At 42.9% G+C, this 71087-nt stretch overlaps 1 protein-coding gene across 1 annotated transcript; it reads left to right on the forward strand.

Moving 5' to 3' along the window:
* Positions 1-6369: 6369 nt before the first annotated feature.
* aldh1a2 (aldehyde dehydrogenase 1 family, member A2) lies at positions 6370-29355 on the forward strand. Its single transcript, XM_041894050.2, has 13 exons — positions 6370-6589; positions 15901-16005; positions 16488-16628; positions 19394-19523; positions 20955-21016; positions 21900-22028; positions 22301-22414; positions 25468-25570; positions 26820-27004; positions 27281-27445; positions 27679-27836; positions 28081-28155; positions 28355-29355. The coding sequence occupies exons 1-13, from the start codon at positions 6467-6469 to the stop codon at positions 28425-28427; spliced, it is 1563 nt and encodes a 520-aa protein (XP_041749984.1). The 5' UTR covers positions 6370-6466; the 3' UTR covers positions 28428-29355.
* The last annotated feature ends 41732 nt before the right edge of the window (positions 29356-71087 follow it).

The raw sequence follows: 71087 nt of genomic DNA on the forward strand, positions 1-71087 counted from the left end.
GTGAAATCAATCATACTGCAAAATCAACTGTTGTGGATGTTAGAACACTGTATGTTGGCTATGTGCAGAGTGGACTTTAGAAATGGATGTTGTGAATGCAAAGTTATGTAAAGGAGGTATGGTATTCACCTGACACTCCCCCAGCCACGTAGACGGCCATCATCACCCCCAGAGTGAAGCCGATGTGGATGGTCAGGGGTTCTCCCAGAGCCCCTTTACTCAGCACCGTCTGGGCCACCGAGCCACAACCAAAGAGCTGGGACAGACACAGAGGCAAAAAAACTAAAGCAAAAACACGTTGGCAGGAGGAAGAAAGAGTCGTTGTTTTAAAATGTCCAATTATGCACATAAGACTAGTCCTCTTGTTCTACAGACTTCATTTCTAATTAGAGAGCCTTTTAGATCAGTGCATTCCCCCTGAACCCTGTTAGAAGAATGCCATAGAAGATGTCCCATTTGAAGCATGGGAAATTATCATTAATCTTTCATTTTTTTAGTAGAAGGACAAGTAAATCAAAACAAAAGTGTTGAAAGACGGATGCCCTCCAAAAATAGCTGTTTTTGTTGTGAGTGGATTAGTCCATTGATGTTGTGCCGCTGACCAAGATGACCACTGACTCACTGAGCCCACTGAGACTGAGCCTCAGTAAGCCCAGCTACTGAGCTGTGGCACTCAGACAGACAGGACAGGACAGAGAGGTGAACCTAGAGGGGACAGGTGGAAGGCAAAGGACATGTCAGCTTATTAAGGACCCCTGTAGATGTCACCTCAGTAAACAATGTTTCCCTCCAAGCTTGGTGATGATGGGGAACTGTGTGTGTTTTTAGCACAGTAATAATGCAGAGAGAGAGAGTGTGTATGTCTGTTTAGGGGGAAATGTATTAGACCAGGTGGTCTATCTAATGCTAATGGTTTCTCTGTATTCAGTGTAATGTAAATCTATTATCATTCTATCTCAAATCTCTGTATTCATTGGCAAGTGGATTGCAATCGATAGCGGGGGAAATATGCTTTAAAAACATGCATTAAATATTGATGATATCATATACTGAAATTAATTTTAAATGATTTTCAGCCTACAAGCAACATATAGGGTAGACTTGTTTATCAAATAATGAAGTTTTGCAGAAATATAAAGGTGTGCAGTATGCTACATAAATTGGGTCTATTTATTCACAGATTAGATACATTCTAAAGAAATATGAATGTCAAATCACTGTGATGATCATACATCACATGGAATGGTGCATGGTGCATGTTAGTAAAGGTTTATTGTGTTTGATCATGTTTTTCTTTATGTCTGAAAACACCAAGCATCCCATGCATTCTCCCCCTCCTATTCTCCACCTGTCAAACTTGCCATTACAACATTCTCTAGATGTCTTAATTATCTCCCAAGGAGTTTCTAAGACCGGAATTATGGATGAGCACATCAAAGAGAATCCACATTATCAGGATATATTAAGCACCTAAATATATCAAAACATGATATCACTGTCGTCAGATCAAGTCTCCTGAGAACAATTGTGACACCTTATTACCATATTGATGCAGCTTTAAAGCAGGCTATTAAATGACAGGCAGGTGAAAAGGGAAAGTGTCCATGTACTTACTATTAATACGAATATCCCCAGAAATTCTGCCAGGAACTCTTTGATGATGTCCTTCCTCAGGGCACATAGCTCCTTCATTTTTCTTTTGCCCTCAAATTCCATATTTCCCGCGGGCAGCTGATGTCTCACTCTTGTCAGGACAGACAGTTGACGAGTAGTGTGAGTGTGAGCGTGAGCGTCTCTCCGGTAGCTTAGGATATAACCCCCTTCTTCCTCCCCTTAGTAGCCTACTACGCGTGTATTATGTACACTCGACTGACATGACCTGTTAATCTTTTTTCTTCCTTCAAACTGTCCCCATCACCACCGCTACCGCCAAGGGTCCACTCTTTGGATCTAAGTGCTTGATTGGTCAATAATGACTCCAATGGTCAGCAATTGACTGAATGTGGACAGTGCGCATTTATACGCGCGAATGTATACAGTGTGCATTTACTCATAACTTGTCTATTTTCTATCAACAAAGTAATTATTTCAAGTTTGAATTATATGGTTGATAATAATTACATCATTAAAATGTGACAAATATCCGACTGGAGACAAACTGGCTGAATCAAAGTTTCAACGTAATTTGTCAAGTATTGTGGTGTGGAATCTATGTGGAAAATACATTGGATTTGAAAAAAGTAATCAACCTAAACTGATGTTTTGAGGGTCGAATTTCAACCACAGGATTTTGTCATCATTGTAACGAATTCTCAACATAGACAAACATTGTATAAAATATGTTGAATTTGTACCTTTGAAACAAATTCAGATCTTCAAAGTTATATCCACAACCAGAAAAAAACTATAGGCTGGGCAGCACCTCCTACTGGAGAGTTGATCTATCTACAGCTATTGATTTGGTCTCCCATCCAGGGTTTTAACAAAGCCCAGCTTAGCATTGATATTTGTCAGTGACTACTACCAATGTGCTATCGTGAGAATGATTATTGAGAGATGTCTTGATAACTAAATGTATTCACTGTTGCTATCGAAATCATTCCAATGAGTAGGTTTAACAGAGTTAAACAGCTATTATTTCAATTCAACCCAGGGTTCAACTAAAAATAGACAATACATATAGGCCTATGGTTTCAAGCTTTGGTTGATTTCAAATGTAAATCTTCATGTTAATCATGAATATGTTGGATTCACGTCTCCATCTCAACCAAAAGTTAAAGAATAGGACTAAATCAAATCAAATGTTATTTCAAGTGCATTTAAAGTTAGATTAGATTGAGTCATATTCTTTAACGTTGATTTTTGGTTGAGATGGAGATGTGAATCCAACATATCTTGTAGACTAACTGGATATTGAATTGTGTTTGGTTGTCAACGCAAACAAATATCAACATTTGAAGGAGATGTATCTTCTTCTTGGATAGTTCCATCTGTGCCACTGACTTAGTCTGTCTTTAATTCAAGTGTATCTACATATTAATAATTTATATCATATGTTGGATTCATATCTCCTTCTCAACCAAAAATCTAAGTTAAAGAATAGGACTAAATCAAATCGAATTAAACTTTAAATGCACTTGAAATGTTGGTTTGATTTAGTCCGATTCTCATAGCCGTGGGAAGTAGAGGTGCTGAGGGTGCTGCAGCACCCCCTGATAAATCCAAATAAAAATAAAAATAAATTCCCACAAAATCCCTCATACAATGAATACTGTATGAGCTGAGAAGAATCTTCCTCAGCACCCCAACCCAAACCATCTTCCCATGGCCATGCCTATTCTTTAACTTTGATTCTTGGTTGAGATGGATACGTGAATCCAACATACAGTATCAATTATTCATTTGTAGACAAACTGGAATTAAAGCCAGACTAAGTCAGTGGCACAGATGGAACTATCCAACCAGAAGATAAATCTCCTTCAAATGTTGATATTTGGTTGCATTGACTACCAAACACAATTCAATGTCACTTTTGAAATACAATAAATAGCCTATTAACTTGTCCACAAGTAAAAAAATAATATATTGGATTCATATCTCCAACTCATAAAAGTTAAAGAATGGGATTAAGCCAGTGGCTCAGGAGCCAACCACTGCCCTCTTCTGAGAGTGTTGGGTAAATGCTGTGTGCTGCATGTGGCAATGTTTTAATGATATGCCTTTTATCTCTTTGCCTTGAGGTATTGTAGACCATTGTCAAGAAGTTTGAAATAATGTGATGTTTCATCATGCAACTCATTGAGTATTTAAAAGTGTCAGTTCCTGACTATGAGGAGTTATAAGTGCCTAGGCACTTATCAACAAGCTCTCACAGTCTCATGTCAGAATTAGACATTCATCCATGTTTCTCAAACATCACATTTCGAAGTTGTTCCAAATGTCAAATTTCGAAGTGTTTAAGGTTAAGTTTAGGCATTAACTCCGAATTTTTAAGGTTAGGGTTAAGTTTAGACATTAACTCCGAATGGTTAAAGTAAGGGTTAAGGTTTGGGATAGGCTTAAAAAATATATATCAAAACAACTTTCTATAGCTGTATTCGAACATTGAAACCTTTGAAACCAGAAGAAGATGCTTATGAAACCTATTTGAAGGTAACAGTTCTCACTGTTGCCCCTAGTGGCCGGTTTCCACGTCATCTCCCGACATCCTCAGACATGGATGGACGTCGCATACTGACTTGTATCACAGGGTGAACTGCCTGCACTTATATCAGGGGTGACTGCCTGCACATATACCTGCTATTCAGATAATTCAATATCCATTTATTTCATAGGGAATATAAATCCCCTCGAGGCTTTCGACCTTTTAAACATTGGTAACAAAGGACCTTATGATCAATCAAGTTGCCACCAAAGGAAATTATAACTTGGATCAGAGGGTGGCATGTTACTGTATTAGACCGAGTTCGGAGTTGATGTTTTGTCCAACAGAGGGAGCTCAATGAACAGAGAATGAGTGGAGAGGTAGCAGGGAAGTGACACTGTCTCCATGTATGTCTTATCTTCTGCTCCCTGTAGTCTTTTAAAAGGAGAGGCGACAGGTAGAGGATGGGATGTTTTGGTTGCATTAATCAATGTCACATTTTCTTCTTCGTTGTCTTTGATGAGAAACAGACACTTTAGGAGTGTCGCCCATGCTGTGAAAAAAGGGAGCTGTGGTGATGGAGACAAAGCACCCCTGCGGGGGTATTTCCAAATTATACAACTCCGTCCACTTTTTTTATCCTGTCAGAGGTTTCTTGGATTGTCAATAAATTCAAGCCATGTGGAAAGCCATGTCACAGTAATAATTGATCTTCTCCACTATATTGATGTCGAACAACAGTAGGCTATAGCCTACTTTATAGATTTTCATCAATAAGTAGCCATTAGGTTGGAATAAATAAATAAACATGTCGGATTATCTGCAGACAATGCCCAATATGTTATTGCTAAAAAATATATCAAGAACATTGAATGAAATTCTGCATCTAGGCCTTTGGGATTTCCTAGTAGGCTACCTTATTAGATAATTTAATGTAGCCTGTAGATGTATTATGAAAACATGGAATCACATGAGAGAGTTCAAATAAGATCACCCAACTAACATTATAAAGGCTACACATTATATTTTAGGTCGTAGGCCTATATATCTCAGTGATGGAGAGATTACTCATGCCGGTATAAGAGCTTTGCTTTCAATCACTCGATTTATTGATACATTTCAAATGTAAAAAAGTTTGACCCAATTGCAATAATGCGATGTCAGCCATTTGTGGTTTTATTAGTTAACTGTTTTAGCTCAAAATTGTTATAGGCCTATCTTGAGATGTGAGCAATTGACTACTAGGCCTACCATCACTCCCGAGGTGTAAATATCCGTGTAATTCCTTTTATTTTTTGAGACATTGCTTGAGCCGGCTTAAATTGTTAAAATGTGTATTGGGAAGTTTGACGGTAATGCTAACAGGGAATTATCACCACAGGAGAGATGCCTCTCATCAACAGACTAGGAAATAATAGTGATGGCTTTAAGTCCACACTAAATAACATCTTAAGACCTTGTGAGGATGTTGTAACAGGCGAGTTAATGAAATGTGTGGCAAACGGACCTTATTCATAGACATCACACTTCAATATGACAAGTGTAGCTACATAATAAATACATTATGTCATTCGGGTTTATTATAAGTAGTCCAGCATCAAGATGAATTCTCATGCTTCTTATCACCCTTATGGAAATAAGGTCACTGGTATTACATGAATAGATTGAAGTATTAGCTACAAAATAATTATCTGAGCACTTAAAAATACTCTATACATTTGCCTATTGTAGACCCATATCTGGAGAAAAAAAGTTCAGAATCTCTCTTTCACACAAGTCTCATATAAAGAAGGTTCGTTTACTTAAAGGCGCACCGTGGAGTCTTTACAGCTCCAGTCTGTAGCATGTTGTTTTTATTAAAGAGTCGTTTAAGGAATTGCTTTCACACTTACCATTTACCAAGGTGTTTAATTCTCTCGTAAATACCACAAGCACCACTTCTTCAATATAACATCTTATTCTGATGCCGTTTTGTATTAGCATATTGATTATAATATCTTAAATGTAAGTCAGTGTGTTTAAACTGGGTCTATCTATTCAATACAGATAAAATGAAATGTCAATTTCAATGCGTTTCCTTTTGACTTATAACGAGAGACATTGTGATAAGTAGTTTCCCTCCCCAACATGGACGGCTGGGGTTGTTTATGTAAATTAAGCTAGATTTTAATTCTATCTGGAGGACGGCCCTGTTCTCTACCCAATAAAAATGGACCGCGGCTGACACCTGGTTATAAACACAGGAAGGATTCCAAAGTCCTAATCAGAAATCAGTAGAAAAAACGAAGACGCATCTGCAACAGACACACGGAGGCAGGCGCGATGACTTCCAGTAAAATCGAACTCCCTGGTGAAGTGAAGACCGACGCTGATGCCGCTGCGCTCATGGCATCTCTCCAGATGATGCCCTCGCCGGTGCCCAACGCGGAGATCAAGTACACCAAGGTCTGTGAAACAACATAACATTTTACTCCGAGTCACATTTATGTTCAATGTATCATATCTCTTCTCTTATGCAGAATATATTTTTCCCCCGAATGGTATTTGTCTGTAGATGATAGATAGCGCACAATTTTAAATGTGTGGAACTGTCCAATTTAGCCAATGTCTTTGCGCACAGTACAGGTGATTGAGTCAGGTTTAAAATGTTAATTCAAGTTCTGGATTTGCCGTCGTAAAATTGGTTTAAGATCTTTGCTCACATTCATTGCTCAACTCATAGAATACAAATCATCAACATGTGGCATACAGTCTGTGCGAAACTTTTCTAAAAGTTATCACATACGGCCACATCGAGTGTCATTTCCAAGATATGTTTGAATGATTAACAGTGTTGCCAACATAATTATATTGCACAGGTGGTTTTTATTTCACTTTTATATTCACCGTGACTCAAATAGTCTGTATGTCATCTGCAGTGGCTACAATGAATAGTATTTATCACAGGTGACAGCAGTCATTTAGTAAAGGTCAGCATTCTTTCAGATAGAATGTTGTCGTTACGCAATTCCGTCCAGATAGAATAAACGTCCCTTAACCTGCCGTTATGTGATTGATAATAATCGCATGTTATTAACCAGTTATTGATTAGAAACATGATTCCAGGTATCTTATATCACTTGCATAAAATTAGAAAAAATACGTTGTTGCTGTGATTTCAAAAGACGATTACATTGAAAATGTTCACTTTGGAAGATAATTTTGTTGTTGTAAAAATCCATGGTTTGGTCTGATATACATTTGATAGCCATATTATCATATTTGATCTTAAGTGTGTTTTTTTCGTTTCAAAATATGTATTTAAACTAATTGTATTCAACCATATCAAAGCTTGAGCGTAAAATGAGGAGGGTCTTGGTTTCTTTGCGGCGTAAGAAGCAATTTAACTGGTTTCAGAACCCCTTACGCATGCTGTAAATTCTATTAATTTCACTGTGATTCAGAATAAATTATTAGATTCACAGAATTAATTGCAAAGTGTTTGTGCTCTAGTCCATTATTGTCCTTAGAAGACTGCGTGACCCTTCTGACCTCATGCAAAATTACGCAAGAACACTCTATGAAATGTGAAGAGTCTAATATTTCCTACATATTTTATTTTTATGTGTAGGCTATAGCCTAGCAACTGTCTTTGAAGGGTATTTTAATAGATTTTTGTGCATTACACTTGTGGTTGGTTATTATGGGTGCTATGGGCGTTTAATTAGGCCTACACAGCAATAGACTGATTATATCAGGAATCAGACTCCAAGGGCTTCCTCTGAAAGTGTCATGTTTTTGGTCATTCTTGGTTTACACATTTTAATTTGGACAATTACATTAATGAGAATAATATAGGCCCAGTGATGTCAGTATAGGCCCAGTGATGTCAGTATAGGCCCAGTGATGTCAGTATAGGCCCAGTGATGTCAGTATAGGCCCAGTATAGGATATTTCTCAACTCCCCTTTACTCAATGCTGATATATGTTTAATCAAATCAGTAGGACCTGACTACTAGTCACCATCCAAACATGTATAATATGTGGCTGTTTGTCTGTTTGCTGTAGCATGGTTCCTTCTGCAGTTTGAAATCCAATGCTTTTATTGCCATGAGTGAGAGTAAAGGGCACGTCTTATTGAGGAGAGCACCATAACAGCACAATAACAGCACAATATGTAAGTACAGTGTTGTAATCAGTGTTAGCCGCACACCTCGTTGTTGTAAGTGCAAAGGGCACTTCACTGAGGGAACAAGCAACTTACAGTGGTCTACTCGCCATAAGAGGAGAGCTGGTTTTGCATGCCTGCCTTATGTGCACAGTCATGCTATCAGCTCTCCTTCCCTCTCTCCCGCTCACTCTACCTCCCTCATGCTTAGTATTATTTAAAAGAATGCACGCAAAGGGTTGAGTGTATAGGACAAACTTTAGGGAGCACAGGCCTTGGTGAATTAACCCCCAGGAATTTGAATCATCCAGTCCCTGTTGGTTTGGTGGACATGGGGGGCAGGAGAACTCTGATTTATGGGCACCCCTGACGCAGGCTCTCCTCTCCTCACACCCTGTTCATGTTCTATCCACCCCACCACCTGCCTGCCAGGGGGAGAATGAACACTGTGAGCAGAGTCTATAGCTAGGAGAGATCTGGCCTTCAGGACTGTGGACACATGCTCTCTGTGTAGCCCTACACACTCTTCCACTCCTTGTAGGCTAGTTGTGTGATGTGCCTCTGCCTTTTACAGCCAGACGTCCAGTAGAGAGTTGAGAATGAACACGCTTGTAACGCTGGTCCTTACACTCCGGTTTAGAATAGTTTCCTTGGTCTCACATGAGTTTGAGCCTGTTGACGTTTTTTCTACTTACTGTAAAACATGATAATTGATAAGTGAATATGAATACAGTTTGAGATAGTCACCATGTACATGCATTTTTTTCAGTCAACAGTATGTTTTGCACATGAAGGTTACCAATAGTGTGTCCCTGAAGATATGCCCATAGTATGTTTAGTACCAACAGTGACTGTAGAGAGGTGTGAGCTAGAGAGGTGTTATCGCCATAGACGCTTTGCCCCATGTCCCTTTCACTGAGCCATGAACTGTTTGCCCTCAAAGAGACATTTGTGTGAATGTGTCAGTTAAGCTATCTCCCTCCCTGCGTGGGATTGTGCAGATCAGTGAGACTTTGGAAGGTCTGCTCAGGTCTCCCTTAGCTTTGTTATAAAAAAATCTCACTTTTTTCACACCCCCGTTCTCCTGTAGCTACAGCCGTAAAAAGAGGGTGCTTGGGTCTCGGTTCCTCCATCCACCCTACCCCCACTTCACGATAGCTTGTGGCCTGAAACCAGCTGGGTAGTAAGCTAGTGTAAAAACATAGCTTTTGAATGGTCACAGGAGAGTCGGCTTGAGAGCTCTCCGTCTGTGAGGTAGTCCGCAGGGCTGATAGCACCACGAAGGAAGCCATAAATTAGCCTACCCTGATGGGCATTTATTGATGATTTTAGCTTTTTGCAGAGCGGGGAGAGAGAGGAGAAGGAGAAACTGTGTGGTGTATAGCTAATGAATGGAGACAGAGCCAGTGTTCTCAGGGTTTTAGTGGGTGATTTCTCTGGCCAGGGTGGCTTCTCACACCGCTCAATGATTAGGAGTCGTTAAACCAGACACCTAGAAGAATAAATCTTTAGAGATGGAGGGAAGGAGCATTTCTGGCACATTCTCCTTCAAGTTGTTGAGAGAGACACCTGGAAATGCAAAGTTGAGTTCACAAAATGTGTTTGAATTGATACTTAGTGTGTATGACACTGAATAATGTTTGAGCGGCCAAGGTATATCATTTTTTTATCTAATTGTTTACCAGGGATTCCTCATTGTCAGTAGGACAGAAGTAACTGAATTTAATGGTAAACTGGAGTCACTGTAGCACGGTTGTAGTTTAGTGTACTGATACAGATGTAGGATTTGAGCCAGTTTGCTACAGCAGGAAAATAATCCTGCAGCAACAGGACATGTGAATTATTATGTGGATTATAATTCATGGACATTTTTGTAGGGGTTGGTATATTTTTCGTAAGGGAAAATCAAGTCTGAAATTTCAAAATGGATATTACAAACTTCAGAAGCCTTTCTAAACCTCAAATACACCACAAGTTTTACATTTCCTGCATTGAAGTTCTCCTGGAACAGGGTGCTCAAATTAATATCCTACACCTGTAAACATACATAGACTGTGGGGAATGAGGACTTTAAATCAGTGAATCCTGACACAGGAATTTGGGCCGTAATCCAAATAGGGTTTAATTTTCAACTGTGTCAAATGCAGTGAAAACAGGAAGAGCTATGCGTATGCAACCATCACAATGTTCAAACATACCAGACTTTAACTAGACGCAGTTGCCTTGCTCATTATATAGCTTCCCAATGTAAATAATGGCTTTTATTTTCCAGATTGACTTACGCTAACTGTTGTTGTTGTTTTTCATTGTGCAATTGCTGCCACTTTTGGCCCTAATAGGAACATATAACCTGTCTATTGAAGCGAGGAAGGGTTTTGTAAACTAATCTGTGAGGAGAAGTCCAGTCAGTCAAACAGTGTGGATGAATGAAAGAGGCCCCATCAATCCGTCACTGATTGAGATAGTACAGATGAAGGCTGGGGCTCCCCAATGCTAGGTGCTGTCCACTGGGGTGTAAATTATGGGCCTGTCTCACAGTGTGGGTCAGTGCCCTGCCTTGCCAGAGCCTGACCTGCACTTCTGGAGTTTTCCACTTCAAAACCGCCATCTTACTGCGATGAACATCAAACAAACCCCAAGGTAGAGGATACTGGGAGCCTGAATGATTTATCACAACTAGCACAGTGAGCGTTCTCTATTTCTTCTTCTCTCTCTCCCATTCCCTCTTTTTCTCGTTTCACACTCTCCCCCCTTCTTTCTCTCAGACACACGGTCACAAACTCAGTTATACACATCCCTGGTTGTGACAGGGTGAGCTTGCGCTACCATGAATGTCCGTCGGTGTGAAATGGCTGTTTGTGCAGTGAGTGTAAATTATCGTCTGAGCAGAGGCGTCAACATCGCATCGCCTGTCTCTTAATCACTCTTTAAGGAAGACCGGTGACAGGGAGGTTATCCCATTAACTTCTATACCTTAAGTCTTCAGGCCGGTTGACATGGAACGTGTAAATCCTTATGGTGTCATTGTGAAAAACTGCTGGCTCCATAAATCCTCTGATATCCATAAAAAAACTCTCCTCTCTAGAGAGTCTTAGATACACAGAGAGCAGCAGTCTGCCAGACATTAAGTCACAGTCACCAAGGCCCAAGTCACCCCTTATCACTAGTGGATCACTTTAAGATGTAGTTATATTCTACCCAGATTAAATTTATTTGTGTTATTTCTCCCACTGACAGAATGTAGTGTAAAAATAGAATATTAGATTATTACACCAATGTAATCATTTAATCATTTGAACCCTTAGAAAAGTATGGTTAAGTCTTTCAGTCTTAAAGGCTTATGTCTTTATGAAAATCTGGGATTTGATATCCATAATATTATTTTATGAAATTAGGCTATTTCTTTACGCATATATTTATTTCATTAGGATAAATGTTATGTTTGAAATCTGCACAGATGATAAAGCTGATTGAAAGACAAACTCAGTGTACCTCAGTGAAAGCGTCAATCTCAGACTCTGTAGACATTGGCACCACATGGTGGCTTAGAAGAGGCTGTGCTGCCCAACTCCAACTCCCGCATGTTTCATCCATTTGAACAAATGACAATTCATATTCAAACACAGTTTCTTATTGAATTTCTGTTTCTCGCGTTAAGGAGTGAGGGGGAACAGATTCAACTTTCTCACCACACACACAGTCAAGACAAAGATGTTTGCCAGTCGGTGACAGCGGGGTCGTCCCCTCAACACCCAGGAGAGCAGGGTGGCATTGTCTCCGGGTGTGTGAATGGAAAACATGAAGGTTCTATGGTGTCAGGTGGACTGGGGAAAAAACACCAACTGGGCTCCAGTTTCACATGCTCTCCCCTCGCTTGTAACAGTAGTAATTATAAATGTCTTGAAACAGATCCAGAAAACAGAATGGAAATAGAGGTCCTGTGATAGGAAAGGATATGAAACTTCCTGTGCAGACAAGAGCTGCAGGTGCCCTGATCGGGATCAGTCTGGCTGTGGAATCTTGGCCTGTTGTGTATAAACATATATGTATGTTTTTTACTCTCTCCTGCCTCCCGAAAATGGACGAGAAATGAGTGCCATTAAATATTCCTTAAGCGTGTGAGCCATGAGAAGACGCTAGAGGCCAAACAGATGTTGTGCTGGCTGCAGTGAGTACTTTGGCATCCCCTGCCTGCCCTCACTCCCTAGTGCAGTTGTGGAGCAGCCTCCAGAGAGAGCACAGTGGCAGATGAGAAATGGATCAGCAGGACTGCTCCTTGAATTCACTGAATGGATGGAACATTACTCTTTAGTTTCTCAATGTCTTCTGATTGCACATGTATTCCCAGGGGACTCCCCTATATTTCTACCTTTTGCTCGGTCGAGATGATAACCACCTAGTCCCATTGCATTGAGAGCATGTCGTACATAAGCAGAGTGTATTTTGATAGTGACATTTTGAGCCCTTTATAGTGAACAATAGAGCCACACTGATGTGATCAGAAACGTGTATTCTGTAGCCTTATGCTCATCGTTGGCTTCAGGCGTGCATGTTTCATCATTTCATCAGCCAAACAGACAAGTACTGTCAGCACTGTGAGATTGACAGTTTTAACAGAAAAACATTGGGGGTTGCTAAATGTTTGCAGCTGTCCTGTGGCCCATGCATAAAGTGATGACCTATCTGCAGATTGTCCAGTTCCCATCCACGCCAGGCAGCTCTCTCTCTCTGTGTTGTAGGAGGATCAGATGTCACGGCTGCACCGGGAGCACAAACTCTGCCAACTTTCTGTAATACCAAAATGGCCTGCGTGTTTACCAAATAATAAGAAACCACACAGCTTGAAGCATTTCCTCGTGAACACAAATCGATTGGTTTCATTCAGTGTCAAGGTTCTATGCATTTTTAGCAGTTGTCTGTATGTTGGTGTACTGTGAGCAGTCTGGGTCCCACCACTTGTTTTCTTTCCTAGTTGCACAATAAACACAACATATAACTTTCTCATGTCAGTTATCATCTTAAAACAGGCTTTGGGACTGACATACCAGTTTTTTTTCTTCATTTTGCTAGACATTATTGGGTTAAGACATGGTCAGTTTATTTATAATGGCTTATTATCAAAGGCAGTGAGTACTTATATGGAGATAATGATTTCTATACAAATGAAACCGCCATGTGTGGTGAGAGCAAGGACACCACGGGGGGATGGGAAAACCAAAAAGAAAACACATCATTTCAAAATTTGCACTTTTGCACTTGAGTTTCCATCCTTGTTTTTCCCCCTTTGTTTCTAAATGAACCTAAAAGCAATTTTAAGAAACCTTGAGAGTTGATTTAGTGTGCAGCCTTGTCGTGTTAATCAACTCTCTGAATGGGACGAGACAAAAGTCTAACAGCCCCCTGAGCCCCGAGAGGGCCGAGCCAAACGGTGGCTGATGGTTGTCCTTTTCTAGCCATGATTTAGATGGCGGCCTGGTCCACTGTTCCCCTGTTTTATCCCCTCTCCTTCGGCGGTGCCTTGTGAGAGGGGTTACGCCGTGCATAAAGCTACCCACCGACTGCATTCTTGCTCAGACTGTCGGGGCTGTCAGGGGGCTCCCTTGATTTAGGGCGTTCCACTACAGTGGCCCCTATAAATTTAAAAACTAATTCCGTGCTCTATAGGGCTTTCTGTTTTTGTAGCAGGCCCTCAGCTCCTCGTCGTCACTGACACTTTTATGAAGTGCTCTTAATGAGAGTCAGATTAAAGGTGGCCCCCGATGGAAGGCGCCTGAGAACACTCGGCTTGGATGGGCTGGGAGAGAGCCCACTGAGAAGGCTGGGCTGTGGCTGAGAGAGAGCCCACTGGGGGCCTGTGTCGATTCTGCTGTCTGAAATGGCTGTGGGCCCACTTTGTGTGTTGTGCTGTGATGTGTTGGATGAGGACCCTCAGTGGACCTGTTTCTATCTGTTGTCTGTGTGGGGAAGCGTTCAGGGCAGGCTAATACAGATCAATGAAGTGGTATACAAGGCTGTATGGTATGGCCCGCAGAGTGGTACAGGCAGATACCGAACACCTAAAACACTCAAACATGAGTTATTCATGTGCAAGGTTCTTCTTGTAAAGCAGCCAACTGCAGGAGAGAGTGTGTGGGAGGGAGTGGGGGTGATGTCTGTGTGCTGAGTCTTGAATCGTTTCCAAGTGCGCTGGCATTTTATACCTGCCCTAAAGTAAACACTCCTCACAGTTTACAGCCAATTAAATTGTACTTAAGCCTCTAAGTTTACGTTGGTAAACATGTTGGAGCGCTAGAGAGGCCTAGGCCAGCAGGACACTTGAACCCTGCTTTCAGTTCTGCTCTCAGTGAATCTTTTCTCCCTCTCAAATAAAAGTATGGTAAGAGCACATGTGTATACAGGAGGATTTAAGCCAGCAGATGTTTTCTTAACACCCCATCTATCAGACAGACTGACATCAATTAAAAACAGTGTCTGAGGAGTCGCTGTGATAGACCCAAACATGTCAATAAGCCAACGGGACTGAGACATCTTCTATTTACCCTAGTCTTACATAAGACATCCGTCACATTTGTATGATGAAACCACACCTTGCATCTTGGGTCAGTTTGTAAGGGGGCTTAAAAAAAAAAGCTCAGATGACTCTGTTATTAAACACATTCACTCAGGCCAATTCCTTGAGATATGTCCCATTTCAGTTATTTGTCTAAACATTTATTTTTCTTTGGGTCTTTATCGAGCTTGAAAAGAGTCAGTTTGGAATCCCAGGTGGTTGTTTAACGGACGGCTTGCTTTAACGTATCACAGAAACCAAGTGTGGCCTGTGTTTTATGATCTCATAAACGAGCAGCGGTGTTGTGAAACGTGTGTCTCTCTCTATCTCTCTCTGTGTGTGTGTGTGTGTGTATATATGTGTATGTGTGGGTGTGTGCGTGTATGCGTGTGTGTGAGAGAGTGAGGGGGTGTCTGGTGTCTGATAGGGATTTATCTCTCCCCCACCTCTTTGTCTGGATGTTGGAGTACTCCCCAGAGAGCCATGCCGGGCAGGCAGGAATCTCTGTCCACATTTCCACAGATTCTTCCCCCTCCCTCCTCCCTCCCTCTCTCCCTCCCTCTCTCCCTCCCTCTCTCCCTCCTTTACACAATAACTGAGAGGCACTGGTAGGAGCCAGGCTCCACTCACACTAGACTGTTTTTTCAGGAACTACCATTAGTTAGATTATTGGTTTATTTGCACCACGGTAACATGTGATAAAACAAATCATTTTTATTAAATAATAAAACACACAATGCCAATGATCCACTTTGGACATCAACATTGCAATTATGCTCCCTCTCAAACAGATCCCAATAATCTAATCATAAAACACATAATGGTTTTTAACAGCACATTTCTTATTTGATCAGGTAAATACTTCTGTCTTGATTGAGCATTTGTGTGTTGAGGAAACTGCACATGTAAAATGTTATACCAGGGCCCCTGTGCCTCTTTAAAGCAGGAATGGCTGAATGGGCTCTGAAGAGAAACAGAGCTGCTCCTAGAACCATACTTCCCCTCTCACATGGGCCTCTCCATCCTGTGTACTGAATGCTGCATCTTTTCTCCCTGCAGATTTTCATCAACAATGAGTGGCAAGACTCTGTGAGCGGAAAGACCTTCCCAGTCTATAACCCCGCCAACGGAGAGCAGATCTGTGAGGTCCAAGAAGCAGAGAAGGTAGTGTAGAAAATAAAAACAAATCTGTAGTTCCCCATTTCTTATATTTTCAGAAATGAAAACACGCTTATTTTCCCTTGGAGTGTTTGAGGATTAGATGTTTGTTAGACAGAGCTGCGCTTGGGTTTTCCACAACTGTTTCCTACCACCTCTGCGCTGGCATCGTCTCCTTCATGCATTGTCCATGTGTGAGTTATGTGTCCAAAAAATAAGGAAAGCAAACGGGGAGTGGAGATTAGTCTAATGTGGTTTGGTTCTCTGGCTCGGCTGTTCCTTCTCTCCTTCCCTAAATCAGCACCTCTGTGTGGAATAACTGAACAAGCCTTAAACATGCTAATGGAAGATCCATTAAGAATCATTCGGAATAGACAGACACATTTATTTGTCTCAGTGGAGGTGGAGACAAAACTGTGTACTGGATACGGTTTCTCTCTTTCTCTATCTCAGGCTGATTCAATCATTAAACAGTTTTTCTTCTACAGGCTGATGTGGACAAGGCGGTGCAGGCGGCCCGGCTGGCCTTCACCCTGGGTTCAGTGTGGCGGAGGATGGACGCGTCAGAAAGGGGTAGACTGCTGGCTAAACTGGCTGACCTGGTGGAGAGGGACAGCGCCTATCTAGCAGTGAGTCTACCACAGTGCTCAAAGTCCAGATCCCGGACTTCTTCGTTTTAGCAACATGCTCAAAGAGACATACACTATATACACTTCAAATTAGTGGATTCGGCTATTTCAGCCACACCCGTTGCTGACAGATGTATAAAATCGAGCACACGGCCATGCAATCTCCATAGACAAACATTGGCAGTAGAATGGCCTTACTGAAGAGCTCAGTGACTTTCAACGTGGCACCGTCATAGGTGGCACCTTTCCAACAAGTCAGTTCGTCAACTTTCTGCCCTGCTAGAGCTGCCCTGGTCAACTGTAAGTGCTGTTATTGTGAAGTGGAAACGTCTAGGAGCAACAACGGCTCAGCCCGTGAAGTGGTAGGCCACACAAGCTCACAGAACGGGACCGACAGCACAAGAACTGTACGTCGGACATCGACGGAGCGGATTGCTTCAGCTCCGTTGTGGAGCAGCTGACCGGTACCTGATCAGGCACCGGACTGACGACGACGCACCCCTGGCTTGGCGCGTGAGGCAGGAACGGACCCGGAACTGGCTGACGATGCGCACCCCTGGCCTGGTGCGTGGAGCAGTAACGGACCGGACCGGGCTGACGATACGCACCCCTGGCTTGGTGCGTGGAGCCGGAATGGGCCTCACCAGGCTGACGACTCGCATCCCTGGCTTGGTGCGAGTATCAGGAATGGGCCGAACCAGGCTGACGACTCGCACCCCTGGCTTGGTGCGAGTAGCAGGAACCGACCGGGTCGGGCTGGCGACGCGCACCGTAGGTTTGGTGCGAGTGGCAGGAACAGGCCGGACCGGGCTGGCGACGCACCCCGTAGGCTTGGTGCGTGGAGCAGGGATCGGCCGGGCTGGGCTGGCGACGCACCCCGTAGGCTTGGTGCGTGGAGCAGGGACAGGCCGGGCTGGGCTGGCGACGCACACCGTGGGCTTGGTGCGTGGAACAGGGACCGGCCGGGCTGGGCTGGCGACGCACACCGTAGGCTTGGTACGGAGAGCAGGAATGGACCGGACCGTACTGGGGACACACACCACTGGCCCTACATCGGGATCTGGAACGGGCCGGACCGGACTGGTAACACACCCCAGTACCTCTCGCCGTGCCTCTCCACCTTCCATCCCCTCTTCGACCAGTGGCCCCCGTAACCTGGCGGCCTCCTCTGGCAACCCGCTGGGCCGCTCCATCGCGGCCTCCTGCTGCCCCGACGTCGTGAGCCCCCCCCTAAAAATTTTCTGGGGGTCTCTCCTCCCCGTGGGCCAGGCCTCCATCATTCTCGCCCACCTCTCGCTCCTCTGTCTCCAACCCTCGTCACTCAGCTCCTCAACTCGCTGCTTGGTCCAGTTGTGGTGGGTTTTTCTGTCACGATCGTCGTTACAGGAAGCGGACCAAAGCGCAGCGTGTTGCACGAACATGATGCTTTATTTAATTAAAGCGAAACACGAAAACAACAAAACAAATAACGATTCGTGAATAGTCCACAGACGTCGGGAGCTTCATTAAATGGGTTTCCATGGCCAAGCAGCGCACACAAGCCTAAGATCACCATGCGCAATGCCAAGCGTCGGCTGGAGTGGTGTAAAGCTCTCCGCCATTGGACACTGGAGCAGTGGAAACGCGTTCTCTGGAGTAATGAATCAAGCTTCACCATCTGGCAGTCCGACGGATTAATCTGGGTTTGGCGGATGCCAGGAGAACGCTACCTGACCCAATGCATAGTGGCAACTGTAAAGTTTGGTGGAGGAGGAATAATGGTCTGGGGCTGTTTTTCATGGTTCGGGCTATGCCCCTTGGTTCCAGTGAAGGGAAATCAACGCTACAGCATACAATGACATTCTAGACGATTCTGTGCTTCCAACCTTGTGGCAACAGTTTGGGGAAGGTCCTTTCCTGTTTCAGCATGACAATGCCACCGTGCACAAAGCGAGGTCCATACAGAAATGGTTTGTCGAGATCGGTGTGGAAGAACTTGACTGGCCTGTACAGAGTCCTGACCTCAGCCCCATCGAACACCTTTGGGATGAAATGGAACGCCGACTGCGAGCCAGGCCTAATCGCCCAACATCAGTGCCCGACCTCACTAATGCTCTTGTGGCTGAATGGAAGCAGGTCCCCACAGCAATGTTCCAACATCTAGTGTAAAGCCTTCCCAGAAGAGTGGAGGCTGTTATAGCAGCAAAGGGGGACCAACTCCATATTAATGCCCATGATTTTGGAATGAGATCTTCAACATGCAGCTGTCCACATACTTTTGGTCATGTAGTGTACCATGGAAGATCAGAGAAGGATCTTCATAGTACCAGTTCCCCTTAAAATATAAAGTTTTACTGTTTTTACTGTAGATAATGACAAGAATAAGTTGTATCTTTTAGGCGCCTTTCTAGACATCCTATGTCACTTTACATTAAAATAGATGTCTTCAATTTAAAGGACATGCATATGATTCCAATAATTAATGTAAAAAAACTGATTTCAAACAAAAGTATGGTGACAGAGAAATGTCAAAACAAGGGGACTGTTTTAAAAGATGCCGGAGAAAAGCACTACGTTTTGGCCCATGTGGTTATAATAGTGTTAAATCAACCTAATAACCCTAAGACTTAAAGGATGATTTATAACTTATAGGCACTGTAGCATGATGTTATTTTAGTATCATGTTTCACCCCGGAGATAATGTTAAGACACACTGTTTCTTGGAAGAAATAAAAAGACAAAGACTGTGTTTTAATATATATTCCTCCCCCCTCCTTTCTCTCCAGACTATAGAGTCCATGGACAGTGGGAAGCCTTTCCTGCCCACCCTGTTTGTGGACCTCCAGGGAACCATAAAGACGCTCAGATACTATGCTGGATACGCAGACAAAATCCATGGAACGTCCATTCCAATGGGTAAGTCCATTCCAACTCAGGCTTCCTAACACTGGGTTATGTAGCGAAACGCACATTGAATTCTTATAGTTCTCTCTTCAATTTCAACAAACTAAAACCCAGGCAGAATGTTACAGGTCAGAGGTATGTGGTGGATGCCAGTGCCAGGTGGAGGAGTCCTGTGAAGATTACTAGTTAGCTAGCAGCAGATAAGCGGAGCAGCAGGCTTCTCTTTGGGGGCCTGCAGGACAGGAGATGAGCTGTGTTGAGGGCACAGAGGTGATGTGAGGGTAAACATGGCTGCTCCCTGGCCAGTTATAAATCTGAACCTTAATGGTCGCCCTCCTGTTGAGACTGCCACCAGTGGAGCCCAGTGACAGGACTGAAGTGCAAGGGACCGCTGGCTGTTCTGGCTAATTTAGCCATTTGAAAGCACCGCGACGGGGAGTCTATTGGAGTTAGGACAGCCACTCCCCAGCTTTGTCATAGAGCAGCCGTTAGCTGGGAGAGGGGTTGGGTGGGTTGGGGTGGTGTGGTGTTGGGGTAGTAGTTGGTTCTCAGGGATCCACCTGAGGACCAGATGGGGTCTGCTCACTGAGGGCCTGGCATCAGGGAGTCTATATAAGTCATCCACACTCTTTTAACAGGCATGTTAAGTCATTGTTTAGAAACCAAGAAAACAGAGGACCTACGAAAGCAGTACTAGTACTGACAACCTCCTGAGACTAGCACTGTGGTCTGGTAAAATGTCGCTCTTCAAGCCCCTCCTGTGTTTCTTCACCAAACCCAGCCAGTCCTCAGCTTGTTCCGGGTTTGGCTTTAGCACTATTCCAATGTGCAGTAGTGTTACAGAGCAAACAAACAGAGCTGTTTCTGTGGCCTGGATGATGTTGAGTTGTTCTTATCTTGGCCACCAGGGAAGATGAAGCACTTGGCCAGTCCACCCTTTGGCCTTAGTTCCAGGTCCAAGCTCCTCCTCCTCCTCTTCTCTGGCTGCAATGTTTCATCAGCTGAAGCCTTAGCCATCCTGTTCTCATGAACATCACATAGCTCTATTGTAATAAACACTGTTCCGTTTTCTTCCACTAAATAGCGATTGTTTTTACTACTGTTGTAGGGAACGAATAAACATGGCACACCCTCAACAAGTATCTTCCTTTACTCTGGCAATGTAAAAGGAATGAAAATCTCCTTCCAATTTAACACCCAATGCTTTCTCCTGACTTTAAACAGAGTCACACGTAAAATTGTGCTCAATGTACTGTAACAAAATAATGGTGCTGTGTGATGTATTGTCAAGATGAATTGTGTTGGTCAAAAGCACAACAAGGACACCTGGTGTTTTGATGTGTCATCCGGTCACTGCTCTGCAAATGTCATATACATGCTCCTTTCCCCAAACCCAACTATAGCAGAGGATACTAACCCTTGTACTTGTGTGTTCCTCTACAGATGGAGACTATCTTACGTTCACTAGACACGAGCCCATCGGAGTGTGTGGACAGATCATCCCTGTGAGTGTTCCAGTTTGTTTTCTATTCAGATGGTTAATCTCAGAGGACAAATGAAACAGTCCCTCTCCCACATCTGCAAAGCTTCCCACTCAATATGGAAAGAGAGGTGGATAGAAGGAAAGGTGTTGGGATGGTGGTGGTTGTGAGGTCTGGGACAGAGTCAGCCCCTTTGTTAAAACACATTGTGCAGGTTCCTGGAAGCCTCTGACGTGCTTATCAGTGAGTGTATATTTGGGTAAATCTGTTGGCAGGCCGAGAAAGAGACTGTTCCAGGTCAGTGTAAGCTCAGAGAGGGGAGGAGGGGGGAGGGGGAGAGAGAGAAAGAGAGAGAGAGAGAGAGAGAGAGAGAGAGAGAGAGAGAGAGAGAGAGGGAGAGGGGGAGGGGGAGGGGAGGGGGAGGAGTGAGGGAGAGCGCGAAAGAGAGCGAGGGGGGGCACTATGAAAGAGACAAGGGACAGGAGGACAGAAGTAAGAACACAGCATTGATTGTGCAAGAGCTTGAGGAAGCGTGTGTGGGTCTGTGCTGAGGCCTACTGGGGTTCAGTGTAAAGTAGAAATAACACTGGCCTGTGTAGTACCATGACGCGCTCTAAGTACTGCACATGTTTTGCAATTTCCTTGTTTTCTCAGAGTGATGTGGGAAGAGAATAGATAGGGCGAGAGAACATTTCCTGTCATGACTATGTGAAAGTGAGAGTCTATGAGTGGGTAAACCACGGAATGTGTGGGAGAGCAGGGAGAGCAGGGAGAGCAGTGACAAGTTATTGGGTATGAGTGACCGCCCTTTGTCAAATGTCTGATGTCCTGTGTGTTTCTGTGTGTTTCTGTGTGTGTGTTTCTGTGTGTGTGTTTTTGTGTGTGTGGGGGGTGTTTGTGTCTACAGTGGAACTTCCCCCTGATGATGACTGCGTGGAAGCTAGGTCCAGCACTGGCCTGTGGGAACACGGTGGTCCTGAAGCCTGCTGAGCAGACCCCCCTCACCTGCCTGTACATCGGATCTCTGGTCAAAGAGGTACAGTACATCACAATCACCACAGTAACCCAATCAGTCCTTAGAGCCTCTTTATCCACATCCTCCATGTCTTCTCTCTGTGTTCGGCCTCTCCCCTTCTCTGAGTCAGTGTGTCTCTCTTGCCCCTTGTCTTTTTGATGTTCTGTCCATTCTCTCTGGTCTACTGGTAGGGAGGTTGGGTTGGGTCCGGATTCCCCCACACTGCCTGTGGTTTTGCTTGGCTCTCCTGTCCTCTCCTCTAAAGCTTGTTTCCTCTCATATTGTTTTGACAGGCCGGGTTTCCACCGGGAGTCGTCAATATTTTGCCAGGATTCGGGCCAACGGCAGGAGCTGCGATCGCTTCACACATGGGCATAGACAAAGTGGCTTTCACAGGATCAACTGAGGTAATTTCCCTGAACAAAATGATTGACGGATAATCCACCGTCCATATTGCTTTCTTTAGTGACACAGTGACCAACATGTGCAGAGCAGCAGAGATGGAGGGCTGTGTAATTAGGGGATATTGGGTTCCTGTATTGAAGTCTAAATGACAAACAAATGGGGGCTTACATAAGCTGCCTGCCCTGTCATTACTCCTCACCACAGGGGGATCAGAGGTGAGCAGTCTGCTGCAGGACTTTAGTACACACACATCTACACTGTGCACACACACACACACACACACACACACACACACACACACACACACACACACACACACACACACACACACACACACACACACACACACACACACACATACATACATACACAGACATACAGAAGCACTCCTCCACCTTTCTCTGTTAACATCTCATGTCAGTATCACCCTGTCTCCTCTCTCTGTTGTAGACCAGTCACAGACAAACTGCTTCATAAAGTCAGTGTAATGACAACCTACTGCTGTACCTTACAGACATTGAGTTGTCTATCAGGTCCCTAGGAAAAACAGCCGCCTTCATAGACAGTGGAAAAAAGTTGATGGAAAACTAGGAATGATCAAGGGCACACCATGTTAGGCAGTGAGAATTAGGAGATGTTGTGGTTGTAATGCATTCCTCTGCTTGTGTGATCAGTCAGAATGACAGCCAATTCCATTAATGTAGATCATTTTATAAACATATGTTATTGCTAATACAAATGTACCCCCTCAGTCAGTAAGAGCACATACAGTAATCTTAACATAATTATGAAGTGCCGTAAATCGATGGATTTTATATGTTTTGAAATGACCTGCGTATATATCACGTGTAAATGTCGTAAATGAAACAGGGTTCTGTAGTGTTTAGAGAAGCCCTAGAGTTTATAGTGTCTCTGCTTTGACTCTGGGAATTTGTTTGGAGAGAAAGAGAGGAGAGTGACTGTTTGTGTGGTATTCAGCATCCACCAACCCTGCTACGCATGTGCAGACATAATAGATTGCTATTGGTGATAAGGGGACAAACAGAAATGCTGTAACCAAAGCAAACGCTCAAAATATGGAGAAAAATATTTATTTAAATGTTGTGGTTGAATCAAATCCAGGCCTTTATTGAGAATGAAGGGGATTTGCTTATTATACTTTTTTTGACGTAAATGTTGCAACATCTCAGTCAAGCACTGTAAGGATGACAACGATCCAGATGTCCAAATCATCTGAACTGTTATTAATGATAACCTGAATGGAGTAATAAAGTTAATGAGAGTGAATAGGGTTTCTATTGATCCTTAGAGAGTCCATTCATGCAGCCTGAACTTAAATCATTGAATCATTTGATCAATGCTCCATTACCTAACCAATGAACATCCACAGGGCCTTCTCCGCCATCACTTCACATGCTATCAGGCAGCCGTACTAGCCTTCCTCTTTTTTACCATCGGCGGTTACAGAACATTTCCCCAAAAAGTGGCCAGTTGTCTTTAACTGCTTTCTCTGTTGTTGTTTCCTGTGATCTGGAGTCAATTACAGAGTGGATGAAGCGCTGCTGTGAGAGAATGTAGATGCCCAGACAGTGAGTCACCTTGGGTCTCAGTCACACCGGGCGAGAGGGGACAGTGGACCCAGCATCCTCTGAGAGGCTGGAGGGGGTAGAGGGGTGGATGGGTAGAGGCTGGAGGGGTGGTGTGGTTTCAGGTGGTCATTGCGACAGCGGTGCCTCATTCTTGTACTCACACACACACGAAGCTGTGACTCTCCACAGTAGTGGCCAAAGTGGGAGCCAGCCCAGCGTGTTTCCTTTACACTTCAGTGAACGCACACTAACGTCATGTTAGTCAACACCCCTTGAGCCTCGCTATCAAAGACAGCGACAGCCAGGACAGCTTTAGAGAGCGTGCTGCCTGCCTGCCTGCCAGAGGAAGGTTTGTCCTGCTGTCCCTATCACACAGCTGCTCTACCACTCTAACCAGAACACTCAGCAGGCTGCCCTGCTCATGTCCTAACACAGAGTAACGCAGTCTGGCATTATTGGGAAAGGGAGACATTCCAGCGTTAAACATTGTTTGTGCGAAGAGACGAGGCATCGCTCTTTTCCACTGGGGGGAGGGTGTTGGGGAGGGTCTCAGATTTGTTTTTTCCTCCTCCCTTGACTCCCTCTATCTTCTCCCAGCGCTGGTCTTCTCACTGTCTCCTGGAAAACTAAATAATATGTGTCAGTGACTCCTGGGTGGACAGGAAGTGTGCTTGTTAGTTTATGGTTATGAATACTGCTCGCTCACTTTCTCAGGCTTGTCTCTATGTAATGAGGGTATATCTCATCTCATGGTGTTGAGAAATAATGTTGGGGTCAATACAATACATCAGTATAATAAGAGCAGCTGGGCAGACTCAAATACTCGCAAGCGATTCATTTTCACTGAGAGCTCACGCCATGCATTACTAGAGAACCACAGTTTTTACACGTCTCCACTGTGTGAGTCTGGAGGGAGACGGGAAAGGGCTGTGGAATTCAGCAGTATTTGGATAATGGTGAGAGCAGCACTTTTGATGAGGGGGAAATTGTGAACAGAGAAGTCGAAAGGAAAGCTCCTGCTGCTGTTTGATAAACACTCCCAACTCCTCAGATCATCCTCAGCATTCAGCGCTGCCAGCCAGGGCAGTGTAGGCCCACATCACACCAAACAGGCACCACTTTACCACTTTTCACAGTTAGGTAATTCAATGTGCCACAAGCCCAGGCTGCTGCTGCCACCACCACAACCTGTGGTTGCTTCTTCCTGAGCTTGATTAAACAAGAGATGCTGTTCACTGCTGAAACATCACTTTATTTTCCTGCTGAAGCCTCCCAGAACCTGTAATAGATATTTCGGCTGTGTGTTTGGCACACTCGTGTTTCAGCGAGCCCAGTGGTGCGTCCCCTGTTTTGGGCCTAACCAACCTGCTAAGCTATTTAATGGCTGCATCCCATTTAGTGATCTGGCCACAGGTCGTCCTGTGTCTGCTTGAGTAAACTAAACCCAAGCCCTGTTTCCTCCCCAGGTCGGCAAGCTGATCCAAGTAGCAGCTGGGAAGAGTAATTTGAAGAGAGTAACGCTGGAGCTAGGAGGAAAGAATCCCAACATTATTTTTGCAGACGCTGATTGTAAGTTTGATGACACTGTCTTATTAGTTCCTCCCGTTTACCCATAGGTGGTCCTCCAGATGGACGCAGGTGTTCCCCATGTGGGGTCGCCTGATTTGAAAATGGGGTCGCGAGAGAAACGCTGAAATAAAATATGCGCTAGATGTAAAAAACAGAGCCGTTTCTGTTTTTTTCCTACAAATGTGGCTCTATCTTTTGAACCTTTAAGCTTTCAAATATTATGGCCCCATCACTGTTTCCCTCTACAATGGCCACAAGCCATGCAGGTCTCATTAGAACAGAGTGGACAAGACCAGGCAGTAAATCAGACTGGGGGAAAAGAACACCATCAATGATGATGTTTTTCTCTACACAGAAGATCATACAAAATGTGTGCCTGATGATCTTCTGAACTTTCTCAATACCTTTCTGATGCATTTCAGTCACTTCAAACCATACTTCCATTAGATTGAAATACTGTGAAAAGCACTGTCAGACTGTTTGTAATAGACTATCATAGCCCCAATTAAAAAAGTAAACATTGGCAGTTGATTACATCACTTTATTTTTACATGGTGGGGTCGCGAAAATGTTTTGATAACAAAATGGGGTCGCGGGCCAAAAAAGTTTGCGAACCCCTGCCTTAAAGACATTGCCTTGATAGAGGGCTGAGGGGGGATTATTTACAATGTTTTGTCCAATAATTTAGTCTGACATGCAAAATGAGACAGTGGATGTGTCCACATGGAGTGAGAGCTCTGGCATCTTCAAAAGCTTCCGCTGGGCTTCACAGGGCTGTGAAAACCAATGGATGGATGGCTCTCATGTAAGCTCTAAGTGTCTCACAGAACTGGGGGTGCCGGGGCTTTCAAATGCTTTCAGCAGCCGCGAGAGGGGCTCCCCAAGGCCCGTAAATCAGGGGAATGGAACCTGCCCCGGCCGCCTGCATCAGCCGAGACCCATAAATCACTAGGCTCCGTTAACCCCTTGCGTGACACGGCAGGGGCCTGTCTCTCAGGTGTCAGATAGCAAATGCACAGCACAGAGAATAGCTGGACCGTGGTAGAAAACATTCTGACCATAATTGGAAAATACATTTTGTGCATGTGTAGTGTATGTGCATTAATGATATTCGTGTTTAATGAATGTAATTTATAAGAACCATATGGAATTTCAGCAACATTTTTCAATATGTTCTAATATACTACCACATACCGCTAAAATGAACTGTATACTGAGCCCCCCTCTTCCTCTTCTTCTTCTTCCTCAGTGGATCTTGCTGTGGAGCAGGCCCACCAGGGAGTGTTCTTCAATGCAGGCCAGTGCTGCACTGCAGGCTCTCGTATCTTCGTGGAAGAGCCCATCTATGAGGAGTTTGTGCGCAGGAGTGTGGAGAGGGCCAAGAGGAGGACAGTAGGAAGCCCCTTCGACCCCACCACTGAGCAGGGCCCACAGGTGAGGATGGAGGGCCATAGACCCTGCAAGGGAGGGAGGAGTCAAACAATACCCTCTATGTCAAAACATGTCAATTATTGACTCAATATGTGCATGACCAAATATAATGTATTTTATTTACTGTATTTTAAATATTCACTTTTTTCTTTCTCCTCTCCCTCTCCTCTCCTCTCCTCTCCTCTCCTCTCCTCTCCTCTCCTCTCCTCTCCTCTCCTCTCCTCTCCTCTCCTCTCCTCTCCTCTCCTCTCCTCCCTCTCACTGTCTCGCTTACTCCAGATCAGCCAGGAGCAGCAGAGCCGTGTGCTGGAGTTTATTCAAAGTGGCATCAGTGAGGGAGCCAGGCTGGAGTGTGGAGGCAAAGCCCTGGGCCTGAAAGGATTCTTCATCGAGCCCACTGTCTTCTCCAATGTCAAGGATGACATGCGCATTGCAAAAGAGGAGGTACGATGATACACTGAATGACTGATACAAAGTGTGACTAAAACTCACAGTATGACTGGAACACAGTATGACTTCCCATGCCCTATGACTTTACGGAAGGTGGTTTCCAAATGAGTTAAAATGTCTACTAATGGCCTCGCCCCCCACATACTTAGTGGTGTGACTAAGCAAGGATGTCATCATGGAATGTTTCATCATGTCATCTTACACGTACTGCTGACTGTACACTCCAGATCTTTGGACCAGTTCAGCAGATCATGAAGTTCAAGACTATTGATGAGGTGATTGAGAGGGCCAACAACACAGAGTACGGACTGGTGGCAGCTGTGTTCACCAGCGATATCACCAAAGCCATGACCATCTCCACAGCCATGCAGGCTGGAACCGTCTGGTAAACCCTCTCATCATCATAGCTATCTATGTGTCCCTGGTTAACCCTATAGATCATATAAAAGGTTGACGCGTACTACTGTAGCTGTTTAAACGATAGCTCATACAGTTTTCAACTACACTCCATTCAGCATGCTCTTAATTTAACCAGTCTTGACAGCATTACCATTCAACATTATACAATTATTAAACAAAGCAGAAGATTCAAAAGCTGATGTTTGATATATGTTTTGTGTATTTCTTAGGATAAACTGTTTCAATGCCCTGAGCACGCAGTGTCCATTTGGAGGATATAAAATGTCTGGTAACGGGCGTGAATTGTAAGTATTATTTTCTGGTTCCTAGCCCACTGTCTGAAAGTGCATGACTAAAGCCAAGCAAGTATTCATGTAAACTGTGTGCTTACAATAGAGAAAAGTTTGGTTGCAAAATATTCCCAAATGAAGCTTTGTACACAATAAGCTTGCTACAGTTCATTAGAAATGTGTTTAAACTGACATGGTGTGTGTGTGTTTGCAGGGGGGATTGTGGCCTGAAGGAATACTCAGAGGTGAAGACCATCACCATAAAGATCTCAGCCAAGAACTCCTAAGGCAGCCGGCCACACCACACGTAGTGGATGAGGACTTCCTCTGAGGCGCACCACTGACCCTCTGGCTGTCTGTCTGTAGTGGTAAAACACACTGATCATCCCAACTAGCCATGACCATGGGCAACTAACTCTATTGGCTGTGAAAACTCCCTGCCCCCTCCTCTCCCTCACCTCCCATGGGCAGTCCTCACATCAACATCAGCTGTCTCCATCAGCCTGGTGTCCACCGGCGGTCTCAAGTTCACACCAAACCACCCACCTCCACCTCTCCTCCACCTACTGCCCTCACCCACCTCCTCCACTAACCACACTAAAGCACTCGGAGAGACGATGGGAGAGGCTACTCTGTTCACGTCCCCCCCAAAACCCCCCTAACCCCCAGGAGTTGGACACTCACAGACTGAAGCACCGCACCTCCATCCCTGCTTTGCCCCATGTCAGCTAATCATTGTAGCGTGTTGGGAGGCAGTGTGGTCGTGTTGTGGGGTATCATTGTCAAACCTCATACTGTATGTTATTATGTATCATTGCGTTGATTTGCCAGGTAGCATTCATTGAAGCATATCAGCTCATTCCATGACCACTGAAGCTCTCAACCTCAGAAATGAATGGATGAGTCCATTGAAACTGTTAATTAGAATGTTTTATTGTTGATATCTAATTGTTCATGTTTTTATTTTAACTTTTACCACTTAACACTGTATGTCAGCGTATGACCAATGTAAACGTGAAAACAAAAATGGTTAACCTCTTAAAAGCATTTTAGTCATACCTGCTAAGAAGAGGAGTAATGTATTTTAATCATAATGTAAGTTTCTTATCGGTGTCCATTTATGTTCATGTTTATACAATTATGTACAATGAAATTATAAGATATAAAAAATGGACCATAGATTTTTTCAGTAAAACACTTTTTTTCTTTCATAAACCTGGCTCGGCTGTGTTTGTTTCAATGCCATGGGAAGTCATACTGTATATTGTGATATAGTGCAGTGTCACTTGCATCAAAGCTCAGTTTCCACATTCGTGTCCCAGCTATCTCTGCTCTGACATATTGCTCAGATATTTCATGAGGTCGCACAATTTACAGTTCCGTTCTGGCCAGAGATCTGAGGAGGGCAGACAGGGAGGGCCCCAAGTCTCGTTTCATATTTAACTATCAGCAGGACGAAGGCTGCTGTTGTAACTCATGGTGAAAAACAAGAGGAGTTTACTCTCTTAACGAGGCATCTGGTGCAAGCCTTTTGTAATGGCTGAGGAGGAAGACACTAAACTGCAACTGCAGTAACAGAGTTAACAGAGATGCTCTTCTGGTGATTATTACAATGTCTTGAATATTAGTGTTTATCTTAACATTCATACCATGAAAAACAATGGTATATTTCTACATTATGCAGGCCTGAGGATATAACACAAATAACAGGCCAATACATCTGGTAGGTCCCTCCATGCAGCTCCTGCACGGGAGCATTATAAACACTATGCTCTCTGGACATGTACACATATACATTTGCAAACAGATTTGCTATTTGATATGCCAAAGAACCAATGAAAATAAGAGATCTGGAGCCAAGGGACCAATGAAAGGGATTAAGAATCAGAGTATGTGTGAGAGGCCGCCTTGGAGGAGAGGAGTTGTGCAGATGTGAGCACCCTTCGCTGAAGCCTTCCCTTGGCAATTGTCTTTTGAAATGTCAGGGTGGATTTTCCCACAATCCCCCTGCCTGTCGGTGTCTGTAGTCATTCCAAAGGGATGATGAAAAAGTGATCATCTTATTACGGCACTCTGTTAGCTCAACAGGGAACATCAGAGTAGGGCAGGGACACACAGACATAACCTCCAGTTAAGGACATCAGCTTGGAAACAAACCACACACTGACAGGGACATTCAACCAGCTGTTCAGACAACTCCTTATCTCTCAAGCACCACGTTTTGGACTCCTGTCATCCCTCACATAGTGGAGAAGCTATTCCTTTCATCACCATCAACAAAGTGCTCACATACCTAATCAATCCATTTTTGTCTCAGTGTTTGTCTCAGAGTCTTCTTCAGCATGACCCTCTTTTATTTCATTCCTCCTGAAAGGTTGTTTGTTGTTTTCAGCCCTCTACTGTACCATGGCATGCTTTAGCTTTAGTGAGATGGATTGCGGCACTGTGTGTGTAATGAACACTCACGAAGGAGGAGGGAGGACTGTATGCGTAGAGCTAAGAGATTGCAGGAAAGGTCTGATCCTTCTCACTAGAATGTTGTGCAACAGTTTCTATACAAGCGTTTCACTCCAGCAGAGTATGAGCCAAAGCTCAGTGAACAATCACTTCTCCAAAGCCTCATCATGTTTCCCTCTCCAAATGAAATGGGTACAAGTTCATGTGAACACACTGAATATGACTGATATGCATGGGAAAGTTGTTTGGTACAGGTAGTGCTAATTACATAAAAACTCTGCAGTAGGGTGACATCTTTTCCGCAGGCATATTGAAGATAGATATATCCCATGTGGATTTTTTTTGTGTGCACAGTAAATACATACCAAAACATCAAAATAGAAGCCACAATGCCCCAAAAACCTAAAATAGAAAGGATATATGTTTAGAACAATTTATTTTTGAACAAATTTGTAAAAGCGACAAAAAAAAGCATGTACTAAAAGCTTGCTTAAAAATGTGACGGCACTGTGATATCTTGTCCCCGAATAGATCGCCATGATGAATGAATCAGTGACACCAGAAGTCTAATATGTAACATAAAATACATTTTCCATTAAGAAGTGTTATCCTTAAAGATTGGTCAAGCCTTTATGGGACAGATGATGTACAGGTTGACTTTAGCGCTGTCTTGGAATCACTCCAAGGTCAAGTGCTGATCCTTTATCCATCAGGAGCTGAATCCCCATATGAATGAACAGCTCTATGTATTTATTGGAAATAGCACTTATGGTGTCTGATAAGTATCATTCACTAACCATTACCCTATGCTCATTAAACTGATTTATGAAAACCATTTGCATATAACCTTAACATCTATTGAATAGGGTGAAGGATTCAATATTGCTGTGAATACTCTTGAATTCAACCAACGAGACATACTTTACAAAGAATGAAATTACTTAAATGATCTATAGGATAATTTACATGGTTTGCCAAATAGATTCTGAGACTAATGCAATGTCTCATTTAAGCCTTAAGAACCTAAATGAGAATGTGACATTGCAGTCTTAAATGTTGTCATTTATCTTCACTAAGCTTAGAGGAGACGTTACCCATGCCTGAGCTCGAGCAGTTTCTTGTCCAGAGTGATGGGACAGAGAAGTTGACACCTAATGGACAGAGATCAGAAGAAGCTTTACCACTTTGTCCCTCTAGGGGGAGACACCTATTTCCATACCATTGTATTCCTAGGGTCTCAATACAGATAAGGCCAGGCCTCATATCATAGCAATTACATTTAATATCAGCCCAATGACAGAGGGGAAATGAAACATATCTATCTCTGCTAACCGTTTACATTTTCTTTATGCATTTGGTAATTTGACTAGTACATTTGTCATTGGCCATCATGCTAATTAAAGGTTCAATGCGAGCCATTTTTACATCAATATCAAATCATTTCTGGGTAACAATTAAGTACCTTACTGTAAGAGATTTACATTAAAATTGTCAAAAATAGCTTTTTAGCAAAAAACTATTTCTCAAGCAATAATTTTGCTAAGTCTGTCTGGGAGTGGTTTGAGTGGGGAGGGTAAAACTGAAAACTAGCTATTATTGGCAGAGAGGTTTAGAACTCTATTTGTTATTGGTCTATAAACCGATGTCACCATGGAAAACTGATTAGAATGTCCTGTGTAGATTGTATTTTCAACCAGCAACTATCAGGAAATAACTCTGATAAAAAAAATTCACACATTTACAATGTTAGTTTCATCAGCTATTGTGCAATATGTTATAAAACACAGGAAAAACATAATTTCTTATTGCACTGGGCCTTTAAATAATTGTAATAAAGTGTTTAATTTTTTGGCATAAAAAACTGCATTACCTTGGGCCAAGGATATGATAGATTATATGTAATTACATAATTTGGCATATGGTGACTCATTTCAATTGTTGAAAAGGTTTCCATCAACTTATAAGGCCAGTGATGACTCCAGAACCCACTGATGAAAGGTTTCATAATTTCATGATGCTCTAGTTGGTTATGGGTTAGGGTCTGACCCTAGTTCATCACACAGGCGTGCCAATGCTGACTTCATCACTGAAATAAATAGGGTAGGGCTATTCAATTACAGTTCTGGAGGGCGGAAACACTCATTCTGTTTCTACCTGGAAGGTACTTGTACTCACCTGGTGTCCTAGGTCAAATGAGTTCCTAAGTATAGGGGAAGAATGGTCAGAGATTTGAATAGACCTGTGGTCAGCTAGGCTACACACATTTTGTTAATATCAAGTCTCCCTCTTGGCTAAAGGCTCGCAGGGTAGCCTAGTTCATCCAAAGATAATAGAATGGTGGAAACCTCAACTGGTGCTGGCAGAAACCACAAGACCTGTCTGTATTCTCCAACTCCCTCCAACATAAACGGTTTGCCTAATACCACCACTGGTAAATTGCTTCCCTACCACAGCTACTCTTCTAATCTAAGCGATCAATACAGGTAGCAAAGCAACCGTAAATCATGGCAGCATTGAGCACCTGGAACGGAGATTTTGATTCCTCATCTGTGGATTCTATTGACATGCCACTGGACAGCAGTGGAGATAGAGTTTGGTTAAATTGAAATGTGACCATTTTATTAGTTGATTTGACATACTGAAAGAGCACATTCTATCCTATTAAATGGTTCATGTTTCTGCTGTAGTGTTTTGTACATAGTGTGTTCTCATGCAGTAGGCTTACATCACTGCTCCTACAAGTACAAGGGAACATGCACTGTAGACAATGAGGATATAGGCAAATGTGTCATCTCAGCTTTGGTTTTTCATTTCAGGACACTCATATTGGTATATATCTGGAACACTGAAATTATCTTCCCTTTGATAGACTAGAAAAGTGTTGATTTTTCATTAGAGATGATGAAAGGCCAACGTTAATGTATAAATTAAATTAATTGAATCCATTCAGTCATTTGTTTCCATTTCATCCCTCTACAATGTTCCATTTATGTAGGACATTTTCACAGGATGTTCCTTTTTGAAAAGCTGTTATCTCAAACCCCCTAGTGATGACAATTACTCAATGATAATAAATTACAGCTCATAATCAGATATGCCAAAGGAAGCAAACCGGGACATCTTACTTTTTTAAGGAAAGAAAGGGGGAAGAGAGAAAGGAAAGTATTTAAGTCAATCTGGGTCTCTGCCAGTTTGACTGTAACCTTTGCTCTCTTGGTTTGGGAGTTAGCTAGTTTCCTCTTTCCTCTGACATCACTCTCCGGGATCCACACAATAATAATATGACCCCAATTGCATGACATTACTGCTTCCTTAAATGCACATGGGAGAATTGTGTTAAGAATCCCTCACAACTGCAGGCCGACTGCAGTTCCCAGCAAGCACCAGCTGCACAGCTGGTGTCCATGGGAGAGGCAGAGCGGATACACAGATTCCAGTCTGTTATGGACGACGGAAAAACATTTAATTGGGCATGAGTTCTCATATTGTACATTGGCAGCCTACATATATAAGCTACATCCCTGCTATTATTATGACAGAGGCAGCTCAAGTTCCAATATCTCTTTCACATACTCACATGACACTTACACATTTACATCATATTTACACAACATTTACTGTATCTATGATAAAGTGCAGGTAGTTCCTGAAGTACTCATGGGGAAGTGTTTAGGACTGGACATCTAGGGATACATTGCAACCTGTAAATTTGACCTGGGGAAGAGTAAAAGTTATATACAGTTCATTTTAAGCACTGTAGTAGTAGTGGCAGTCTACCTACTGTGATGTGGATCCTGTATTGGTATTAATTACTATATTACCATCATTTATGATGAAGCACTACCTTCAAATTACTCAAACATAAGAGGGAATTCTGGTTTATTTACAAGCCAAATGGATTTTACTATGACAAAATTGTACCCATTCTGTGCCAGCTTGATAAATTAAAAAACCCATTATCTTAGCATCCAGGCTCCAGTCCACACAGCAATAAACCTTAGTGAGCTCTTAAACTCCTGTGTCTAGTATATTGAACCCCCCGGAGAGTCTGGTTCTGAAATGTAAAGCAAATTGCTGTTTGAAATCAGTGCTTTTTTTTCCAAGCCTCAGATCTTAATTTTGTTGTTGTAGCCTATTTTATAAATATGAGCCAACTGCTAAAGCGCACACAAAAAGGGGCAGAAAAAAATGCACCTTGTGTGATTTTTTTTAATGCAAGCCAGATGTGAGCAAGAAGCATGGAAACAGGTGATGATAGCATTACGCTAGGATTGCACACAGATGGAAAAGGGCTTGAACCTATTCCTGTCTCGCTGTTGGGGTCATAAATACATATTTCTTTGTCTCTCTCTGATGAAATTATTTCTATGTGAATTGGGCCAGACCAACTCTTGGTGTTGTGTAAACGTGGAGGGCCAAAGGGCTGCTTTCAGGGCAAAAATATTTTCTCAGGCAAGATAAATCATTCGTTTTGAGTTTTTTTGAGAATGCGATTTAGTGTTACCTAGAGAATCAGCACGTCCATGTGAAGCGATACCTCGCAGGTTGGGAGATCAACACCACTTCAGAATGAAGGAGCTGAAGATTAGCTCATCTAGCCAAGGCCTAACAGATATGGTATGACATCATGGCTGGTGCTATTGCCTCAGTGTGTATATTTTGCCATATTTGTGTGTGTGTTTGTGTGTGTGTGCGTACATACGTGCATGCGTGTGTTGGTGTGTGTGCACACTGCTATCCCACTGGGCACAAACTGATTGAATCAACGTTGTTCCAACATAACTTGCCAATGTATTGTGACGTGGAAAATACATTGGATTTGAAAAATTAATCAACTGTTGTTTTGAGGGTGAAATTTCAACCACAGGATTATGTCATCACTGCAACCAATTTTCAAAATAGACAAACCTTGTATAAAATATGTTGAATTTGTACCTTTGAAACAACGTCAGATCTTCAACATTATATCCACTATCAAAAAACTAAATAATAGGCTGGGCAGGACCTCCTACTGGAGAGTTGATCTATCTACAGCTATTAATTTGGTCTTCCCATCCAGGGTTTTAACCAAGCCCTGCTTTTATATTTGTCACTGACTACTACCAATTTGCTATCGTGAGAATGATTATTGAGAGATCTCTTGACTAAATACATTTACTGTTGCTATCTTAGTCATTCCAAAAGGTAGGTTTAAGAGAGCAAATTAAATGTAATCATACTTTAGAAGTCATATATCATCAATTATACTATTTAGGCCTATATAGCATTTGCAAAGTCATTAAGAGCTATTGTTTCAATTCAACCCAGGATTAAACTAAAAATAGAAAATACCTGTATGTACATATAGGCCTAGGGATTTAAGCTTTGGTTGATTTCAAAAGAAATCTTTAAGTTTATCATGAAATAAATCAAAGTTAAAGAATAAGACTAAATCTAATCAAACTTGATTTAAAGTGCATTTAAAGTTTGATTAGATTACATTTGAAGGAGATGTATGTTCTGCTTGGATAGTTCCATCTGTGCCACTGACTTAGTCTGGCTTTAATTCCAGTTTGTCTACACATATATAATTGATATGTTGGATTCACATCTCCATCTTAAAAGTTAAAGAATAGGAATAACTTTAAATGCACTTTAAATAAAGTTTAATTTGAGTCCTATTCATTACCTTTGATTCTTGGTTGAGATGGAGACGTGACTACAACATATACATTATTAATTTGTAGACAAACTGGAATTTGTTGACAACCAAACACAATTCAATATCGCTGGCCACATTTTGAGGTTAGCCTACAGTAACTATAAATGTCTTCTTATGTAATTATAGAAAGCATGCATGTTCAAGACAGCATGCAAAGGTCGCAGGTCTGTGGAGATCTTCAAAATTGCTGTAATAATCTGTACAGAATCTTGAAAAGCATTGATCACTTGCACTATTTACTTTTAATGTAATCTCAACTGCAATCCAGGTCACTTGGTTGTGCTATTAGATGAAGCACTGTGATAAGACCTTAAGTCGTTGTATAAATACAATATATCTGCCAATGTATTCCCATTTGAACTTTGTTGTGCTTTTAAATGGTTGAAAGCGTAGTGACAACGAAACCAGAAATATGACATTGTTTTTCATTGGAATTTGGTTGAGCCTTTAGATGGTTGAAAGCATAGTAATAACACATATGGAATACAACAAACCTTTGGCTGTCTTTTCGAGTGGGTGAATAAATGTTGAAATCTCATTGATCAACGTCTCAACCAAATTTTACCATCATTTCCATGTTGAAATGACTTGGTGTGCCCAGTGGGATGTGTATGTTAGCATTAAACAAGGTTGTTTTCTTCTGACTCCTGGGTATATCCACTCTCCACAGAGATGTTCTCTCCTTTCTCAGTCATGCTGTTCCAGCTTCACCAGGGGAGATGTGTTCAGCCAGTCAGTCTTCCTGTTTCATAGCACGGGTCTACAGGAGACAGGTCTGCTTCACGTCAGGTGAAATGACTGCTGGGAAGGGAATGTCTCCAGCAATCAGCCTTGATGAGGCAGCCAGTGGAGCTGTCCTGTGAGACAGAGGAAAGCCACTGCACGTGTCAGACTGGCTGCAAATGCGGATGGACACAGAGCAGACCTCTACATTAAGGCAGGCTGGCCACCCCTGAGAGATGGGTATTTAGCCAGCAATTATGCATCTCACAGGACTGAGGGAGTCAACGAGAAAGTCCCCCTCAACCCCAAAACTTGTGGAATGTTAATCTTGTGACCTCATCTCATGAGTTAAACGTTTGCATGCACAGCCTCTGAGAAACATGGACAGAACATAAGCAGGGAAATAAAACAAACGGCTCAATGTAACATTGTCATTTACTTAATCAGGGAGTTCACTTTGAGTCATAAGAATGTATGGTTTCAGAAGTCGTAAAAAATATTGTTCATTGGTTTAAAGAGACTTAGGTGATTTACAGTAAAGGGATTTACAGTGAAGCGACACCTCCCAGGCAGGGCAGGCTATCCCTGGAGCTACCACAAGAGAGCACAGCTGGCCGGCCACCCGACCCCATGCATCCATCCCCTCTCACAGCACAGCACTACCTTCCTGCTGTCACAGTCACACACAGGTTTAAAAGCCCTGGCGTTGAGCACAGAGCCAGGCACAGGGAAAGTGACAGGCAGAAACCCCCCAAAGACAGACAGCCCTCCAAATGGGGCCACCCTGTCCCCTCCATTGGCAAATTGCTGGCCAGCTAGCCATTTGGGAGAGTGGTCGTTCACGGCGATAGACTCATAAGAAAGTGACACGTTGGCTCAGCGTGGTGTCACTGGACTATGTGACAAATAGGGAGCTCCTAAATCATTACATTACAGTGTGAAATGATTGATTGGCACAGCAGACGGCCTGATCCAGGGAGAGTTAAAGATGCTCTCTGTTTTAGATTTCACCCGTTCTGTAACATGTTTATGCAGCTGGATAGTTTTATTGGACCAATTGAATTAAGTTGTGATAATTGAGCTTAAGTACCATGCTCAAGGGTACACTAGCAGTACCCCACCTGTCAGGATGCTGGGCTCTAGTGGGTGTTGCGTCACATTCTTATTCAGTCTATATTAAACTGTATCAGTGTACTTAAACATACAATTAAAATGGCTATAGACATTTATAGAGGCCGTATCAAAAGCTGAGCATTCTACATAGTGGTTCAATTGGGCCAACCCACTGGGCAAAAACTGGCTGAATCAACGTTGTTTCCACGTCAATGTGATGACGTTGAATCAACTTGGAAAACGGATTGGATTTGCAAAAAGTCATCAACGTTAGGGATATTTGTCTTTTTTTTCACCCAAATTTTAACCTAAATCCAATGACATAGTGACATTTATTTTTTATTACACATTGAATTCATTTTAGTTGACATCTCAACCAAATGTAAATCAGAACTAGACGTTGAACTGACGTCTCTGCCCAGTGGGAACCTTACTGTTAATTTACAATAGCCCTAACCCTAGCTTCACGTCCAAACCTCGGCTCAACCCTAACCCTAACCCTATCTGAATCTCCATGGCTTGGCCTATACCATTGAGACTCGAGGACAGACTTGTTATTTAGATATTGAGCGTTCCCTCACGCTGGAACGGTAAATTAGGAGCTACTAGTGCTGTAAAGCTTAGTGACAGTCTGCACGAGAGGAACAACTCATTTCCTTTACCATGCAGCACAGCACAGTGTGGGGAGAACACAATTCACATCTTAATAGATCAAGGGCTTCTCTTTGTCCCTGCAGCCGCACAGCCTCTGTGACTCACAATGGCGTCAGCGAGGATGTTGGGCTGGCGTGACACTTGACTGGAGAGCACAGCTGACCACCTGACATCCCACTGGTGCCTGGGGAACACACACACAGCTGCCTGAAAACCACTAATTGTGCCTCTTTCCCCCCTAGTGACAGCAGATGCACTTGTGTGTTCATTAAATCCCCACCCATTCTATATTTAAGGAGTATTTGATGCACACTGGGCATACACACACACACACACACACACACACGAACACATCTTAACAATATAGAGATACGTTTTTGTATCAATTCCCAGTTCATTGCTTTTTCCCAAATAGCTTTTGGAATAAGAGATCTATTTACTCCTCCACCCACTCAACCATCCCTCCATTTATCGCTCCATTTATCCCTCCGTCGTATCTATCTGCACATGTCTGTCTGACTTACATAGTTTCATACTTACTGTATATATTTTACTTCCAAGTCTTACTCTTAACATTAAAATGGTTGTGAAACAAAAAGGAGATGCATCGTTGGACAGATATACCAAGGGATTTAGATTGAGCAGATTTGATTTGAATGTTATGGCAATATTCTGGCAACTTAATGGAATTTTACATCAAAGCTGTTTATATATTCGGGACTTCTGATTTACGGCGCTGTACTTCAACAATTTCCCCCCCAGAAAATACAGCTGTGAAGCCATAAAAACCAGAGGAAATTGGATTTGACAGTGTTTTTCATTCTCTCATCCCCCCCAAAATAACATTACCTCTGATTTCCCATCTCTGACAACCGATGAGAGGAGGAGGGCAAAAGCTGAGTTTACAACTGCAGATCCTCATTTGGAAAGGTGGCCAAGACAAGATAGAGAAAAAAAATAAACAGTCGCCGGCTGCGGCCATTCTTCAGCGAGTGCTAGAATGTCCCAGCCCTCCAACCACTGGGATGGAGAGTCTTGGTTTAGTGATGACAACTCTTGATCTCTTCCCTCTGCAGGCACTCTCCTTTGACGAAGCCCAGCACATCTCTCTACTACTGGACAGAGCAATCAACCCCCTCTCTCTGTATCACATGCACAAGTGCACACCCAGCGCGCGTGCACACACACACACACACACACACACACACACACACACACACACACACACACACACACACACACACACACACACACACACACACACACACACACACACACACACACACACACACACACACACACACACACACACACACACACACACACACACACACACACACACACACTACACTACACTACACTGTGGGCCATTTGTGTTGTTAAGTGTGTGCTAAATGCTACAAGGTGATTATCAGGGGGGACAGCTAATTGCCCCCTGTCCTGTAAGAACACCTTGGCTGTTGTGACTCTCACAGTCCTCCTTGAACTTCAGTGGAGGGGCCCTCACTGCGCAGAGAGTTCCCAAGCCCTGTCAGTGAGCCTCAATACAGTCCGTAACTACAGGCAACAGACATCCAATTAAATATTTTGGATTGGAAATATAAACAATAAAAATATGATACATTTTTATCATTGTATCTTGGAGACAGCTGAGCTCTAAGTCTTTATTGGGGATTGTTTGCTTTCACAACTTTGCCTTGATACAAATCATGCAACATTTTCACTGCTTAAAAAACACTGTTTAATGAAGGGTTATTGTGAACATTGGGTGTTTTTACAATCCGGTCCAGAGTATGACAGAGCCTCCCCTTCCTAATAATGGAGGAGGACAGGGCTGAAGGGAGGAACATATTTCCATGATGCACTGTGGTCACTTCTTATCTATAATGTAATGATCAAGATTAATATAGTTTTGTGTTTTTATGTTAGTTTTTATTTCTATTAGTTTTTAGTTTTGGGGGGAAAATTCAGTTTAGTTTCAGTTAGTTTTCCCACTTGATTTAATCGTTTTTATTCAGTTTTCGTTTCATAAAAACATTTATATTTCGTTTTTATAGTATTTAGTTTCAGTTTTAGTGTTAGGGACAGAAAGTAGCCTATGCATGGGAGGCAAGGAGCCATGTATGTGTCGTAGGATCTATTTCTTCCCTGTTAGCTAGTGATAGCTAGTAGTCTCCTGTTAGCTAGTGATAGCTAGTACTCTCCTGTTAGCTAGTGATAGCTAGTAGTCTCCTGTTAGCCAGTGATAGCTAGGAGTCTCCTGTTAGCTAGTGATAGCTTGTAGTCTCCTGTTAGCTAGTAATAGCTAGCAGTCTCCTGTTAGCTAGTGATAGCTAGTAGTCTCCTGTTAACTAGTGATAGCTAGCAGTCTCCTGTTAGCTAGTGATAGCTAGTAGTATCCTGTTAGGTAGTGATAGCTAATATTCTCCTGTTAGCTAGTGATAGCTAGGAATCTCCTGTTAGCTAGTGATAGCTAATAGTCTCCTGTTAGCTAGTGATAGCTATGAATCTCCAGTTAGCTAGTGATAGCTAGTAGTCTCCTGTTAGCTAGTGATAGCTAGTAGTATCAGAAATCCCAGACCTAGAGCAACAAATAAAATAAAATGTTATTTGTCACATGCTTTGTAAACAACAGGTGTAGACTAACAGTGAAATGCTTACTTATGAGTTATTTTCCAACAATGTACAGTTAAAGATAAAAAATATAACATTTGGATAGCGAATAACAATAACAAGTAAAAAATAACATGGCTATATACAGGGAGTACCAGTACCAATGTGCAGTCGATGTGCAGGGGTACGAGGTAATTGAGGTAGCTATGTACATATAGGAAGGGGTAAAGTGACTTACTGTAACATTTTTGAATGACTACCTTATCTCTGTACCCCACACATCCAATTATCTGTAAGATCCCTCAGTTGAGTAGTGAATTTCAAAAACAAATTCAACCACAAAGACCAGGGAGATGGGTAATAGAAAAGCTGAAATTGAATAACCCCTTGAGCATGGTGAAGTTGTTAATTACACTTTGGATGGTGTATCAATACACCCAGTCACTACAAAGATACAGCCGCCCTTCTTAACTCAGTTGCCGGAGAGGAAGGAAACCACTCAGGGGTTTCACCATGAGGCCAATGGTGACTTTAAAACAGTTACAGAGTTTAATGGCTGTGATAGGAGAAAACTGAGGATGGATCAACAACATTGTAGTTACTCCACAATACTAACCTAAATAACAGAGTGAAAAGAAGGAAGCCTGTACAGAATAAAAATATTCCAAAACATGCATCCTGTTTGCAACACACTAAAGTAAAACTGTAAAACTTATGGCAAAAAAAAGTACTTTATGTCCTGAATACAAAAGTGTTATGTTTGGGGCAAATCCAACACAACACATCATTGAGTACCACTTCATAATTTCAAGCATGGTGGTGGCTGCATCATGTTATGGGTATGCTTGTCTTCGGCAAGGACTAGGGAGTTTTTTAGGATAAAAAGAAACGGAATAAAGCTAAGCACAGGCAAAATCCTAGAGGAGAACCTGGTTGAGTCTGCTTTCCAACAGACACTGGGAGGCAAATTCACCTTTCAGCAGGACAATAACCTAAAACACAATACCAAATATACACTGGAATTGCTTACCAAGACAACGTTGAATGTTCCTGAATGGCCTAGTTACAGTTTTGACTTAAATTTTCTTGAAAATCTATGACAAGACTTGAAAATGGCTGAATAGCAATGATCAACAACTAACTTGAATATATTACACAGTCCAGGTGTGCAAAGCTCTTAGAGACTTACCCAGAAAGATGGCTGTAATCACTGCCAAAGGTGATTCTAACATGTATTGACTCAGGGGTGTGAATACTTATGTAAATTAGATATTTCTGTAATTCATTTTCAATACATTTGCTTAAATTTCTAAAAACATGTTTTCACTTTGTCATTGTGGGGTATTGTGTGGGTGAGAGAAAATCAATTCAGGCTGTAACACAACAAAATCTGGAATAAGTCAAGGGGCATGAATACTTTCTGTAATAGACTGAGCTGTAGCAGCAGCGTACGTGGATCAGTAGCAGAAGCGTATGTGGTAAGTGTGAAGGTGTGTACTTGTGTGTGTGTGTGTGTGTGTGTGTGTGTGTGTGTGTGTGTGTGTGTGTGTGTGTGTGTGTGTGTGTGTGTGTGTGTGTGTGTGTGTGTGTGTGTGTGTGTGTGTGTGTGTGCACAGTGCCTTGCCAAAGTATTCATCCCCCTTGGCGTTTTTCATATTTTGTCAATACAACCTCTAATTGAAATGGATTTTTATTTGGATTTCATATAATGTACATACACAAAATTGTCCAAATTGGTGAAGTGAAATGAAAAAAATAACTTGTTACAAAAAATTCAAAAAATTGATAATGTAAAAGTGGTGCGTGCATATGTATTCACCCCCTTTGCTATGAAGCCCCTAAATAAGATCTGGTGCAACCAATTACCTTCAGAAGTCACATAATTAGTTAAATAAAGTCCACCTGTGTGCAATCTAAGTGTCACATGATCTGTCACATGATCTCAGTATATATACACCTGTTCTGAAAGGCCCCAGAGTCTGCAACACCACTAAGCAAGGGGCACCACCAAGCAAGCGGCACCATGAAGACCAAGGAGCTCTCCAAACAGGTCAGGGACAAAGTTGTGGAGAAGTACAGATCAGGGTTGGTTTATAAAAAATATATATCAGAAACTTTGAACATCCCACGGAGCACCATTAAATCCATTATAAAAAAATTGAAAGATTATGGCACCACAACAAACCTGCCAAGAGAGGGCCACCCACCAAAACTCACGGACCAGGCAAGGAGGGCATTAATCAGAGAGGCAACAAAGTGACCAAAGATAACCCTGAAGGAGCTGCAAAGCTCCACAGCGGAGATTGGAGTATCTGTCCATAGGACCACTTTAAGCCGTACACTCCACAGAGCTGGGCTTTACGGAAGAGTGGCCAGAAAAAAAGCCATTGCTTAAAGAAAAAAATAAGCAAACACATTTGGTGTTCGCCAAAAGGCATGTGGGAGACTCCCCAAACATATGGAAGAAGGTACTCTGGTCAGATGAGACTAAAATTGAGATTTTTGGCCATCAAGGAAAACGCTATGTCTGGCGCAAACCCATCACCTCTCATCACCCCGAGAACATATTTTTCATTGGCAGGGACTAGGAAACTGGTCAGAATTGAAGGAATGATGGATGGCGCTAAATACAGGGAAATTCTTGATCGAAACCTGCTTCAGTCTTCCAGAGATTTGAGACTGGGACGGAGGTTCACCTTCCAGCAGGACAATGACCCTAAGCATACTGCTAAAGCAACACTCAAGTGGTTTAAGGGGAAACATTTAAATGTCTTGGAATGGCCTAGTCAAAGCCCAGACCTCAATCCAATTGAGAATCTGTGGTATGACTTACAAATGGCTGTACACTAGCGGAACCCATCCAACTTGAAGAAGCTGGAGCAGTTTTGCCTTGAAGAATGGGAAAAAAGCTTATAGAGACATACCCCAAGAAACTTGCATCTGTAATTGCTGCAAAAGGTGGCTCTACAAAGTATTGACTTTGGGGGGGTGAATAGTTATGCACACTCAAGTTTTCCAGGTTTTTTGTCTTATTTCTTGTTTGTTTCACAATAAAAAATATTTTGCATCTTCAAATTGGTAGGCATGTTCTGTAAATCAAATGATACAAACCCCCCAAAAATCCATTTTAATTCCAGGTTGTAAGGCAACAAAATAGGAAAAATGCCAAGGGGGGTCAATACTTTCGCAAGCCACTGTATGTGTGTGTTTGGGTGTCAGTGTAAGTATCTGTGAGTGTGTGGGTGTGTGTGGACCTTGTTAATTCCTTAGTGATGTGGACACCGAGGAACTTGAAGCTTTCGACCCACTCCACTACAGCCTGATCGATGTGGATGGGGGCGTGCTCGCCCCTCCGTTTCCTGTAGTCCACGATCAGCTCCCTTGTCTTGCTGACATTGAGGTAGAGGTTGTTGTCCTGGCAGTACATTGACAAGTTCCTTATAGCCTGCCTCATCATTGTCAGTGATCAGTCCTACCACCATCGTGTCATCAGCAAACTTGATGATGGTGTTGGAGTCTTGCGCGGCCATGCAGTCGTGGGTGAACAGGGAGTATAGGAGGGGACTAAGCACACACCCCTGAGGGGCCCCCGTGTTGATGGTCAGCGTGGCGGATGTGTTGTTGCCTACCCTCACTGCCTGGGGGTGGCCCATCAGGAAGTCCAGGATACAGTTGCAGATGGAGGGGTTCAGTCCCAGGGTCCTGAGCTTGGTGATGAGCTTGGAGGGGACTTTGGTGTTGAATGCTGAGCTGTAGTCAATGAACAGCATTCTTACATATGTATTTCTCTTGTCCAGGGGGTTGAGGGCAGTGTGGAGTGCAATAGAGATTACGTCATCTGTGGATCTGTTGGGGCAGTATGCGAATTGGAGTGGGTCCAGTGTGTCTGGGATGATGGTGTTGATGTGAACCATGACCAGGCTTTCAGCATTAGGTCTGGGGAGGATGTCAGATTCTCTTGGACATTTAGAAAAACTTTGTTCCGGGGAGGGTCCTCTTCAGACAGACAACTCTCCCAACAAATCATAAGTTTGGGTAGGCAGGCCAAGACTGAAAAATCTAACTCTTTCCATTGCCTGTAGGCAGACATCTCAGAACGTTGCGATTCGAAACCAAAGTTTGCTGGCATAACCTTTGCTGTGGTTTTAATGAAGGTAGATGATGCAAACTAGCCACTTGCAATGCACTCATTAAAGATAATCTCCACGTTCCCCAGCTAGCTACTACTTTGTGTCCGGCGGGGACGTTTACAAGCGGATAAGGCAGTGATGTCACCGGATAAGGCAGTGACGGTCTTCCCTGTTCTGACTCCTCCTCTCTGTCCCAACTGACGCAGGTATTTGTACAGGTGTGTATGCTGAAACATCGGTACATTGTGGGAGGCAACCCATCTGTCTAGAGAGATAGATAGTGATAGTGATGCACAAGCTAGGCCTATTTGAAATATTTCCATCTCCTGGCAGCATTTACCTGCCAGATTCACAAGCTTGAAAACCCCATTGGAAAGAAACGTTTAGAAGAGAAAAAACTACAAATGAACATAATTTATGATGTTTTTTATTTTATTTTATTTTGTTTTGGAGTCAAAGATAATAGTTTCAGTATAGTTTTAGTTTTGAAAGAGATATCTTAATTATTTTATTTCAGTTTACTAAATTGTTTTTTGATGATTAGTTCCAGGATTCCTGCAACATCTGTAGTAAACCTAATAGTTTGGCCATCCAACGTAACTACATATCCAATCCCTTATTCGTATATTATATATTCCATTTAATTATTACATGATAACCTTACATAGCACACTGGGTAGAAAAGGAAGACTGATTATGTATCTTATTCCGTCTTGCCTAATATGTGTGAAAGCATTAGTGAGTCCAGTGCATGGGAGTTTGCGCATGTGGCTCCAGCTGAAAAGAGTGCCAAAATAAAGTCCATTTATTCAGATTTGCCAGCGTTGTTTTCCTCTTTAGGTCTCTTAGAGACTGGTTTTACACTGTCTACACGCATTACTTCCATAGCCGGTTGAGGGCTGATCCTGTCACCCACATTTTGTGTGCAGCTGGGCCACCCAGTCTGGACGTGCCTCTAGCATGTCATCCCTCTGTGTGGTCTTCACAAAAGAGAAACAGATAGACGGAGGGAAACGCAGGGAAGTGCCAACGAAGAGAGAGATGTTTCAAAATCTGACACTGTCATTTCTGGGCACGGATGGGAGGCGAAAGGACGGGAAGGAAAAGGACGGAAGAAAAAAAAACAATAAAGCATAGGAAGAGACAGAATGTATTGTGAGTCATGCCATGGCAGGAAGAACAAAGTTGGAACGGTAGTGTGAGAGGTGTCAGAGTAGGAGTGAATTAAAGCATCCAATTGGATTTGCAGGGAAATAACTATATATTATAGTAGGTACCTGTTGGAGGCAAAGTTATATATATTTACACTACCATTCAAAAGTTTGGGGTTACTTAGAAATGTCCTTGTTTTCCATGAAATCATACATGAAATGAGTTTGAATAGCAAATATAGCAAAATGCATAGGAAATGTAGTCATTGACAAGGTTAGAAATAATGATTTTAAATTGAAATAATAATTGTGTCCTTCAAACTTTGCTTTCATCACAGAATCCTTCATTTGCAGCAATTACAGCCTTGCAGACCTTTGGCATTCTAGTTGTCAATTTGTTGAGGTAATCTGAAGAGATTTCACCCCATGCTTCCTGAAGCACCTCCCGCAAGTTGGATTGGCTTGATGGGCACTTTTTACGTACCATACGGTCAAGCTGCTCCCACAACAGCTCAATAGGGTTGAGATCCGGTGACTGTGCTGGCCACTCCATTATAGACAGAATACCAGCTGACTGCTTCTTCCCTAAATAGTTCTTGCATAGTTTGGAGCTGTGCTTTGGGTCATTGTCCTGTTGTAGGAGGAAATTGGCTCCAATCAAGCGCCGTCCACAGGGTATGGCATGGCGTTGCAAAATTTAGTTATAGCCTTCATTCTTCAAGATCCCTTTTACCCTGTACAAATCTCCCACTTTACCACCACCAAAGCACCCCCAGACCATCACATTGCCTCCACCATGCTTGACAGATGGCATCAAGCACTCCTCCAGCATCTTTTCATTTGGTCTGCGTCTCACAAATGTTCTTCTTTGTGATCCGAACACCTCAAACTTTGTTTTGTCTGTCCATAACACTTTTTTCCAATCTTCCTCTGTCCAGTGTCTGTGTTCTTTTGCCCATCTTAATGTTTTATTTTTATTGGCCAGTCTGAGATATGGCTTTTTCTTTGCAACTCTGCCTAGAAGGTCAGCATCCCGGAGTTGCCTCTTCACTGTTGACGTTGAGACTGGTGTTTTGCGGGTACTATTTAATGAAGCTGCCAGTTGAGGACCTGTGAGGCGTCTGTTTCTCTAACTATACACTTGCTCAGTTGTACACCGGGGCCTCCCACTCCTCTTTCTATTCTGGTTAGAGCCAGTTTGCACTGTTCTGTGAAGGGAGTAGTACACAGTGTTGTACGAGATCTTCAGTTTCTTGGCAATTTCTCGCATGGAATAGCCTTGATTTCTCCGAACAAGAATAGACTGATGAGTTTCAGAAGAAAGTTCTTTGTTTCTGGCCAATTTGAGCCTGTAATCGAACCTACAACTGCTGATGATCCAGATACCCAACTAGTCTCAAGAAGGCCAGTTTTATTGCTTCTTTAATCAGCACAACAGTTTTCAGCTGTGCTAACATAATTGTAAATGGGTTTTCTAATGATCAATTAGCCTTTTAAAATGATAAACTTGGATTAGCAAACACGAAGTGCCATTGGAACACAGGACTGATGGTTGCTGACAATGGGCCTCAGTACACCTATGTAGATATTCCATAAAAAAATCTGCCGTTTCCAGCTACAATAGCCATTTACAACATTAACAATGTCTACACTGTATTTCTGATCAATTTGATGTTATTTTAATGGACAAAAAAATTGTGACCCCAAAAGTGACCCCAAACTTTTGAACGGTAGTGTGTATATACAGTGGGGGAAAAAAGTATTTAGTCAGCCACCAATTGTGCAAGTTCTCCCACTTAAAAAGATGAGAGAGGCCTGTAATTTTCATCATAGGTACACGTCAACTATGACAGACAAATTGAGAAAAAAAAATCCAGAAAATCACATTGTAGGATTTTTAATGAATTTATTTGCAAATGATGGTGGAAAATAAGTATTTGGTCACCTACAAACAAGCAAGATTTCTGGCTCTCACAGACCTGTAACTTCTTCTTTAAGAGGCTCCTCTGTCCTCCACTCGTTACCTGTATTAATGGCACCTGTTTGAACTTGTTATCAGTATAAAAGACACCTGTCCACAACCTCAAACAGTCACACTCCAAACTCCACTATGGCCAAGACCAAAGAGCTGTCAAAGGACACCAGAAACAAAATTGTAGACCTGCACCAGGCTGGGAAGACTGAATCTGCAATAGGTAAGCAGCTTGGTTTGAAGAAATCAACTGTGGGAGCAATTATTAGGAAATGGAAGACATACAAGACCACTGATAATCTCCCTCGATATGGGGCTCCACGCAAGATTTCACCCCGTGGGGTCAAAATGATCACAAGAACGGTGAGCAAAAATCCCAGAACCACACGGGGGGACCTAGTGAATGACCTGCAGAGAGCTGGGACCAAAGTAACAAAGCCTACCATCAGTAACACACTACGCCGCCAGGGACTCAAATCCTGCAGTGCCAGACGTGTCCCCCTGCTTAAGCCAGTACATGTCCAGGCCCGTCTGAAGTTTGCTAGAGTGCATTTGGATGATCCAGAAGAGGATTGGGAGAATGTCATATGGTCAGATGAAACCAAAATAGAACTTTTTGGTAAAAACTCAACTCGTCCTGTTTGGAGGACAAAGAATGCTGAGTTGCATCCAAAGAACACCATACCTACTGTGAAGCATGGGGGTGGAAACATCATGCTTTGGGGCTGTTTTTCTGCAAAGGGACCAGGATGACTGATCCGTGTAAAGGAAAGAATGAATGGGGCCATGTATCGTGAGATTTTGAGTGAAAACCTCCTTCCATCAGCAAGGGCATTGAAGATGAAGCAAGGGCATTGAAGGTGGCTGGGTCTTTCAGCATGACAATGATCCCAAACACACCGCCCGGGCAACGAAGGAGTGGCTTCGTAAGAAACATTTCAAGGTCCTGGAGTGGCCTAGCCAGTCTCCAGATCTCAACCCCATAGAAAATCTTTGGAGGGAGTTGAAAGTCCGTGTTGCCCAGCGACAGCCCCAAAACATCACTGCTCTAGAGGAGATCTGCATGGAGGAATGGGCCAAAATACCAGCAACAGTGTGTGAAAACCTTGTGAAGACTTACAGAAAACGTTTGGCCTGTGTCATTGCCAACAAAGGGTATATAACAAAGTATTGAGAAACTTTTGTTATTGACCAAATACTTATTTTTCACCATAATTTGCAAATAAATTCATTAAAAATCCTACAATGTGATTTTCTGGATTTCTTTCTCATTTTGTCTGTCATAGTTGACGTGTACCTATGATGAAAATTACAGGCCTCTCTCATCTTTTTAAGTGGGAGAACTTGCACAATTGGTGGCTGACTAAATACTTTTTTTCCTCACTGATATATATATATATATATATATATATATATATATATATATACTGAACTATGCTTCCCTCCTGGAGCTGATAGTATGAGAGCCATTGAAACCATGGAGCCCAAATTAGAGCAATAACATTATTATACTGGAGTATAATACAGCTTTTAATAAGGGCAAACTCCCATTTCCTATTTGTAGAGTAAACACAGGTGATATCATTTACAGACATTTTGACTTTTTTAACCATCCCATACATGAGATGGGGATCATGTTGTGCGATAAAAACACAAGTAATGTAGACTATAAATACCATAAACCACTTTGGATCTTCAAATGCGGGTTTGTGAAAATTCACCATAAAGAGCACAGAATTCCCCCCCATAATCAGGTTTATTTGTGGCTTGCTGGATGGAGAGAAGAGAAGGGCCTTTTCCGGAGCACATGGTGCAGATCCAGTGCCCTGAAGGTGTTGTGTCAATGAAACACAGGCAGCTGGGGGAGATTAATAAACGGCCGTGCATCGTAAATACTGCCGAGCTCCTGTGATTTATGCCACATCAGACAGCGGAGGGATGGGGAGATAAGGGCAGAGACAAATGTTCTGTTCCAGCGCGGGAGGGAGGGGGACACACTGCTCTCCCCACCCTTCGTCTGATGTGAGCCTCTGTGCTGTGCCAAATATATATGAGGCTGGAGAGACTTGATGAGGAGTCTGGGAGTCACAGAGAGGAGAGGGGCATGAGATACCCAAAGCAGATTTTTCTGCTGTCATATGGGTGTGTAACCTTGCATCCAAAGAGACTGCAAACTCACTTAGTCAGTCAAACAAAAATGTATTGTTCTTGAATCAGTCACTCGTATATATGCCATTGGATCACAGGTGATAAAGCACAGAAATACTGGTTTATATTTGAGAAGACAGCTGTGTCTGTGTTTAGTTGTTTACTGCGATACTGTTTTTTCCTACCTCTAAATCAGTAGTTTCCTATCTGGAATCAATCATATACACATAAGATAACCACAAAAATGCCCAGTTGACTTGCTTAGTGAAAAGCCAAAGAGTGCGTGTATTTACACTCACACAGATGGGAGTGATTTGTTGATATCCAAACAAATATATAATGTCTTATTTTACCAGGGTTTGCGGAATGTTGCGGTCACGGAGGGGAGGAAAGGGTGAAACACTCTCTGGCCAACAGGAGAGGAAGAAGGTGGTTAGAATCAGGTCTTTTGGCTCTGCTGATCTTCCTCTGGGGAGGAAGGAGGTTTCTATGGCCAGAACATTTAAGAGATGTAAAACAGGATCTACAAACCAGTAACCTACTCCAGGTTGACTGTCCACCCCAATGGGCACAAACTGGTTGAATCAACGTTGTTTCAAAGTAATTTGTCAATGTATTGTGATGTGGAAAATACATTGGATTTGGAGAAAGTAATCAACGTGTTGTTTTGAAGGTGACATTTTCAACCATCATGTCATCATGGTAACCAAATTTCAACATAGACAAACCTTGTATAAAATATGTTGAATTTGTACCTTTAACATAACCTCAGCGTTATATCCACTATCAGAAAAAACTAAAACAATAGGCAGGGCAGCACCTCCTACTGGAGAACTGATCTATCTACAGCTAACCTTTGGTCTCCCATACAGGGTTTTAAACAAGCCCAACCCTGCTTAGATTTGATATTTGTCACTGACTATTACCAATGTGCTGTCATGAGAATTACTTTTGAGAGATCTCCACTTAAAAACTAAATAGATTCACTGTTGCTATCGAAGTCATTTCAAAGGGTAGGTTTAAGAGAGCAAATGAAACGTGACCATTCTTTATCACTCATATCATCAATGATGCTATTTAGCCCTATTTAGCATTTGCCAAGTTATCAACAGCTATTGTTTCAATTCAACCTAGAATTCAACAAAAAATAGACAATATAATAGGCCTAGGGCAGGGTTCCCCAACTGGCGGCCAGAGGTCAAATTTGGCCCGTGGGTGATTTTATTTGCGTGACCTTGGACAACACCCTGTCATTCTCTACAAACATCAAAGCAGTGACTTGGTCCTACAACATCCATAGAGTACGATCCTACTTCACACAGGAAGTGGCGCAGGTCCTAATCCAGTCACTTGTCATCTCCCATCTGGACTACCGCAAGTTGCTGTTGGCTGGGCTCCCCGCTTGTGCCATCAAACCCCTGCAACTTATCCAGAACGCCGCAGCCCGCCTGGTGTTCAACCTTCCCAAGTTCTCCCATGTCACCCTGCTCCTCCGCACACTCCACTGGCTTCCAGTTGAAGCTCACATCCACTACAAGACCATGGTACTTTCATACAGAGCAGCAAGAGGAACTGCCCCTCCCTACCTTCAGGCTATGCTCAAACACTACACCCCAACCTGAGTACTCCGTTCTACCACCTCTGGTCTCTTGAGCTCCCACTCAGCCCAGTCAAAACTTTTCTCTGTCCTGGCACCCCAATGGTGGAACCACCTTCCCCCTGAAGCTAGGACAGCAGAGTCCATGCCCATCTTCCGAAAACATCTGAAACCCTACCTCTCCAAAGAGTATTTTAAATAATCCCACAGCACCCCGCCGGAATGGTATCTTCTGCTTGGATAGTTCCATCTGTGCCACTGATTTAGTCTGTTTTTAATTCCAGTTTGTCTACAAATTAATAATTGATAAGTTGGATTCAGGTCTCCATCTCAACAAAAAAATCTAAGTTAAAGAATAAGACTAAATCAAATTCAACTTTATTTAAAGTGCATTTAATGTTTGATTTGATTTAGTCCTATTCTTTAACTTAGATTTTTGGTTGAGATGGAGACGTGAATCCAACATATCAATTATTAATTTGTAGACAAACTGGAATTAAAGCCAGACTAAGTCAGTGGCACAGATGGAACTATCCAAGCAGAAGATACATTACTTTCAAATGTTGATATTTGGTTACGTTAACAACCAAACACAATTCAATATCTCTTTTGAAATATAGTAACATTCAACCTTAAAATGAGTAATATATCCATGGCCACATTTTGAGGTTACTATAACTATACATTTCTTCTAATGTAATTATATAGAACCTGCATGTTCAAGATAACACATATAGGTCATCGCAGGTCTGTGGAGATCTTCACAATTGGTCAAAAAAACATTTTCCAGATGTCTTTTCTTATCAATAGGTGAATGATAATGGCAAGGAGAAGTTATCAATATTTAAAAATGAATAGATTTGGTAGATATATTTTCATAATTAACCTCCCCACAGTTGTAATTGTGTAAACTCTAACATTGCCTATTAGCTAGAAAGGTAACTCCAAACACATTTGCGGAAGTAGCAGCTGTTTAGCAGATGAAGCACAATGATAGCACATTAATCTGTTGTATAAATAAACAAAATATCTGACATTGTGTTCCCATTTGAACTTTGCTGTGCTTTTAAATGGTTTAAATGGTTTAAACGGTTGGGGCGGCATATAGCCTAGCGGTTAAAAGCGTTCAAATCCCTGAGCCGACTAGGTGAAAATCTGTTGATGTGCCCTTGAGCAAGGCACTTAACCCTAATTGCTCCTGTAAATCGCTCTGGATAAGAGCGTCTGCTAAATTACTTCAATGTAATGTAAAATGTTGAAAGCGCAGTGATAGACATTTGGGTGACAGCTAAATGAAAAATCAGACATTGTTTCTCAATTAGAATTTGGTTGTGCTTTTAGATGTTTGAAAGCATAGTGATAACACATTGACAATTTAACTAACTTTTGGGTGAATATAGGTTGTAATCTCAATGATCAACGTCTCAACCAAATATTACCCAATTATCCACGTTGAAATGACGTGTTGTGCCCAGTGGGACTTGTAATTTAGAGCTTAGCTAGAGGTAGACAGAGAGAGGGGAAGGAGATAGAGAAAGAGCTGGAGAGAGCAAATTTGAGAGGAGAGAGACACTGGACCCTTGAGCCTTGTTAGTTGTTACTGTACCTGACAAAGGCAAAGGCCCATAAACAAATGGTAATTTGGAGCATTACAGCAGTAAACGGGCCTTGTCTTTTATACATGGTTTCATGCACTCATCTTACATTATGGAATTTTCTGGATATGGGTACAATATCCTTTTGGATCTGTGTACCTTTATCTGCCAATGGGCCTTCCTCCCCACATACTGATGCCACTTCCACTCATTTCTCTCTCCCCTGTTCGGGAATGTGTGGTCATTTTGCAATCAGACCAACTTTAATTGTAGATACTTACAATAATTATCCCAAAGTAAAGTATACCAAACTATGAACATGGACATACCACAGCCATGTGTGTTCCCTTCACTGTCATACAGTACAGTTCACTGAGGTGCAGCCAAGGAGAATGATTAATGACTCATATTTTCTCTTTTTTTAACTGAACATTATCAGATAATTGTGATAAAATGGAAGGGTGTGGGTTAAACAAGGAAGAGCTGGCATGGCACAATGGATGAGAGCACTAAATATACAGTTGAAGTCGGAAGTCTATATACACTTAGGTTGGAGTCATTAAAACTCGTTTTTCAACCACTCCACAAATTTCTTGTTAACAAACTATAGTTTTGGCAAGTCGGTTAGGACATCTTCTTTGTGCATGACACAAGTAATTTTTCCAACAATTGTTTACAGACAGATTATTTCACTTATAATTCACTGTATCACAATTCCAGTGGGTCAGAAGTTTACATACACTAAGTTGACTGTGCCTTTAAACAGCTTGGAAAATTCCAGATAATTATGTCATGGCTTTAGAAGCTTCTGATAGGCTAATTGACATAATTTCAGTCAATTGGAGGTGTACCTGTGGATGTATTTCAAGGCCTACCTTCAAACTCAGTGCCTCTTTGCTTGACATCATGGGAAAATCTAAAGAAATCAGCCAACACCTCAGAAAAAGGATTGTACACCTCCATAAGTCTGGTTCATCCTTGGGAGCAATTTCCAAACGCCTGAAGGTACCACGTTCATCTGTACAAACATTAGTACGCAAGTATAAACACCATGGGACCACGCAGCCGTCATACCGTTCAGGAAGGAGACGCGTTCTGTCTCCTAGAGATGAACGTACTTTGGTGCGAAAAGTGCAAATCAATCCTAGAACAACAGCAAAGGACCTTGTGAAGATGCTGGAGGAAAAAGGTACAAAAGTATCTATACCCACAGTAAAACAAGTCCTATATCGACATAACCTGAAAGGCAGCTCAGCAAGGACGAAGCCACTGCTCCAAAACTGCCATAAAAAAGCCAGACTATGGTTTGCAACTGCACATGGGGACAAAGATTGTACTTTTTGGAGAAATGTCCTCTGGTCTGATGAAACAAAAATAGAACTGTTTGGCCATAATGACCATCGTTATGTTTGGAGGAAAAGGGGGGGGGATTGCAAGCCGAAGAACATCATCCCAACCGTGAAGCATGGGGGTGGCAGCAGCATGCTGTGGGGGTGCTTTGCTGCAGGAGGGACTGGTGCACTTCACAAAATAGATGGCATCATGAGGAAGGAAAATTATGTGGATATATTGAAGCAACATCTCAAGACATCAGTCAGGAAGTTAAAGCTGGGTCTTCCAAATGGACAATGACCCCAAGCATACTTCCAAAGTTGTGGCAAAATGGCTTAAGGACAACAAAGTCAAGGTATTGGAGTGGCCATCACAAAGCCCTGACCTCAATCCTATAGAACATTTGTGGGCAGAACTGAAAAAGCGTGTGCGAGCAAGGAGACCTACAAACCTGACTCAGTTACACCAGCTCTGTCAGGAGGAATGGGCCAAAATTCACTTATTGTGGGAAGCTTGTGGAAGGCTACCTGAAATGTTTGACCCAAGTTAAACAATTTAAAGGCAATGCTACCGAATACTAATTGAGTGTATGTAAACTTCTGACCCACTGGGAATGTGATTTAAAAAATAAAAGCTGAAATAAATCATTCTCTCTACTATTATTCTGACATTTCACATTCTTAAAAGAAAGTGGTGATCCTAACTGACCTAAGACAGGGAATTTTTACTAGGATTAAATGTCAGGAATTGTGAAAAACTGAGTTTAAATGTATTTTGCTAAGGTGTATGTAAACTTCCGACTTCAACTGTAACTGCTGCAGGGAAGCGGCCAAGTGGGATACGGTACTGGTATATTCTGTTAAACTCAAACTGTCTGTGGTATTATCAGACTCTGGGATCTTAAATCAAATCAAATTTTATTGGCCACATGCGCCGAATACAACAGGTGTAGACATTACAGTGAAATGCTTACTTACAGCCCTTAACCAACAATGCATTAATTTTTTTATAAAAAAGTAAAATAAAACAACAAAAAAGTGTTGAGAAAAAAAGAGCAGAAGTAAAATAAAATAACAGTAGGGAGGCTATATATACAGGGGGGTACCGGTGCAGAGTCAATGTACGGGGGCACCGGCTAGTTGAGGTAGTTGAGGTAATATGTACATGTGGGTAGAGTTAAAGTGACTACGCATAAATAATTAACAGAGTAGCAGCAGCGTAAAAAGATGGGGTGGGGGTGGGGGTGGGGGGGCAGTGCAAATAGTCTGGGTAGCCATGATTAGCTGTTCAGGAGTATTATGGCTTGGGGGTAGAAGCTGTTGAGAAGTCTTTTGGACCTAGACTTGGCACTCCGGTACCGCTTGCCGTGCGGTAGCAGAGAGAACAGTCTATGACTAGGGTGGCTGGAGTCTTTGACCATTTTGAGGGCTTTCCTCTGACACCGCCTGGTATAGAGGTCCTGGATGGCAGGAAGCTTGCCATCCACCTTGATGCCAAAACACAAAGGTGGGACACAGGCTGCTTGGCTGAGCCGTGTGAATCCGAGACCCTCGTGTGAGTGCATGGGGAAAGTGGACGGGATGAATAAATGGGTTATGACAATGACATGGGTGATAATGAAAATAAGATTTACTTAATCACAATGCTTCAGGGGTGATGTCATACAGAGCCCTTATCGTAGCAAACTTCTCGCTTTCTGCACAGTATGGAGGCTGTGTTGTAATGTGACACAAATACCCCAGTGTTTAGGTGGAAGGCCTCAATTATTGCTTAATATTATATTTATTTTGTCATTTGTACAGCCCAGTGTTAACTGGCAACCCTCTTCTCAGTTGGAGAAAAGACCAGATGACACTGAAGATAGGAAGTGTGAAGTGTGTATGGACGGATGCCATACCGGTCCAGGCTACAGGGCCACCTTCCAGTGTCTCCTCTTAATACTTCAGAACTGTATACAGAGCACAGAGCACTGGAGATGTGTCAAACATATAGGCTGGGGCCAGCAGGCTCACCACGTTGAGCTGTCCAGCACTGATGATGTCACTTGCAGGCCGTTCTCGCCCCCTCCTCGCCACGGCCGCAGCAGTGGTGCAGGCAAGCTGAGTGGCGGCGGGGTTTGTTTTTCTGGGCAGACTGCGAGGAGTCGGTTTAACGGTTGGGGATTATTATTTAACGGCGCTCCACATAGAGCCCTGCATCCCCGCTCCTGAGAGAGAAAGGTGTTAATTCCATTTCTCAATGTGTTTTTCGTTTGCCCCATCACTGACATGTTTCTCAGCTCTAATGGGCACCAGTGACGGACAGCCCAAAGCTCGCACCACGTTCGGTGGGAGAGCATGTGCAATTATGTGGATGGAAAATGCAAGGCAATTACCGAATTGAGCAATCCTTATATTTATATAATAGCATCCACTACCACACCCTTGGGAGAATAGAAATAAATAGTGAGGTTAGTGAACAATGACATAGTAGAGCGTTTCGACATCATTAACAAATAACGGCATTAACAAATAAGGCATGAAACGACTTAGCATACAGAGCGCTGTGGATGAAAACTGAGGGGCTCCTATTCAGCAACGGCAAACAAACAATTGCTTCATAGCTGTAGATCAACTTAATCCTTTTAGTTTGGCATCAGTTCTCTCAGATGTTCTTTCAGTCTCCTGTCTGGCAAGGTGAAGGTAAGAGAGGAAGATTGGCTTTTACTTAGCAGATCAGCAGTCCAACAATCCCTCCCATCCACCCTATGTGTAGTGGGACTGGACAGGGAGTACACTTTAAACTGAATGGGTGGACAACTTAATCTTGTTTCATCATAGAAGACGTGAACAGTCAGTATATCAGCTATACTGGCCGACAGACCACCATTCACATTTCTGAATTGCACAACACACTAGAAAACACATTTGATTCAATGTGATAATCCATCAACTAACGATTACATGAGAATGCATCTAAGTGTAAACCAGGCCCAAGTATGAAGGCATTTTGGGCCAGCAGCTGGGTGGGTTTCAGCAGCTAAGCGGTTCTGCTCTGGTCTGCTGAGATCCTGCTAATGACCATCCATGTGGACTCCATTTCCTTCCTGTCCCCGCCCACCTATTTATCCTGACACACACACACACACACACACACCGAGAATGATATAGTGAGAGACTTGTCGTTTTTCTCTCATATGCTTTTAAACGGCAGAATGGAGTTCCCAGTAGGTTAGAGAGCAACAAACTTCAAATGCCTGGACAACAACCGACAACAGTGCTTTCACCGTCATTTGCTAGGAAAACACTTCCCAGCATGGGCTCCCCGCCCCCGGCCTGCGTTCCCCCCACTGTAAATCATGATGAAATGGCTTGCAGGTGTCAGGATTAAAGAATAGTCACACAGGACCTCCAGCCCCAGCTGGGTCCCTCCCTTTATCAGGTCTTCTGTTGCTATTTGTTTTAGTGAGATCCTCTTGTATAGTACCAGGGACCGGCACCGAGAAAGGCAGGGCCGGGTTGGGGGACGGGGGGCTCTGGGCCTGCTCTGAGTTATACAGTCAGTTAGCCCAGTGAGTAAGAGAGCAGATGTCCCTCCTGCCCTCTCAGGGTGTTTAGCATACCTGCCTCCTCCAGTTAAACATCATAACCTTCACACGTCTCTGGCTGTATGAGCCAACACCGGCCCCGTGCCAGAGGCTCTGGGATCAATAAATCCTCCTGTCAGCATGAACAGCGAGCACAGAGAGAGGAGCAACGCAAAGAGGATGCTTCAAAAAATTTGACTTTACGTGACTGCAGTGTAAACCGTGGAAACTGTAAAACTGACAGCACAACGCTAACAACACGCTGGAAGGATAAACCCAAATGAATCAACTTTAAAGCTATGTGTCTATATGCTGAGTGAATCCTTCTGATAGTTTCACTCAAGGGTGGACTGACCATCTGGCATTTCGGGCAAATGCCAGATGGGCTGGTCCATTTTCTGCCTAATGGGCCTGTCTAACTTGGCTTTTTTGCACAAAATGATCAATATCTGGTTAATAATGTGCCAGTGTGGGGGCCTCGAGAAAAAAATAAATGGGTAAAAAATGTGTGTATAAAGAATGCCAGAGCCAATTTCTGGTCCCAGTCCGCTCCTGGTTTCACTCTTTGTTAAATCAACCAAATCAACCCTAATATCATTTCCAAGAAACAGAGAGAAGGGGAAGAAAAAGAGAGGACACCATTTTCTCTCCAATCTTTCTCTGAAGAACCTGGGGTACCTGCTCTTTAAGTAGTTCAGTTCCTCCCCTGTGTTGTGCTGACTAGGCTGTTGTGAGAGAAGAGTGAGTGGTTCTGCCAGCTCTGTTCCCTAGCTGAGGAGAAACCACAGTATTAACCAAAGACAGCTTTGACAGTGTGGGAGCAGCCTCCATGGAGAGACGCAGTCCCTGGTCATTCTGAAGTGGTCCAGAAACCTCCTCACTGAAATTCTCTCTGACACATTGGTGAGTTTGCAGCTTAGGGCTGGACAGAATATGGAGATATGTTGATATATTGAGAGGGTCTACTGAGTCCATTACTGAGCACCATCTATAATACCACACGCTGTAGCTATGGGCTATACTCGTCATTATCATACCCTATATCTTGTGAAATGTCATATAATCTTTAGGTCTTTAACATCCTGCGCCTGCCAAAAGACAGTATTATATTGTATTGTACAATTTGGTCCCTGAGGAGCATGCCATGTTAATATATACAGTGGGGAAAAAAAGTATTTAGTCAGCCACCAATTGTGCAAGTTCTCCCACTTAAAAAGGTGAGAGAGGCCTGTAATTTTCATCATAGGTACACGTCAACTATGACAGACAAATTGAGGAAAAAAAATCCAGAAAATCACATTGTAGGATTTTTAATGAATTTATTTGCAAATTATGGTGGAAAATAAGTATTTGGTCACCTACAAACAAGCAAAATTTCTGGCTCTCACAGACCTGTAACTTCTTCTTTAAGAGGCTCCTCTGTCATCCACTCGTTACCTGTATTAATGGCACCTGTTTGAACTTGTTATCAGCATAAAAGACACCTGTCCACAACCTCAAACAGTCACACTCCAAACTCCACTATGGCCAAGACCAAAGAGCTGTCAAAGGACACCAGAAACTAAATTGTAGACCTGCACCAGGCTGGGAAGACTGAATCTGCAATAGGTAAGCAGCTTGGTTTGAAGAAATCAACTGTGGGAGCAATTATTAGGAAATGGAAGACATACAAGACCACTGATAATCTCCCTCGATCTGGGGCTCCACGCAAGATCTCACCCCGTGGGGTCAAAATGATCACAAGAACGGTGAGCAAAAATCCCAGAACCACACGGGGGGACCTAGTGAATGACCTGCAGAGAGCTGGGACCAAAGTAACAAAGCCTACCATCAGTAACACACCACGCCGCCAGGGACTCAAATCCTGCAGTGCCAGACGTGTCCCCCTGCTTAAGCCAGTACATGTCCAGGCCCGTCTGAAGTTTGCTAGAGTGCATTTGGATGATCCAGAAGAGGATTGGGAGAATGTCATATGGTCAGATGAAACCAAAATAGAACTTTTTGGTAAAAACTCAACTCGTCGTGTTTGGAGGACAAAGAATGCTGAGTTGCATCCAAAGAACACCATATCTACTGTGAAGCATGGGGGTGGAAACATCATGCTTTGGGGCTGTTTTTCTACAAAGGGACTAGGACGACTGATCCGTGTAAAGGAAAGAATGAATGGGGCCATGTATCGTGAGATTTTGAGTGAAAACCTCCTTCCATCAGCAAGGGCATTGAAGATGAAACGTGGCTGGGTCTTTCAGCATTACAATGATCCCAAACACACCGCCCGGGCAATGAAGGAGTGGCTTCGTAAGAAGCATTTCAAGGTCCTGGAGTGGCCTAGCCAGTCTCCAGATCTCAACCCCATAGAAAATCTTTGGAGGGAGTTGAAAGTCTGTGTTGCCCAGCGACAGCCCCAAAACATCACTGCTCTAGAGGAGATCTGCATGGAGGAATGGGCCAAAATACCAGCAACAGTGTGTGAAAACCTTGTGAAGACTTACAGAAAACGTTTGACCTGTGTCATTGCCAACAAAGGGTATATTACAAAGTATTGAGAAACTTTTGTTATTGACCAAATACTTATTTTCCACCATAATTTGCAAATAAATTCATTAAAAATCCTACAATGTGATTTTCTGGATTTTTTTTCTCATTTTGTCTGTCATAGTTGACATGTACCTATGATGAAAATTACAGGCCTCTCTCATCTTTTTAAGTGGGAGAACTTGCAGAATTGGTGGCTGACTAAATACTTTTTTTCCCCACTGTAACTGCTTTAATAATTCTTAGAGATTTAAAGGAACACTTCCTTCAAACCCCCCTCTACCACAAAGCTGGGGGAAACTCAATGGTTTGGTGGGAAGTTAGTTTACAAGTGCTTCAGTGAAAGGGGACCCCACAGAGCATGCTTTATACAGCCGGCGTTATTTCACAGAACACAATCTCTTGGACCACTTGTACCCCCTTCTTGCGCTAAAGAGGAGAGCCAGTCGGGGGGAGGGGGAAGAAGAAAGCTCTCATGTGGCTGATTTGATAATGGCCGTTCTGTTGGGAGCGGATTGATAGAAGCTGTCAGAGAAACATAAGATCTCTCGAGAGCGTTGTCAGGGGCCTGCGCGAGCCGAGAGCCATAAGAGACGTGTGTAGCTCCTGCCAAAGGATGTCCACCAGTCCCCATCCCCTGCCAGACGGGAAGGGGATACCCACTCAGGTTGAATGGAGCGAGCCGCTGCTTTTCATCCGGCAGATTTATAACAGCAGCAGATGTAAGCTCAGGGTGGATTGTCTCCAGTAGAAATATTAATCCAGAAGGGTTTGAAGATTATGTTGCGTCATTAAAGGTATTTCAATAATTGTCAGAGGTGACATATTTCTTTCTTTAAAAGGAGGAAGAGACATCTCTCCGGAGGATAAAACACACACACTCCACCCTTGAGACCTCACAGTGTAAGACTATTTGAGACTGTTGTTCCTGTGCAACATCTGAAACACACACTGTCTCTTCACACACAAAGACACAGGAGATCAGTTGGTATGGCGGATGGCCTGTCTGTGTCTGTGTGTTACGAGGGCTCTATTTCTCTGGGAGACCACTGTATATCTGCGAGAAGTGAAAACGATATGAGAGAGTGGATACTGCAGCCGTGGGGTGACTGACAGTACCTGCCTGCGGAGGCACCCCGTGCAGCATGTAAAACATGTCAGAGAGAAGTGGAGCCCTCCCCTTTCCTTCCCTCGCTCTGATCTGCTCTCCTCCGCCATACACTCTGCTTTGTATTAGTCTGCACTGTGGCACCTGTAGGGGCTCAGGCAGGGAGGTACAGACACGACCATCTGCAGCTCCGTCAGCATTTGCCAGAGTGTGATACATTCTCCATTGGTCACGGTCCTCTGTGTAATTCTGTTTTGCTTTGTGCAGGCAAAGAACAAAGAGGAACAGGCAGACAAACAGCCTTTATTAATTTAGTTAAGTGGGTGGGTGGATGACACTCCACCCTTCATACAATTGAATCATAGGGCCGCCCTCCATAACAGGAAGACGGCACTTTCTTTCTGTCCCCTTTACCTTTCCATTTCTTATTGTGATTATGTCAACAGAGATTGTTTATAGATAAAGGGCTAGTTATTCTGGATTTTAACCATATGTTTATGGGTGGAGAAATTCCATGTAATGATTTCCCATAGGATTTTGTTTGTGAGCCATTTCTAGCCGTACATATAACATACATCTCGAATCCCACCAATAAACAATGGATCCAATAACAACAGCAGGAGAGTTCTACTCACAGTTACATTGTATGTACACTATATATAACAAAAGTATGTGGACACCCCTTGAAATTAGTGGATTCGGCAATTTCAGCCACACCCGTTGCTGACAGGTGTATAAAATCTAGCACTCAGCCATGCAATCTCCATAGACAAACATTGGCAGTAGAATGGCCTTACTGAAGAGCTCAGGGACTTTCAACGTGGCACCGTCATAGGATGCCACCTTTCCAACAAGTCAGTTCGTCAAATTTCTGACCTGCTAGAGCTGCTCCGGTCAACTGCAAGTGCTGTGATTGTGAAGTGGAAACGTCTAGGAGCAACAACGGCTCAGCCGCGAAGTGGTAGGCCACGCAAGCTCACAGAACAGGACCGCCGAGCGCTGAAGCGCATAGCGGGTAGAAATCGTATGTCCTCGGTTGCAACACTCACTATCGAGTTCCAAACTGCCTCTGGAAGCGACGTCAACACAATAACTGTTTGTTGGGAACTTCATTAAATGGGTTTCCATGGTCGAGCAGCCACACACAAGCCTAAGATCACCATCCGCAATGCCAAATGTCGGCTGGAGTGGTGTAAAGCTTGCCGCCATTGGACTCTGGAGCAGTGGAAACGCGTTCTCTGGAGTGATGAATCACGCTTCACCATCTAGCAGTCTGACAGACAAATCTGGGTTTGGCGGATGCCAGAACGCTACCTGCCCCAATGCATAGTGGCAACTGTAAAGTTTGGTGGAGGAGGAATAATGATCTGGGGCTATTTTTCATGGTTCGGGCTAGGCCCCTTAGTTCCAGTGAAGGTAAATCTTAACGCTACAGCATACAATGACATTCTAGACAATTCTGTGCTTCCAACATTGTGGCAACAGTTTGGGGAAGGCCCTTTCCTGTTTCAGCATGACAAGGCCCCCGTGAACAAAGCGAGGTCCATTTAGAAATGGTTTGTTGAGATCGGTGTGGAAGAACTTGACTGGCCTGCACAGAGCCCTGGCCGCAACACCATTGAACACCTTTGGGATGAATTGGAACGCAGACTGCGAGCCAGGCCTAATCACCCAACATCAGTGGCCGACCTCACTAATGCTCTTGTGGCTGAATGGAAGCAAGTCCCCGCAGCAATGTTACAACATCTAGTGTAAAGCCTTCCCAGTAGAGTGGAGGCTGTTATAGCAGCAAAGGGGGACCAACTCCATATTAATGCTCATGATTTTGGAATGAGATGTTCGATGAACAAAAATATAAACGCAACATGTAAAGTGTTGGTCCCATGTTTCATTAGCTGAAATAAAAGATCCCCGAAATTTTCCACATGCACAAAAAGCTTATTTCTCTCCCATTTTGCACACAAATTTGTTTACATCCCTGTTAGTGAGCATTTCTCCTTTGCCAAGATAATCCATCCACCTGACAGGTGTGGGATATCAAGAAGCTGATTAAACAGCATGATCATTACACAGGTGCACCTTGTCCTGGGGACAATAAAAGGCCACTCTAAAATGTGCAGTTTTGTCACACAACACAATGCCACAGACGTCTCAAATTTTGAGGGAGTGTGCAATTGGAATGCTGACTGCAGGAATGTCCAAGAGAGCTGTTGCCAAATAATTGAATGATAATTTCTCTACCATAAGCCACCTCCAACATCATTTTAAAGTATTTGGCAGTACATCCAACCGGCCTCACAACTGCAGACCACGTGTAACCACGCCAGCCCAGGACCTTCACATCCTGCTTCTTCACCTGCAGGATCGCCTGAGGAGGGTAAGGGAGGGGTGCTGAGGAGTATTTTGGTCTGTAATAAAGCCCTTTTGTGGGGTGCCTGGCTCCCGAAATGGGTGGGCCTATGCCCTCCCAGGCCCACCAATGGCTGCGCCCCTGCCCAGTCATGTGAAATCCATAGATTAGAGCCTAATGAATTTATTTCAATTGACTGATTTCCTTCTATGAACTGTAGCTTAGTAAAATCGTTGAAATTGTTGCATGTTGCGTTTATTTTTGTTCAGTATATGTATGTATGTAACACTAGAGGAGGATGAGTGTGTAAAGTTACTTTAAGACAATCCCTGCCTCATCCTGTCTGTAATTAAAATATCTAATACAGGAACAGGAGTCTGATCCCTTGGATACTGGAGTCCATACTATCCTGAAACACATACACTCACACTGCACAGTCACATGGCCCATGTTCCTGAACATGATTAAGGTGGCCAATCCAGACTCTCTCACCATTAAAATGGGATTGGATTTCATGAGATTTTGAATAATAGCAGCAGCCCAGGCTGTAAATGGATATGAAACAGTCCCAGTGCAGTGCAGTGAGAGCAGGGCCACACACTACAGTACTGCTCTCTCCTGTCACGACCAGTGGGAGGCTTCCTGACATTACACCCAGGCACATTGTCTTTCCTCAGCCCCAACAACTTGAAGGAGATCTTGTGTGGCAGTCATACGAGGCACACAGGCCCATTAAGAGGACCGTGAGAGTACAAAAGGAGATATCAGACAGAGATGTAACACTCAGTCGCTCAGAAACTTGATCAGAAAAGTGCTGACTAAGCATAATTTGTGAATAATATTAACGCTGACAGCCTGGAGCAGCTTAAGATAATTAACGTTTGGAGTTGGACAGTGTCTTCCTCCTCATTGAACAAAGATGTTTTATTTTGGGGACGGAGAGACGGGACGGGAGTGATAAAAAAAGAGAGCGGGGCTTCCTGTTTTCCCTGACAGATGCAGTTTGTAGCAAACAAACAAATCAACAAGAAAACAAACAGGGAAAGGCCTCCCACTCCCACCCTGTCTCCTCTGACGGATCACACCCTTCTGCAGCCGCACCGCGGAGTCAGAACCATGCTGCAGACTCGGCACTCCAACACACTCCCTGCTGCAATCAAAACCACCAGGTCCCAGGGCTCAGAGCGGGCTTGGCGTGTACACAACATTACAGCATATAAACAAGCCTGCAGTTCCATATAGAGGCCCTGTAATTGTTATGAGCTGGGCTAAGGAGGATTGCCTCTTTTTTACTGCTGGGTTTTACTACTGTTGTAAGACACAGGGCCCAGAGCAGAACTTTATTACACGATGCAGACTTCATAGAATACAAGACATTCTCACCAAAACGCACACAGTACAGAATCCACCTTCCCCAGCAACACCCCCTCATATGTAGCCTCCTACCCCATGACTGCAGAAAGAATGGAGCTTATGTCTGTCATGAGAGATGAACTGTCCTTCAGATTTGATCTAAAACCCCTTTCAACTCCCTGCCCACATCCCACTTTCACACCTGCAACATTAAAAAGAATGCGGGCAATAATGATATTTGACATTTCAGAGGTTGTGTTTCATGACCCTTTAAATGAAGTTAGTGCTCTCAATTTGTAATGTCTGGCACCATTCCCTGAGTTGCTGCTAATTTACACTCATGGTGCTTGTCAATTGGTGCGTTCACAAATCAGGAGGCATGATTTCAGTTAACAAGAATGAAAATAATGAAAAACAGAATGACATTGTATTAATCACGCCTCTTTTGCTGACAGCTTTAGATTGACGTCACATATAAATGCCCCAGCCAAAAGTTATTAGAACTGGTATTCTGCATCTTGAATGCCATAACTGACATCATCCACAGTCATCAGAGCCTCATGACAACATCTCTAATGCCATCTACCAGGCTACTAGCAAATATACAGAGACAACCAATGTTCTGTCACTTTGAATGGAAATATGCTCACTTTGTACCACTATAAGACACCACATGAATTAAGTAACGATGTTACACAACATCAGAATTAGCAGTCTCATGTACCAGGATACAGTAGATCTCCTCTAATAAGCCAGGTGGCTGGACATGTGTAATGTGTTGGGAGGTTACCACGTAACATAACTCCCCTCCACATCACTCCATTAGATATAAATAGGTGATAACCAAAAGATATAGGTCTACTAATCATCACTAATGCACTTGGTATAGCATACGGGCAGAAATTAAGGGGGAAAAAATAAAAGTTGGACAAAAGCGCATTGTTATTGTTACATTAATCTGGATACAAGAATGGGAATTTTCCTCCTCATTATGGCCAAGCTGCTGGGCAAGACTCTGGTTTCTCTCCCCTACCGTGTCCTGGCACTCCCGCAGCATCCCCACGGAGACGGCTTCCTCGCCGTGATGAGCTTTTGACAGGCCTCGAAACGGCCCGCTTAATGCCGTGCCAGCCCAGACGTGGGGCGGCTGGGACGCTGGCAGCTTCTTGGCCCGCTCCACGCACCATGGGCCTCAGCCCATCTAGACCCTCTTTTCTCTGCTTTTCTTTCTGCAGCCTCATGATTGTTATGCAAAGTTCTCCAAGCAACAGTTGTTGAGTCCGCTTAGCCACAGATGTAAACAGCGATTTCAGTCTTTTTTTTCCCCCTCTTGGTGGATTTGTAGATGTAGATCTGGGCTGATTGTTGGTGTTATCTGGACTAAGCAGATGCTGGGCTGTGGCCCATTGGGCCCCACATGAGGGACATCCACCACACCTCAGAACAGCTGGGTCTGGCTATCTGGAATTAAACACAATTATGTCAGCTCAGGACTGCAAGTGACAGCTGACAGCTGTTCAGCCGAATCCATTCAGAAATGGTGACACTTACTTTCAGTTATGATGAGGTGTCTTCATAGCCGAGGCCTTGCTGGTGTGCTTGCATTCCAACTTCTACAAACAACACTGACTGTATCCTCATGAGAGCAGTTGCATGAAAACAGAACTTAAGTTATTTTCTGCATTCATATCATTATCGTCAACCGGCCAATAAAAACCTTCCTATGTTTATTCAAAGTTTACTGTATGTTGGTGGTCTGTCCAGTGTAAAAAGGTGCGAGACAACAGGTTCCAGGTACCGTCAGGAAGGGCATAAACAAAGTGGTGCTACTGCCATCGTGTGTTAGACTGCGGAAGCTACATTCTGTAGGTAACAAGTCTGTAGTCCATCTGCTGGAGGTAGCTTGAAAACGTCATAGTAATTAATTACAGCCATGTAATGTTGTTTTTTTCCCCCATATGTGGTCAGGGATACAGCTACTGTACGATAAATATTTTTGTTAGGGAAACTAACGTGGCTTATTCTTGTAGACCACAGGAGCGCAGAGCCTGTCATAGTGTATTCCACATGGAACCTCGGAAGGATACAGTTCTGCATGCAATGTGTGACCTGGACATACAGTAGCCTATATCTTGACGTATATCACTCAGAATGCTATGCTGGCAAAGCACTATATTAAAGATATATGAAATGCTATATGGGCATAACTTTTCCATTTCATGATCAGCTTCTATCTAAATAATGTTTATATGGTTGTGTTATTTTTGCATAATACATACCACCTTTTCTATTTGTCCCTGCCAGCGCAAAGGCCTTCTCTACTGAATTAACTCACATATAGCGCCTTCAGAAAATATTCACACACCTGGACTTTTTTCAAATATTGTTGTGTTACAGCCTACATTTAAAATGGCTTAAATTTAGATTTTGTGTCACTGGCCTACACACACTACCCCATAATGTCAAAGTGGAATTATGTTTTTAGAAATGTTTAGAAATGAATACAAAATGAAAGTCCATAAATAATCAATCCCTTTGTTATATCAAGCCTAAATAAGTTCAGGGAGTAAAAATGTGCTTAACAAGTTACATAAGTTGCATGAAATCACACTGTGTGCATTAATAGTGTTTAACATGATTTTTGAATGACTACCTCATCTCTGTAGCCCACACATACAGTTATATGTAAGGTCCCTCAGTCGAGCAGTGAATTTCAAACACAGATTCAACCACTAAGACCAGGGAGGTTTTCCAATGCCTCGCAAAGAAGGACACCTATTGGTAGATGAAAAAATAAACAACAAAAAAACAACATTGAATATCCCTTTGAGCATGGTGAAGTTATTAATCACACTTTGGATGGTGTATCAATACACCCAGTAACTACAAAGACTCAGGCGTCCTTCCTAACTCAGTTGCAGGAGAGGAAGGAAACCGCTCAGGGATGTCACCATGAGGCTAATGGTGAGTTTAATGGCTGTGACAGGAGAAAACTGAGGATGGATCATCAACATTGTAGTTTCTCCACAATACTAACCTAAATGACAGAGTGAAAAGGAGGAAGTCTGTACAGAATAAAAATATAAAATAAATGGAATAGAGCTACGCACAAGCAAAATCCTAGAGGAAAACCTGATTCAGTCTGCTTTCCAACAGACACTGGGAGACAAATTCACCTTTCAGCAGGACAATAACCTAAAACACAAGACCAAATATACACTGGAATTGCTTACCAAGACGACATTGAATGTTCCTGAATGGCCTAGTTAGTTTTGACTTAAATCGGCTTGAAAATCTATGGCAAAGACTTGAAAATGGCTGTCTAGCTATGATCAACAACCAACTTGACAGAGCTTGAAGAATTTTAAAAAGAATAATGTGCAAAGCTGCCAAAGGTGATTATAACATGTACTTAGTCAGGAGTGTGAATACTTACGTAATTGAGATATTTCTGTATTTCATTTTCAATCAATTTGCAAACATTTCTAAAAACATGTTTTCACTTTGGCATTATGGAGTAGTGTGTAGATGGGTGATCTAATCCATTTTGATTTCAGGCTGTAACAACAAAATGTGGAATAAGTCAAGAGGTATGAATACTTGCTGAAGGCACTGTATCACAATATAACAAAGAAAACGTATACAACCATGCCTTTCACTGTCTTCATACAAACCAGACATTAAAATCAATCAACTCATGGAAAAGTAAAGGATGGTGTTCATCTAAAAATACCAGATAGCAGCATTTTGAAGGGGATGTTTACTTCATGCATGATGAGACCCAGTTCCAGACAGCTGTAGTGCATCTCTATTGTTTTAATAGTAGTAACACCAGCCAGGGAATTCAGTGATCCTATCTGCATATGGTGTTGATGATTAGGCAGCTGCACACACTTTCAGGACTGTTGAGGCCACGTGTGATGTCTCTTCTGGAAGACATCAGGAATGACATAAACAACCCTTTTCCTTACTGCCGTCTCTCACACACAACTTTCTCACATTAAGAAAACACTGAGACAGAGGCTTGAGAAACCCACTGTTGTCTTGTTAAAGTTATGAGTAACCTGGTCTCATCCGAAAGAGCAGACTTGACTAATGAATAGCAGAGGAATAGGGTAACATAATACCTAATATCTGCACTTACATGTACATCCATGAGAAAATGCAGCAGGATACCAGTTCTGTAGCACCCACTCACTGAAAACAATATTGTCTGTGTTATCAAAACACTGCCATTTTTGACCTGCTTTGACGTATGTCTTCCACGCATCAGGATTTATTATGAAAACAGATTTCAGGTGAATACCATTGGTTGAAAAAAGCTCTACATCATAAAAGGAAAATTACACTGAAATGTACAATTGATCAACAATACACATATCAAAATACAAATGAATGAAACGAAAAAACCTGGAACCCATAATTCAATCTGATCCCAGTAAGAGGCAGAGCTGGTTGTAATTGGGATGGGGGAGAAACTATCAGCACAAAGCTGCTGACTGCTGCATTATTTCATATCCTTTTGTGCTCTGAGAAAATAAAAAAGACATAAGAGGGGAGAGAACGGAAAAATGTTTCAAAATCAAAATTGAGCTTAATGCCAGTCTATACATCACTGTTCACTGTACGGCCGTGCTGGCTTCTCTTTGAACAGGCAGTTTTAAAATCATATGCCATTTTCCCCTCCCAAGTCCAAATTATTCCAGCTCCCCAGAGATGTGTGATTTCGGACACGCAGTTAGAGCAAATCACTTGCAGACTAGCTCATGAGCAGTTTATTAATCTGAGGTAAGGGGTGTGGGATTCACCACAAGTATAAACAACCTCCCAAACGAACAACTTAAAGACTC

The sequence above is a fragment of the Coregonus clupeaformis genome, chromosome 1, assembly GCF_020615455.1.
Source record: "Coregonus clupeaformis isolate EN_2021a chromosome 1, ASM2061545v1, whole genome shotgun sequence".
NCBI classification, from domain to species: Eukaryota; Metazoa; Chordata; class Actinopteri; order Salmoniformes; family Salmonidae; genus Coregonus; species Coregonus clupeaformis.

What these genes read in the sequence shown, in the direction of transcription:
- aldh1a2 (XM_041894050.2), top strand. Translation starts at nt 6,467, where the DNA reads ATGACTTCCAGTAAAATCGAACTCCCTGGTGAAGTGAAGACCGACGCT. An exon ending in CCACTGAGCAGGGCCCACAG is followed by an intron (nt 27,005 to 27,280) that starts GTGAGGATGGAG and finishes CGCTTACTCCAG; the next exon opens with ATCAGCCAGGAGCAGCAGAG. An exon ending in TGCGCATTGCAAAAGAGGAG is followed by an intron (nt 27,446 to 27,678) that starts GTACGATGATAC and finishes TGTACACTCCAG; the next exon opens with ATCTTTGGACCAGTTCAGCA.